Genomic DNA, 72,089 nt, shown 5'->3' with positions numbered 1-72,089 from the left:
TGATAGAATTTTCAAGAGAAATGAGAGGCTAAGAAATGTTTCCTGGTGTGACCACCAGCTACAAGGATGTTCGTTTATTGTACATGAGGCACTGTGCTGGGCCCTGGGATTACAAAGATAATTCAGGCAAGGATTCTACCTGCTCCTCAATTGTGGGAGGGAAAAGAGAGAAGAGCAAGGTTACCCAGTAGAAGGTGGCAGATGCCACAAGAGAGATACAGAGTGTGTTGCAGGGAGAGTTCACGGGACTGAGGAGTGACTTGCTGGGGAAGGCAGCCACGCACCCATGGCTGGACTGGAGGAGGGGATCACTCGCAGAGGGGACAGCAAGGTGAGAAGGTAAAGCCAGGAAAGTGCAGGGCACGTATAGAAGCATGTGGCTCATGTTGTCTGTTTTGGAATTGCTCTTGCAGTTGGGTGAATAGGCCATGCCCACGGGACATGAGAGGGTCATGTGGCCACAGACTGGAAAGCAGAGGCCCAGAGCCCATGGAAGGAGAAGCACATAACCCAGGCACTGTACCACACCTACTCCAATGAGGTAAAATCCCTCTGGAATGGTGAGTGTGCCTGGCGGGGAGCCAGGCGTGGGATAGCGTGGCAGAGAATGGAGATGGGAGGGAAGCGTGGGAGAATGGGAAGTTGGCAACCCTCCGAGGCATGCCCAGAGGAAGGCAAGCAGGATGACAGGTGAAAGAAAAAATCCACATAACACCCTAAGATGCCCTGAACCCAGCAAAGGAGATGCAGATGTTTGGCTGTCCTCATACTGCAAAAAGTCCCATGGTAACACACACTGAGATACCATTTTTCACTGATCCGACTGGCAAATAACACAACACTCGGTGTCTCCAACATTGGTGAAGGTGAAACAAATCACATAAGGGTACAAATTGACAAGACTTCTACGGAGGGACACTTGCAATTCTTTTTAAAATTTACCCTTTGAGGCAGTAATTCCGCTCCTAGGAAGGTATCCTATATGTGTCCTTACACATGTGCACGATGACAATTATGCAAGGTTGTTCACTGTAACAGTCCTGTAATAACAAAGATTGGAACCAACCAAGGTGCCCATCAAGAGAGGACTGGTTAAATAAACAACAGCACATCCTCTTAATGGAGTGCCAAGAGAAGGGAAGGAAGAAAGCTGTTTCTTCATCATGGAATAATCTCTCAGTAGTTAATAAGAAAGAGGTGCAGACTATGTATATGATGTACAATCATGGATGGTTTTCGAAGGGAAAACAGAAGAGAGAGCACCTCTCTCTCTCTCTATCTCTCTCATCTCTCTCTTTTCTTTTTTGCTTATGCATAAACTACCTCTGGAAGGATGCAGAAGAGACTGCTGACCCTGGTTGGCTCCGAGAGGAGAACTGTGTGGCTGGAACACAGAAGGAGATTGTCTCTCACTCCCTTTTGTTGTTTTTGGTTTTGAACCAGATAAAAGTTTTAACTATTTTCTAAATTAAAAATAAAAACAAAAACTCCAGGGCCAGAATGCAGCTACAGGTAAAAAAAAACAATCACCTACTTCCCACCCCTCACCTGTATCCAGCCTTTTCCTTCCATTCTGAGTTTATAAAACTTGCCCTCACCTCACTCCTTCAACAAGTTCACGTCTAATGCTTCTCATTTTTACAAGATTTGCATTTCACGTTTGAGTCTCTGACTGGAATGAAATGTTGGAAGCATTCTGGATAACTATCCTAGGGAAAAACTCACACATGAGCACAGTTACATGTCTGAAGTATTCTTGTGATGGGAGATAAATGAAAACCATTTAAATGTCCATCAATGGGGGACAAAATCAAATAAATCTGGTTACAGCCACACTGTACAACACTCCGCAGCAGTAAAATGATCAGGTCCCTTTTATGTTTAAAAACCTATACAAGAAGCAGTGGCTTGGCTGGGTTTTTTTTAAATAAAAAAAAGAAAAAAGAAAAAAGAAACTTTATACAATATATTAAGACTTTATAGCATATATATTAATATATCATTAATATAAACATATAAACTTTATCTAAATGTATTGCATACATTATATTAAATTTGTCATATTATATAATATTTATTTATATGCTTATATTGTATGTTTATATAAAGTTTTAAAATATTTTTTACATTTGTAAATAGAATAAATATCCACATGTATACACATACAAAATGTCTATTTTATGGGCACATATAAGATATACATATCATATGTACAAATGTACATATGTTTCTACATGTCTACATTTCAATGTGCACATATGGAAATGAATATATATGTAATATACACATGTATCATTTGTAAATGCATAGAAAAGTGTGGAAGTGTCCTCTGGGGATGTAGTAAGATTGGGATGAGGAAAGGAAATGCAGGACAGCTTGAGATTTTGACTCTATACCCCTTCTGCCTGGGCTGAAATTTGACTTGTGTAGGTTTTTAAACAATAAAAATTTAATTTAAGACAGCTTTTGGTGCCTGGTATGGCCAGTATCCGCCACTAGAGGGCACTAGAGATTGCTAAATATTTCCCAGGTTTCTCTTCGAGGGAGGGGCGCGGGTGCCGGGGATGGGAAGGAAGCGCCTTCGCCTCTTCTTTAAGGGGCCCTCCGCGCGCTCCGGGACTGCGAACCGAACCAGAACTTCCAGTGAGGGTTGTGCTTGGCCGGATGCCTGCAACCTTTCTCTCCCCACCCCCTGGAACCGGCTATTTGGGGGTGGGAGCCTTTTCCCCAGCCGTGATCCCAGTGCTGCCCACGTGCCCTGGTCTGCGGGATGCTGCTCCAGTGTGGACAGCGGAGCTGGCATCCGAGTACGTTTCCCTGAGCTCGTTTTCATTCCATCATTCTGCGTCCGTGTTCAAGGGGGCACCCTGAGAAACCTGGGGGCAGGGGAGAGGGTTTGAGCTTGCGCAATGATAGTGCCAAGTCCTGGCATGTGGGGGAGGAAGGGAAAGGCTTGAGTTTCTGAAATGCATGTCCGTGAACAATCTATTGGTAACTACCTACCCTAGACTCTGACATACAATCCGAGTGCTATTACCTAGTTTATTGTGATCCCAATTGTCCAGGAACCTGGGGTAAGTCAAGGTGCTTCGTTGTGTCCAGAAATTTACTAAGAGACTTTCACCAATTTGGAAAACCACACCAGGACCATGAAGCCAGAGAGGTGTCTGAGGCACCCGTACCACGCTCCAGGCTTGGTCTGGATCTGGGGCTGTCACCACCACCTCTCTGAGGACAAACACCCGGGTACTTCATTATGTCTTCTAGAGAACATGTGCCTAAGCATTTGCCTTTTGAATACATATATTTACTAAAAGTTATTTTTTAACTTCCCTTTTGTTTCTCCTTTATATTACAGAAAGAACATTTTTTGAATGATGTGTATAAGATATGCTACCTGTGAATTTCATTTCAAGATAGGACAGGAAGCATTACAAAATATCTGTGGTCTCCAAAATGATCCTGACACACACCTCATGTCGATGGAGTACTTTGGTTGCCATTGCCCCAAGTAATTTCCTCCTAGAATAGACCACTGGCTCCTTATCTGGGCTACACATCGAACCACCTGGGAAGCTTTGAAAAATACTGATTCCTGGACCCCCTGGCCAGAGATTCTGCTGCAACTGGTCTGGGATGCAGTCAGGTTACTGGGAGTTTAAGGCTCCTAGTGATGATAATGCAGCCAAATTTGAGAACCATTTTCTACCTATGCCTTCAAAAACTGAAAATTAACAGTCCCTCACTTGCTGCCACTTAAAGTAAGGCATGCAGACCTGCCACCTCAGCATCCCCTGGGTGCTTGTTAGGAATTCAGAATCTGGGGTCCCACCCCAGACCAGCTGAATATGAATCTCCGGGATTGGGGCCCAGGAATCTGTATCTCCTCCCCCACTGACTTTTCATTTAGCTTTAAATTACACTTTTAAAATGGAATGAACCAGAAAAAAAGACAGTCTATAAAAAAAGACACCTGCACTCTAATGTTTATAACAGCACAATTCACAATTACAAAGATGTGGAAACAACCCAAGTGCCCATCAATATATGAGTGGATTAAGAAAATGTGGTATATGTGTACCGTGGAGTACTACTCAGCCATAAAAAAGTGAACTAATACCTCTTGTATTAACCTGGATGGAACTGGAGATCATTCTTCTAGGTGAAGTATCACAAGAACGGAAAAAAAAAAAAACACCACATATACTCACCGTTAAATTGGAACTAATCTATCAACACTTATGTGCACATATGGAAGTAACATTCAGCAGAAATCAATCAGGTGGGAGAGGGGAGGAGGGCAAATTCACACCTAATGGGTACAATGCACACCATCTGGGTGATGGACATCCTTATAATTCTGACTCAAACAGTACAAAAGCAATATGTGTAGCCAAAACATTTGTACCCCTATAATATTCTAAAATAAAAATAAAATAGAATAAAATAGAATCAAACAAAAGGCAAGGGTGTAGGGGAAATAAATTTTTTTCAACACTTCTCACATAAACTCAAATTTTATACTTCTTTTTTTGGAATAAAACAGGCTCTTTGCTATTTACAGGGTTATTTATGAGTTACAAATATTATCTCCCTCCTACCCATGCTTTGCTATTCCTATATTCCCCCACTCAGTTCTGGGCTGCCATAATCAAGCAGAAATTGTGAAGACGCTTTTTTCTTGCAACTGGAGTGGAAAGCTTAGCAGTAACTTAAGTAGTAACTAAGTAGTAACTAACAGTAACAGCTCCAGATATGTCAAATAGATGCAAGTATCTGTATTTTTAAATAGCTTCTGAGTAATAATTTTGCACACTGAAGTTCTTACTTTTGCATGTCCTAATCCTTACACGAGCACAAATTCATCTGAATCCCAGCCTGAATTTTTTTTTTTAACTTACCAGAGAAGTCTTGCCAGTTGAAGATTTGTTCTTTGGCCACTGGCTTTCATTCTCATACCAAACAAGTGCATTTTTTAAGAACTTGCATTTTTGGAAACTTTAAGATTCTTGCCACTCTTCAGTGGAAACACTCATCTCCAAATAAATCCACAATCAGGAGCACCTCGTGCAGCTTTAAATATCATTAAAGTTCTGTAAAAGAAAGCTCACAGGACTCTGCACCACCAGCTAAATCTTTCCGAACAAGAGCACCAGCCCTGAACTTGGGCCAGACACTCACAAGATAATGAAGTGTGCCCCTCCTCCCGCCATTTCTCCTTGTCCACCCTCCCAGGGCGGCTGGGCCCTTTGGCACACAAGCAGTAGTGGCCATTCATCCTCTACCCTAGTGGAGCCAACTTCCTCCACATTGATCCTACCCATCAGCATCTGACGTCCCCACAATGGCAAAACTGCAGGCGGGCAGAGTCTGACTGGGCAAGGAGGCAGAATGCCAGGTCTTCCACAGTGGTGCCCTTGGATGGCCATCTCTCACCGTCCTGGGGTTAGACCTACACCTCCATCAGTGAGAAGCAGGTAACTTGTGAACGCCCATCCCCCAAAATCCTGTTGCCCCATCATCGCTCATTTTAGAAAATGATTTTCCCAACACTTCTCACGTAAACTCAAATGTTAGATTTGTTTTTTGGATTTTCCAAACAAGACTAACAATTGACCCAACCACATAAATATGAATATGGTGAATTGCATATAGTAGGCACTCAGGTATTTGTTGAAATACTGAATACTACATATATGTGAACGTATTGTATGTATGTGTATATCTACCTATCCAGAGCTTATCTCCAACTGTATGTTTATAGACCTGTATATCTGTATATCTGTAGAGAGATGAGCTGGCCCCCCGACCCAACAGCTAGTCAAATGAGTGAACCTGCCTCTGTGCTGCCTGCTGGACATCACCGCATTTCGAATGTGTCTCATTGAATTCTCACAACAAAGCCAGGAGATAGGTATTATCCCTGAGCCTCATAAAACCATCTGAGAAATGTGTGCCCAAGAATCAAAGCCATGTGTGGCAGAAAATGAGGCTTGGTGCAAAGATTTCCAGGATCACTGAAGGAGTCCATAGGCACCTGAGAATTATTAATTTCACAAACTCAGATGCAGGGGGAGAAATTACCTGATATAAGGGTGGGTTAGACCTCAGGCCACTTGGATTCAGTTTCCAGTCTGCCAGGGCCTTCAGCAGGTCCTGCCCTCATGCACCTGTTTCCTGGTAAACTCCCTGCAGCGGGAGAGAAGCTGGTGGGGTTTGGAGGAAATTTTGTGCAGGACAAGGGCAATGGAAACAGTCGTTTTTATGACACCTTTGACCGTTGTCAAGAAATGCAACCAGGGAAGCTGTTTTAGGACAAGCAGTATGTCTTCATTCATTTCCTAAAGAAAGTGTTCTTTGCATATGACTGCCACGAGTTTGTTTCCAAAGAGTTCAATATTAGGCTCTGATTGCCCCCTCTCAGACAGAAATGGCTGCTTTTGCTTACTCTTGCCCATCCGGAACAAAAGGTGCACAGAGCTGGCACCATAAACATGGGGCATGAGATCATTTCAGGGAAATGCAGCAGGTCATCCATCTGCGGCAAGAGCCACTCAATCCTTGCATCAAAGGCCACCTCCAATTCTGCCTCCTGTTGTATCGTCAGTGCTTAGCACCTAGCCTGGCCCACAGTAGGTGCTCAATAAACACTTGAGTGAATCATTGAATTATTAACATATATTGTGAACATTGTCATCATGTATGAACACCTACTGTATATACCCAGCTCAGGGCTAATTGCTTTACATATAGCTGTTGCATTTACTCCTCCTGACACTTTCTATGCCTGCATGACAGACAAGGACACTGAGAGCTCAGAGAGGTAAAAAGTTTGACACAGGACAACACAGCCTATCAGCAGAGCCAGGATTCATGCTGGAGACAGTCTGACTCCAAAGCCTGTTTGGGGGAAGGTTTTGTAATATAATTTCATAATTTATTGTGTAATTTTTGTAAAATTGTAATTGATGTGATTTTTATCTGTTTGTAATTTTAAATTTTGTTATTACGTAATTATAATATCACATGATTAACAATTTTGTAAAATTGAAATTGTATGTAATTGTGTACATTTTAATGTAATTTGGGGGGTGGCTTTTTTATATAATGAGGTTGAACATATGTAAATTTCACACAATATTTAAGTGAGAAATTATGCCAATCTTTTAGGATCTCTTCCAGAAAGTGGAAGAGGGTATTTTCTTCAACTCATCTTACAAGGCTAATATAGATTTTATACTAAAATTAATTATTAATTATTAATAGAAGGGAGGAAAATTATAGATGAGTAACATGTATAATGTAGACGCAAAAATCCTAAACAACAACAAAAAAGCAGTCCAAGTCCAGTGATATAAAATAGGATACCTGATTACTAAGTTTAGTTTATCTCAAGAATGCAAAGTTGCTTTAATGTTAGAAAATCAATCAATGTAATAAAGCAAAAAAATCATATTTCACAGATGCAAACAAAAAGCAACTGAGAAAGTATAACATTCATTTTCTATTTAAAATAAACACTATCAACAAACTAGAAAAAGAAGGGAATGTATTAATGTGATAAAGCGTACCTACAATAAATCTTCAGTAAACATCAAACTTAATAGTGAAATATCAAATGCTTTCCTTTGAATATCAGGATGGGAATAAAGATTTCCACAATAACCACTTCAACATTTATAGGAGAGGTTTTAGCCGATACAGTCAGACAAGAAAAATATATTTAAAAGCATAAAGATTTTAAAAGGAAGGAGCAAAAGTATTATTATTTTGCAGATGATTGTATACATAAAAAACTGAAAGAATCTATAAGACATTAGAAGTTATGAGAGCTTCACAAGGTTGGTCATCGCCCAAAAATCAATTGCATTTCTCTATATTAGTAACAACCAGCTAGATTATTAAACTAAAAGAGAAAGGTACTATTTACATTTGCATCAAAAAAATATCAAATAAAGCTAGGAATAAAGCTAACAAAAGATTTCAAGACCTCTATCCAGAAAACTGTAAATTTTTATTATGGAAGACCTAAATACATGAGGAGTAATACTATATTCATGGATTAAAAGACTCAGTATCATAAAAATACCAATCCTACACTAAATTGGTATATAGATTTATTGCACTCACAGTTAAAATCCCAACAAGCATATTCTAAAATTTACTGAAAATTTTAATATTAATAAAAAGGACTAACAGGAATTAAGATACTCTTGAAGAAGAAAGAAGAGAGTAGATTTTCTCTACTCATTATTAAGATTTAGAGTAATACTACATTAATTAAAGCAGCATAGTATTGATTCAAAGACAGACAAATAGATTAATGGAATAGGATAGAGTGTTCTTAAAGAGGTCCAATGTATGGACACTTGATTTATGACAAAGATAAAACTGAAGGACAATGAAGAAAGAACCATCTTTAAAATACATGTGGCTGGGAGAACTGAGTATCCACATGGAAAATATAAAAGGGGACCCCTACCTCACACCATATACAAAATTCAACTCCAGGTAGCTTACAGGTGAAAATTAAACTAAGAAATAAAAAAATAAAGCTTTTAGAAGGTATCATAGGAGACTATCTTCTTAATCTTGGGATAGAGAAAGATTTATTAAACAAGATGCACACAAAAAATATTAACCATAATGAAAAAAACTGATAAATTTGACTACATTAGAGATAAGAATTTTGTTCATCAAAAGACAACATTAAGAGAGTGAAGTGGCAAGCCATGGAGTAGGAGAATACATTTGGGGTATATAAAACTGACAGAGAGCTCAAACTACATAAAGAATGCCTATAAATCAGTAAGAAAGACAAAAAATCTCATAGAAAAATGGGCCCCAAAAAACCCTGAATATACACTTCACAAAAGGGAATCCAAATAGCCAATAGACATATAAAAGATGCCCAACCCTATTAGTAATCAAGGAAATGCAATTTAATATAATGTTCATATTAGCCAAAAACTGGAACAACCCCAATGTTCATGAACTGTAGAATGGATAAATAAATTGAGGTATAGTCATACAATACAATACTATACAAACAATAAAAATAAATGAACTATAGCCATAACACAATATGGATGAATCTCCAAAACATAATGTTGAGTTTAACACATTGACTGCCACACTAGAAAAAAGACATTTTTTCCCTGGGGCCACAGTGCTTTATTATGAAAATAGAATAAAAAGTTCAAAAACAAAATGATCCTTTCTAATTGAATCAAAAATTTGTTATTTTTTATTGTTTTCTATGTGTGAGTTATATGCAACTTGAAAAATAGTTCACACAGCTCAAGGTAAAGAGATGTGTGAGTTACATATGCTTCACGAGGCTGAAGGCTCAAAACCAGCATGAGTTAAATACAACTCACATAGCAGTTAATGTGTTAAAAATTTAAAAAGACGCAAAAAGGGACATACTGTATGGGTCCACCTACAGAAAATTCAAAAACAGGCAAAAGAAAATGTTAAGCTTAGGATTCATAATTAGTTGATAAAACTATGAACATAAGCAAAGAAATGATTACAATAACAGTTAGGACGTGGTTACCTGGAGGAGGAGACTAGAGGAGATTTGAGGTCAGGAGGGTGAATGCAAGTCTCTTTCAGGGGCTGGCAATGTTCAATTTCTTTACCCAGTGGTAATTACATGGAAGCTTCACTTTTCCATAAGTATATTTTACAGTAAAAAAGTTTCTTTAATTATTGAATAATGCAGCTATAAGTATTCTTCTGCCTGTCACCTGGTACGATGTGCAAGAATATCTTCGGGGTATATACTGGGAATGAACTTGCTAGGCCATGAGATGTGCCGAGTTCATTTTTCCAAGATCATACCTATTAATAATTATTTTCCTGGCCAGGCGAGGTGGCTCATGCCTGTAATCCTAGCACTCTGGGAGGCCAAGACGGATGGATCGTTTGAGATCAGGAGTTCAAGACCAGCCTGAGCAAAAGCAAGACCCCATCTCTTCTAAAAATAAGAGGAAATTAGCTGGACAACTAAAAATATATAGAAAAAATTAGCCAGGCATGGTGGCACATGCCTGTAGTCCCAGCTACTCGGAAGGCTTAGGCAGTAGGATTGCTTGAGCCCAGGAGTTTGAGGTTGCTGTGAGCTAGGCTGATGTCACAGCACTCTAGCCTGGGCAACAGAGTGAGACCCTGTCTCAAAAATGATAATAATTATTATTATTATTTTCCAAAGTGATTGCACCAATTTACACTCTCACCAGCAATACTCAATTGTTCTCAGCAAATCATATCTTCACCAACACTTCATATCAGATTCTTTCATTTTTTCCATTCCAGAGAATATAAAATGGTATCTCATTGTCATCTGAATTTGTATTTCACTGGTTACAAATGTCACAGAGAATGCTTTTTTTTGTCTTTATTCCCATTTTATTTATTCAATCATTTCTTATACTGCTAGCACTATTTTTGTCTCTATTAAAAAACCTTCCCTACCGTGAGGTTAGATGTCCTATAAATTTTTGAGACATATTTATATTGTACTGTGCTTGTTTGTTTTTTTCCTAATCCACGTAGAATTAAGTTCAAGTAAGTTGTGAGATAGGGATCTAATATCATTCTTTTTCCATATGGACAAACAGTTGGTCCAGCAGCATTTGTTAAATAATCCATACTTTTCCTAGGGTTCTGTCATATACCAAGTTGCTATGTTGGTAGGCTTGTGTCTGGAGTTTCTGTTCTGTTCCATTGGATTATTTGCCTATCCTTGTATCAATGTCACATTTGATTACTGTAGTTTTGTGATAATTCTTGCTATCTGGTAGATCAAGGTCTCCAGTATTACTCTTTTTTTAGGAACATCTTGGCTATTTCTACCTTCTTAATGTGAGGATTTTTGTGGCTCATGGGCAGCTGTTGTCAAATACCTGTGGATTCTTTTAGATATAGGATCTGTCTTCTAGAAAAACAAGTAATCGCTAACTTTAAGCCCTCTTCTAAATGCTTTACTTGTTTCAGTTCATTTAGTCCTCACGACAGCCCTGTGAGCTGCTGATATACCAAGGGCAGGGCATTGTCTGTAGGAAAGTTAACCACAGGACTAATAATGATAAAAAGTCTCCTGCTTCTTAATATCATCATGGCCCAGCAATTTTTAAAAAGATCAGGAATACAATTCTCTGATATAAAAAAAATCTTTTGTTGATCAAACTTCTAAACAATTTACCATGATTACTGATGAGTTTAGATTTTATATAAATAAATGTAAGCTTCAAATTTGCACAATTTTATTACATATCCTCTAATAAACACCGTGTCCTACACAACGTTAATTCAGAGAATTCTCAGCCCTACAGCTGGCCCCTGCCGGGCCCGAGTGGACTGTTTCAAAAGTGAGTTTCTGTGGCTGTGTTGTTTGAGCTCACTTTGCTTCAGGTGCAATTACAGTCCGAGCCCTGGGGTGCTGCATTCACCAGAGAACAGTAGATTCCAAATAAACAACGATAGCATAGTGCTTAGAGAGGCAAAGAAGCAAAACCTGAGTTATTGCAGTTCTGTCATTCTAAGGGACTGCTTGGAGTTTTCATTCCTGTTTAAAATTCAAAATGATGGAACAGGAGGTAAACTGTAAGATGACTTATTTTAGTTTCGAAAGTGCAAAATTCAGTTCACATCTGAAAAAATGGTACCAAATTTGAATACTATCTTTAAAATTGAAATTTACTTTTATGTTTTAAGTGTTTGTTTTAGAACTAAAGGGAAAATCCAAAACCTTTAATTGTGTCTCGTAGAGGAATTCGTGTTACAAAATGGCACATCAGATGCATGGGAAGGTGTATCGCTCTTAACACGTGAGCACTCCGGGGCCCCGCGGTCCAAGCCAGAGCCACACCCTTACCCAGGTGGCCCACTGCCCCCGGTAGAGCTCTGGCTCCACGGAAGCCTCTGTACTGGGCAGAGAGCCTGGACATTGCTCCCTGGGCTGCCCCAGTCCCCACACCTGCACGCTCCGACTCAGACCCCTTGGGGCATAGGCAGTACTTGCCTACCGGGCAGTGTTTTGCGCCAGTGCATTCAAGGGGAAGTAACTTAAATAAACACTGACCATGGCTAAAATTCCCTGGTGTGAGAACAGGAGGTCAGAGTCCAACAGGACGCACAGTGAAATGCAGTCGGCTGGAAACCCGGTGCAGAGCCTGGTCAGTCCATTTCTGGTTCTCAGCCCCTGCAAAGCCTCCACGAGACCAGAGCCCCTGGAGGACAGAGACCTCATCTTCCTTACACATTGTCGTCCCCCATCGTTCCCAGGGGCACTCCCCCCAGACCACCACGTGTCCCAGTTTCCCCTTTACTGTCCACGTTGCCTCTACCCATCCAGCTCCACAAGCCTGAAATGCTGGTCTTTGGCATCTGCAAGTTAAAACAGTCGCTCTCTCCACGAGGTGGCTTGGGTCTTTCCTTCCTTCCTTCTTTTTCCCGTGGAAACCCCCAGGAAAGCCCTCCTCCTCCTCCAGTCTGGGCTCCCCTAGCTCCTTTCTTGGCTTCCAGACATCCAGTCCAGTCTCTGCTCTGGACCTCCTCCTGCATCTCACTCTCGGTCCGGCACACGCCCACCCCTGGGCTGACTTCCTGACTGAATTAAGTCAAATGAAAAACTCCTTTTTCTGACTCCAGCCAACCCCTCCACTCTCTCCACCCTGCACCTCAGCCCCAGCCAGCTCCACAATGTCACTTCCTCCTCTTTCCCACTCCAGATCCCTCCTGCAAATGTACTTTTGCAGTTCTCCACAAAACTGAACCCAACAAAAGCAAAAGACACTCTGTGGTTCTGTTCTAGACCAGCACACTGCCTGTTTGTATTTGGGGACTTTATGTTTGGTTTTAATGGTTGTCTTCACCCCATGCATGCTCCCCACGGCAGCCGTCACCTGTATCTCTGTTTTGGATTTAAAAGTGATAGGTCTGAGATCTTTCCCACCATACGAATAAGGGAACTGAGGTTTAGAAAGATCGTGTGGCTTCCCCAGGCTGACGAAGAGCTAGGTTTTCAATTGCAATTGGGGCCTTCTGGACTCAAAGGGTTCTTGTCACCACACAGGGATATTCAGTGGCACTCAAGATGACTTTAGCTGGTCCCCAGAAGAACTTTCTGTCAATAGTTCAATTCTTTATTTTAATGTGTATTAGAAAAATTATAAAACCACCATACTCTAGGCTCGAGTTGCCACCTCTTAAGTCAATCCTTTAACAAACCACCTTTCTCAACAGGAAAACAGTCTCATTCACTGCCGCTTCATAAATTCGAAATAGCAGAGAACAAGAATCTGTTTGAGCTCAGTGATTCTATCAACCTGGGCTGCCATGAGAACTACCTGACATTTTTTAAAATGTCAACGACTGGATCCCCGTCCCCTCCCTCGCCTTGGTAAGTAAGATTGGCTGAGAGTGGCGTCCAGGTGGTTTGAAATCGCTCCAGGTGATTCTAATTGAAGTCAGGGTCATGATCCACTGATTTACCTCAGTGCTGTGGAATCACCTGCAGGCGGGGCCTGTGAGGTGCACCTCTAACAAGCTTGCAGGGGATGTTGGTGCTGCCGATCCGATCCAGGGAACACAATTTGATTACCACTGATGTAGATGAACCTGAGGGGACCTCTGCGGGATTCTTCCTCCCAGCAACCTTTCGTGCCTTTGGGGATCCGCACCTCCTCAACTCCCAGGTGTAGGTGATACTCACCTTGCCTCACTATGTCAGGAGCAGGAACAAGACCCAAGTCTGGCCAATCAGCAGAATCTACATCATGGCTCCAGTGAGTAATTTGTTTAGCAATGAGCCTGTAGCTTAATATGATCCAGTGACAGTCAGTGCTGGGACTTCTGCTGAAACCCTTGGGAAGAGGCACCAGCTGGCAAGATATAACCTGGATCTGCTAGAGACCCTCTTGCTTTCGCATGGGAAGGACCTGCCAGAAGATGAGTCATCAAAGGCAGGCGGAAGCGGCTAAGGGACACCAAGTCTGATGACACTCTTTTATTCCCAGGATCCAGCCATGGCTGAATCTAGACCTAAATTTTTCGGTTACATAAGCTACTAAATTTCTTTTCTTGCTTAAACCAGTTTGAGATGGTTTTTGTCACATGCGGTTCAGAGTGTGCTGACCACATGGAACATCAAAGTGCCTCCCCGCCTCGAGGGCGCAATTCCAGCTTCTTCCCTGGGTGCTCTTTCCTTCAGGTCTTCAAAAAGGCCCTAAGAGCTGAGCAACAGAACTCTTAGAGGTCACTTAGTGTCACTGCTTCCCCGTCTATATGGGAAGACAGGGAGCCACCAAGAGGAGAAGACTGGCCCTGAGTCATGCATACAGCAAAGCCGACTGGGATGTCAGTAAACACCCACTGATGACACCCACTGCAGGGACGGGGTCTCACTCCTGCATGAAAAGGGGATTTATTGCCCTTTGCTTATTGTATCAGTTTTTTTTAATTGCAATTAAACAAACACACTTAAAAAAAAAAAAACGGGCAGGCACCGTGGCTCATGCTTGTAATCCTAACACTCTGGGAGGCCTATGTGGGAGGATCACTTGAGGTCAGGAGTTCGAAACCAGCCCGAGCAAGAGCGAGACCCCATCTCTACTAAAAATAGAAAAAATTAGCTGGGCATGGTGGCGCACACCTGTAGTCCCAGCTACTTGGGAGGCTGACACAGGAGGGTCGCTTGAGCCCAGGGGTCTGAGGTTGCTGTGAGCTATGATGATGCCACTGCACTCTGCTGGGGCAACAGAGTGAGACCCTGTCACAAATAATAATAATAAAATAATAAAAAATAATTTTAAAAAAGCCATATAACCCTATAATTTCTGGGATACTATTGCTTAGAACAGTAGTTGTCAAAGTGTGGTCCCCCAACTAACAGCATCTGCATCACCTGAGAAAAGGATAAAATGCAAATTCTCAGCCCCCTCCCCAGACCCTCTGCACCCTGCAAGGGGCAGGCCCAGAAATCTGTCTTTGAAAAAGACCTCCAGGTGATTCTGACACATGCTCAAATTTGAGAGCCACTGACTATGGCTAAGTAAATAAAAATTTGTTTGAAGTCTATTTAACAAAAATCACAAAGTAAATATAGGTGATTTTGTGAATATAGCAAAAATGTTAAAAGTTGTACAGAAATAATTGAATTTGAGGAAGCGCCATCCTATTATAACATTGATGCCTCCAAGAATTGAAAGGTAGGAAGGTCTATTACAGGCAAGGGAGATTAAACTCTCCCCCCGAACATTGCATGAGTCCCTCAGGGCCAGCAAGAGGGGCTTTATCCCTGTTTTGTTTTTCTGCTTAGGGACAGAGGGTTTACATGTTTGACTCTGACTACTTAGCCATCCCTATTTGGAAAACTGTAAAATAGAAGGGTCCTCTCTTTTAGGATGATCCACCTGGATGACTTAGAGACTTTCCCTTTATTATAAACAAAGAAATACGTTCTGGCCCCAACACTTTGAACAGTCACTGCCGGTTATACAAACCCAGCTCACCTTGAGCACACAAGACCCCGTGGCTTCTCCTGCTGTCACGTGAGAAGGGTGGGCCTGAAAGAGCCTGCACAATCACAGAGCATCCATAATGACCTTGAGCACAGATTCTCAAGGAGGACTGGGGACACACGTGGTTTCCTTGATAATGAGAGAGTGGATTTCAGGCGGGGCCCTCCGAATGCTTGAACCCAGCCCTGCCATGGGCCACGGCCCCAGGCAAATCTGATGCATCTGCTCACAAAGCCTTGACCCACATCCATGAAAATCATTGTCGCCACCCTTGGACCCACCTTCTTACTGAATAGGTGAGTGGAATGCTTTGTTAAGACCCCTTTCCTTAAGGGTCCAATAATTTTTTAACCATGTCTATGCGGGATTCACTAGCTAGTGGACTTGCATTTAATAAACGATTATAGCGTGGCACATCTCTGTGTACACCCTCAGTTCCAAATGCAAAATGTTACTCGTGAGCATAAAAGCCCCTAAAGAAGCCTTGGTCATTGGGGAGGGTAGTGTAAAATCCAAAGGTGCTGTCTGGAGATGTCCCCAGCAGCGAAGACACAGTGATGGTCTTGCATCAGAAGACAGCTCAGGTATTGCACAATTGATGTGAAAACAATGAAAATAGCTTTCTGTTTCTTTGTAGTCTATTTCTTTGTGTTGTTGTTATGTTTGCTTTTTTTAAATTGTGGTAAAATACACATAGCATAAAATTTATCATCTGAACCATTCTTAAGTATACAGTTCAGTGGCATTAAGTATAGTCACATATTGTGTAGCCACGACCACCAGCCATCTCCGGAACTCTTTTCATTTTACAAAACTGAGGTTCCACCCATGAAACTCCCCATTTCCCCTCCCCCTAGCCCCTGACAACCACCATTCTACCTTCTATCTCTATGAATTTGACCACAGTCTATTTCTGAGTGCAATATTTGCATGTCGCATTACTGGATAAATCTTAGTAAGAGTAAAAATGTCTCACCCACTCAGCAAGTGAGTTTCGGATCCAGGCATCTCTGGGATACTCAATGTGACAGAAAAGTAGAATTCACAAAATGAGGCCATAGGTGGAAGTTTTCTGTTCCATATTGTGTTCCGTGTTTATTTAGTTTGGTGACCTGGTATAGTGGCTGGCATATTGGATTTAGATTCAGAAGATTTGGGATTGATAAACCAAGACTGTGTTATCTTGAAGAAGCCATCCAATCTCTCTAAAGCTCTTAAACTGGTTCCTATTTTTAAAAAATCAGACAATTTCATGTAAAATCTAAATTTCTGGACTCTCTTGAAAAATTCAAAAATCAAAACAAACACCCGATTTTTTTAAATGGGGAAAAGCTTTGAGCAGGCCCTTTACCAAAGAAGATATACAAGAAGCTATTATTCTAAGTCCAAAGATGTTCAACATCATTAGTCATAAGGGAAATGCAAATTATTATAAAATCATGATAAGATACCACTTGGATACCTATTGGAATAACTAAATCAATAAAACTGACAATACCAAGTGCTGACAAGAACACAGAACCACTGGAACTCCCATACATAAGCAGTCTGGAAGCTCCTTATAAACATGCACTGACCACGTGTCCCAGTTCCCCTCTCCTGGGTATGTACCCTAGAGAAATGAAAAAATTATGTTCACATAGAAACGTGCACACAAATGTTTATAGCAGCTTTACTCATAATCACCTGGAAACAATACAAATGTTCCTCAACAGGTGAACAGAGAGCTCCCGGTCACCCATGCCATGGAAAACTACTTGGCAATAAAAAAAAGAACGAACTACAGATATGAGCAACAGCGTAAGTGAATCTCAAATCCCTCATGCAAAGAAAAAGAAACCCAGATTCAAAAGACTGCACGTTGTGCGATTCCTTTTACATGGCACAGTGGAAAAGGCTACACTGCAGGTCAGTGGGCTCCAGGGGCTGGAGTAGGGAGGAGTTTACTTGAAATGGGCACGAGGGAGTTTTGTGGGGTGAGAAAACTGCACCGTGTCTTGATTTTGGTGGTGGTTACATGACTACTGTAGCGGTTTGTCAAAAATTCACATAACTGCACACTAAAAAGAGTGAATTGTGCTGTAGATAAATTACATCTCAATAAACTTGACCCACCCTCCTCCCAAAATAAAAAAGATCTGGCCCCCCTGGGCGCATCTTCCTGCACAGTCACAACTGACTGAGCAGGACACAGCTGGACCTTTAGGCACCGGGAGCTCCCCTTGCTCAGCTCAGGTTCCTGCAAACACAGTTCCTGAGGTCGGGACTTGGGTGCAGGCAGTTTACGTGTTGGGGATCCCAGGAAGCAGGAGTGCAGGAATGCAACGGCGGGAACAGGGCTAGTAAAATGTGCGTTAGTAATTTGGTTCATCCAGATCAGACTTAATCCCCTTGGGCATTGCCAAATAGAACCAGCCCCCATGTTGCCCATTCGTGGGACAGAAGGGTGCCACACTTACCTGCCTCACACTTCTCATTGTTTGAGTCACTCTGCACGCTGTGAACAACCCCGCAGCTGTGCTGGGTTAAGGAAAGCTCCCACAGTTTGGGGGAAAGCTCTGCTTTGCAAAAGTGAGGCATTGTGGCAGTAAGTAGGATCTGAGTATGGCAGGGGTGGCTGAGATCGGAGGTGGGCGCTGGGGATGACACAGGCCCACTCAGGCCCCCAGGCCAGCCCACATAGGGTTACGAGCTCGTCACTGCTGCTAGATGTGATGAAGCGATTGTTCATAAGATGATTTATAAACAACAGGGAAGGCGAGGGAGAGAGGTGGAATTGAGGGTGTGGGAGACATGAGTCCAAAAATTAGCGAACCTGGTTTCAATTTCCAGTTCTTCCAACAAGTTCTAAGATCTTGAGCAAATCATGTCACCATAATAGGCCTCAGTTTTCTCATGGGTAAAATGAAGCCAGATAGAATTAGGTAAGCTCTAGCAAGGTGCATGCCTGTAGTCCCAGCTACTCTGGAGGCTGAGGCAGGAGGATCCATTGAGCCCAGGAGTTCGAATCCAGCCTGAGCAACATAGTGAGACCTGGTCTCTAAAACCAATAAAAAGTAAATAAAGAATTAGGTCGGCTCTCCAGTCCCTCTCATCTCTAACAAGCTATCATCCTGTCACATCTCACATCACTGAAGAGTGCAAGGCAGTCACTGGAGAAAGCTATGTGTTTGGTCTGCCGCTGGAATTGTTCAAACATGTCAAGGCTTAGAACACATGCTTTTGAATATCTTCAATGGTGAAGAGCTCCTAAACTCCTGAATTTGGAGGATGGATTTGCTTTTGATTTATGTTCATGAATCAGACAGGGGACAACCTGGAAAGAGCTTGGTCCAAAACCAGGCATAAAGCTCCGCTTCCAAAACGTGTTGTGCATCAGGATTACCCAGGCGCTTGTTACAAAGCAGACGTGCAACGGGCCAGGATTGAGAGACATTCTACAAAATTACTGACCAGTACTCTTCAAAACTGCCAAAGTCATGAAAGACAAAGAAAGACTGAGGACATCACAGACTGGAGCATGCTACAGAGACAGGACCATGAACGCATTGTGGGATCCTGGATTAGACCCTGGAACAGAGAAAAGACACAGTGGAAAAGCTGGGAAAATCCAAGCAGAGCCTGTAGTCCAGTCACTAGAGTTGCACCCATGCTAAGTTCCTGGTTTTGACCATTGTACTATGATTATATAAAATGTTAACACTGGGGTGAGCTGGGTGAAGGGTAAACAGAACTCCCTGTACTGTTTTTACAACTCCTCTGTACATCTGAAATTACTGCAAGATAAAAACGTTTATGGAAAAGAAAGAAAGATTGCTGCAACCACTGTTACAATTACTACTAAACACTAGCATTCACTGCCCACTTACAGTCTATTAGGAAAAAGAGGAGAGATGAGGTTCCCCTACTCTGCCCCAGTGCTGTTGAATCAAATTCCCTGGATCTGGGGCTCCAGACCTTCCTTTTCACAATTTCTCCAGGTGATTTTAACACAAATTAAAGTTACAGAGTGCAAGCAGTATAATAATAAGAACAGGGTGTGTGTGTGTGAGAGAGAGAGAGAGAGAGAGAGAGAGAATGCCTGAGAGAATGGGAGATCCAAGAAAAGACGGGGCAAATGCCAACATCAGTGAGATTAATTGGTGGGTACATGGTTATCTGTCATTTTCTGTTTGAGTAAAATATGAAATACCTTTTTAAATTAATAAATTTTCTGAACTGATTCAGCTTCCCCACTCGTCCAGCCTTCGACTCATCTTGCACACTCAAGCTTGAGGCCTAAGAAAGACTTCAGGAAGTTGTTTTCACAGGAAGAAAGGGTAGAAAGTTAAGGGCAGAATTGAATCTCGCCATATTTCATGAGTCAAGACTAAGAAGAATCAACAAAGTAAAAATAAAGACAGAAAGAAAGAATACAGAGGTAAGAAACAAAGGATGAGGAAGTCAAACCAGCCTCCACTGAACTGAGAAAGACTGGTTTTCTTTTGGGGTCAAAAACATGGTGTTTTGTGTGGATATTTGTATGGGTCTACCCAAAGTTTCTGATTCTTTAAGGCAGATAGATGACTCTTTTGTGGCTTGATACCTTGTGCCTAATGTCAAAAGCTGTCATAATTTACACCAGCTTTGGGCTCTGAGGGCCAGGGGTGAGTGACCCAGGAGGGGACTGTTGTCACAATTTGTTTCTCTCTGTATTGGCAGTCATTTCCAATGAGGGGCCTAAAGGAACAGGACCAAGGCTCCTGAAAACTCAAATGTTATCTTCTTTTACTCTCCCTCTGTACCCATGGGGAGGGCCAAACATTTCACATTGCCATCCTTCCAGCAAGCTGGTTCACTCTGAATATGTCAGCTCAAGGTCAAAATCACTTCTGAGTCCTCAAGGACTCAGGCCCACAAGGTCCTTCCTCTAAGAGTAAGACATCCTGAGGAGACAGAAAAGACCACCAGGCCTCCCCCCCAAGCACAAATCTGGCTCCTAGACCACCTACTCTGTGGCCCAGCCCCGCCTGTGCTGGACCAATGCCAGGGCATCGGAACAAGTCCGCCTTGAAGGACAAGAGGCTGAACAGTACCACGGAGCAAACATGCTGCTAGGCTCCTGGCATCCGCTTCCTGTGAAAATTACTAGGATATTTGCATCAAAATCACAACAGCATTTAGCCTGAGAGAGGAGGCAGGGAAAACAAATATGATGGTTCAATTGTATTTTATTCTGTGCTTCTTACATTTTAGAAACAGAGAAAGTGATAAGGGAAAGAAGAAGCCCTTCTACATGCAGCTTAAACTTTAAAGATGATATTATTCAAGAAACAGCCTTACTAGGGGAAAAAAATAAGGGTAAAACCATGCCAGATGAACTTAACGTGAATGGGATGCTTTTATGGAATCACCAACGTGTCCATTGTTCAGCCTGAATTGCCCATATTTTTGCATTCACAGCAGACAATGGTTCTTGTGACATTCTGGCATACATTATAGTGGGGGGAAAAAACCCAACCTGCTTTATTCGTTCCATTTTCTGCTTTTAGAAGTAATGGAAATGTTAACATGCTTAACATCCGTGGCCTCTCTTCCAGCCTCGCTTCACTGTTCGTAGTTATCGTGAGTCTTGCTGAGGGGACACTGTGCTTCCAGACAAGAGGTGGTGCATGCTAATGCGGGCCCGTTGCATATCCTTCACCGTGCAAACTCTCCCGTGCATTCTTTTAAAGACTTTCACAGCATATAGTCTCCATTATGATTAAAATGATCTCGACTGTCCTTCAGAAAAGAATGGGAGGCTTTTGACTACATGAACCAGTTCAAGGAAAATCCCGCAGGAGTCCAGGACACGAAGATCGCATTGTTGAACCCCTTTTAGAAGCATTCAGTTCCACCTGGTTTTATAGCTGGCTGGCTCCCCTTGCTGGATGGGTTTCTCTTGTATTAATTGATAGCACTATAAGTGTTTAATTTAAGGTTCACACCTCAGGTGGAAGCCATATAAATAAACCATTTCAGCTTAATGGGAGGACGAGGCAGCAAAAATATTCTTACTTTTTTTTTAAACCCTGTGCTAGAATAACCATTCCATCTCAGTTGCTGGCTTTTCTAAAGAGCTGTACTTAAGTTTCTTTTTTAAAATAAGTACTCAAACTCTAAATTTTTTTTTATTTCAAAATATTACAGGGGTGCAAATGTTTATGGTTACATGTATCAATTTTGTTTTGCCTGAGTCATGGTTGTAAGTGTGCCCATCACCCAGATAGTGTTCATTGTACCTGTTAGGTAGGTTTTCACCCATCCCACCCTCCTCCCTGCCCCCTGCTTGATTTCCACTGAATCTGCCTTCCCTCTATGCACATGTGTGCTCATTGGTTAGTTCCAGTTTAATAGTGAGTACAGGTGGTGTTTGTTTTTCCATTCTTGAGATATTTTACTTAGGATAATGGTCTCCAGTTCCATCTAAACTGTTGCAAAAAGTCTTAATTCATCCTTCTTCATGGCTGAGTAGTATTCCATAGTATACATGTACCAAAGAAAAGGAGGAATTTCACCTGAGAATAGATATTTCCCCATCTGGTTAGCCTTTGTGCCTGTTTTTGCTATTTCTATACTGTTCCAAACCCTGCCACCACCCCAGAAAAGGGGAGACAACCCATTATACAGAGAAACAACAGAGGTTTGCCTTCTGATAAGGCTCAGAGGAAGCACAAGGACACATCTCAGCCCAGCAAGGCCTCCAAGGATGAGTTAGGAGAGTGCTGGGTTCCTCAGGGACCCAGAGGGAAGGGACGTGGAGGATAGTGAAGAAGGGCCAGTGAAGCCCGATGCTGCCATGTGGAGGGCAGGTGGCTCGACTCCATGAGATCCCCCAGGACGTGTCCTGTCTTAGGTTGGGCACAATACAGGCACATCCACGAACTCAGAAGCCTCACAGGCCTCAAAGGGGCCTTAAGAGTAAACAGAAATATTATTCAGCCTTAAAAAGAATGGAAATTCTGGCACATGCTACAACAATGGATGAACCTTGAACATATTGTGCTAAGTGAAATAAGCCAGTTATAAGGGAACACTATGAGATTCCACTTATATGAGTTGTCTAGAGTCGTCAAATTAATAGAGACAGAAAGTAGAATGGAGTTTGCAAGGGTCTGAGTGGACTGGGAATGGGGAGTTATTGTTTCATGGGTACAGAGTTTCAGTTTTGGAGAATGGATGGTGGTGATGGTCGCACGACAGTATGAATGTGCTTAGTGCCACTGCACTGTCCACTTAGTAATGGTTAAGGTGGTAAAATTTCTGTTATCTGTACTCTACCACACACAAAAAAAAATTTTTAAAGAGAAGGGTAGCCAGCCATTAAAAGGTATTTTCACCAGCGCTTACCAGGGCATTTGAATTTCAAGTGTGATCATCTATTATTTGGGGTAGTCCACAGTTCCAACCTCAGAGGTCACCCTGACTTTTAAAAACAGCCAGAGCTTAGCAAATACCACCTCTGGGTCTCCCTTGGCCCCCTCTGGCCCTTCTCCCAGCCCCCTGGAGGCCGCGTGCCCTGGGCTTCCCTGCAGGGTTTTGTCCACACACACCAAAGCCCAAGCCTTCCTTCCTTTCAGTTCATGAGAATTATCATCCATCAAAAGACAAAAGAGATGGGACAATATTCTTTTTTGTTTGTTTTTGCTGTGGGAGCTCTATACAAATCACTAGTTTTATATGATTATAATAATAAAATACATTAAGCATATTTTTAAAAATCCATTTAGAATAAAATAAATTAAAATAATAAACCAGACTGGCACAAAAACTTCAAATGATGTCCCATGTTCTCAAAGAAAAACCATCACTCCTCATAAGCCATGGTGGAGTAAGCCTTTCTGGAAAACAATTTGGTTAACACACATAAAGAAGTCTTAGAAATCTGCAAACACTTTAACTGAATAACTTTACAGGAATAACTTGTAGGAACTTTCAGTGAGAAAATGATCACTGGTTTTATGTCTCTACCACAAAGCACAGTACCTAGCACATAGTAGGTACTCAATAAGTGTTTTCACAATGGATATTATTTACAAATAAAGGTATATATATAATTTACAACTTCTAACAGCTGTTGCAGAAGCTGTGTTGGAAGTTGAAAATGGTTTGCAAAGGAGGCACATCTACTATCTTTACTGTTATAGCAATTATTATTTATCCAAAGAAAAGCATCTGCATAATGCATCACAGTTTTTGAGGCAGTTTCATGTACATCAGCGCCTTTGCCCCTCACAGCAACAATGAGGATATTACCATCCCATTTTATAGACGGGGAAACTAAGGCCTCGGAGAAATTGACTTGTGAAAGAAAGTTGAAACTGAAGAGTCCTACAAATGACTTGTTCTTTCAGTCCAAGCTTCCCAGCTTCCTGACAGCCTGGGCGGTAGGTTTCCCCCACCTCTTTCTAAATCAAACCAGTGAGCAACTGATTTCCATTTGCAAGACCCCCGCCATTGTCTCTTCTGATGTGAGATACAGGCGTCTGGCTCCCTTGAGCCCTGTAGCTGTAGATGTGCTTCTGTTCCTCTCTGTGGCACGAGTTACTCCACTTACTATTCCTCATACTTAATTTGAGAATATTTGTTCAATTTGAGTATGTTTTTGACCTGCCAGGTATCTGTGAAACAAAATAACTCCTACTGATAGCTTCTTATCAAGAGTAATTTAAAACATCCATCATCTACTGCTGAATGTCAAAATAAAGGTTGAGAGAAATTCCTGTTTCCCTAAATATGTTTTCTTTTCACTCTTGTCAGCATCGTTGTCAATCCTGAAATTATAGTGTGCCATGGAAGACCTCAGAAATTGAGGCTTCAGAAATTGTTACAATGAGAACATACAAATCAGCCTGTGGTTCCCAGAGGCCCTGGGCAAAATCGCCCCGGCCAAGCAGCCAGGTTCTGCCTATGCCGGGCAGCTCTGCAGGCTTCAGGGGGCTCATCAGGATCCGAGAACAAAATGAGCACCCTGGAGAGCAACTGTCCCTCCTTGCGATCGTGGTTAGAAGTTCAGCACGAAATTCGTCATTCCTGAGCTTTGTCTGCACACAGACTGCTCTACCACCCTCCTGACCACGACGAAGCAGAACGAGGAGAAAAGGACAAATATATTATATATTAATAACCCCACTATTTAGACAGTCCCGTTATTTTCATCGTGTGGAAGCTGGAGAGTGTGTCTTTTCAGTCCTTTCTCTCCCCAAGTCAGCTTCTCGGTGTATCTGGATGTGGCTGCCAACAGAGACCCAGCAAGAGAGGGAAGCTGGGGGGAGAGGCGTACGCATTCAGCCTCCAGCCGTAAAAGGGCCCTTCTATAAAAGCTGTGTTGCTATCTCAGACACCTGGAAGAAAAGTCAAGTGTTCCTATGTTCCAGCAGAAGCTCTCCCATTTTCCATTCCCGATGTCCATCCCTGGAACAGTCTGGAATTGTCTTAAGAGAGGAAAGGAATCCAATTATTTTAGAAAATCAACAAATATATATTAAGCACAAGCAAAATCCAAGGCATGGTATGCGTGCATGCAAAATCTCCTCTGTATGTAAGGGATTTATCACTGGAGAGGGAATTGTTGGGAGCAGGACCTGGGAAGGGGATGGTAGGCCTGGGCTGGCAGTTCAGAGGAGCTTTCCCTGCCGTGAGGGTGGAGACCCATTTCCAGCTTGTGACTGGGAGACAGCGGTGTGTGGAGGGTGGGCATTGTATGGATGTGCACCCCTTTAAGAAGGTTTTGATGACTAACTGTAGGAAACACGTTAACTCACTAAGCCAGCCCACCCCCATACCTGCCTCTCCCCAGCCACTTTGCCACAGGCCAATGAGATGTCTTCTAGGTGAGACTTCCAGAAGAGCTTGGCATTCCTGATGAATACACAGGCCCAGCTGGTACATTTCTTTGCCATTTAATGTGTCCCCCTTTCTCCCTGCCTGGAAAGCAATTGTGAGACCATTTAGTAACCACAAGGCAGTAAGAATGAGCTCATATTCCAAAGCTCTAGAGGTGGTGGAATTGAAACATAGAAGTGTCCTCCACCCAACCTTGACTACCTGCTCAAGACTTCTTGTTACGCGGAAGAAAAACTCCTATTAACATCTTCCCCAGCAGTCAGGTGAATTCACTGCTAACAGAGATTCCAACACACTTCAAGTTAAGCAACCAACAGACATAGAAGAAGGAAGTCACTGAAAAACATTTCCATTGTCTTAATCTTAAGGTGACATCAACAAGAATATTACCTATCTCTTCAGTTAACAGAAACTTCTGACCAAAGGAAGAGGATTTGCAAATTCTCGGGGCAAAAACAGATGAAATGGTTAGCAACTGAAAGATTTTGATTTTATGATTGGCAGGTGGTATTTAAAGCATTGAGCTCAGTTGGTACCTACACTGTAATGTAGCTGAGATAAATGGTGCCAAGTAAGTCCTCTGGTCAATGTGGGATGGCTCACTAACTGAACTGCTCTAACCAGCCTACACAGGCCGCATTAGAGCTGTCCTAAAGTGGGAACCTGATCTTCTCCAGATATTGCTCACTTCCCTCTTTCAAAAGGTCTCCAATTTTCCTCTCACTGAGAGGCAAGGCCACCCCAAGCTAAAGGCGCAGAAGTAGACCAGGGCTGTGAACTGTGTACTCTGTGATGAGAGCTCCGAAGGAGAACACTATAGTTTTTTCCCTTGATCAAGTTCTTTCTCATTTTTTAATTTTTAATTGTTGTTAAAAATATAAACTTTAGTTTTAACCATTTTTACGTGCACAATTCATAGTGTTAAGTGTATCTACATCATTGTGCAATAGATCTGCAGAATTCTTTCATCTTGCAAAACTGAAACTCTTTACCAATTGAACAACGACTCCTCATTGCCCTTCATCCCAGCCCCTGGCAACCTCCATCCTACGTTCTGTTTTCATGAATTTGACTACTCTAGGTGTCTCATATATGTGGAATCACATAAGATTTGTCTTTTTGTGACTGGTATAAATATATCATAATTTAGTATAATGTCCTCAAGTTTCATCTATGTTGTAGCATGTGACAGAATTTCTTTCATTTTAAGGCTGAATCGTATTCCATTGTATGTATACCTCACATTTTCCTTATCCATTCATTCACATGGAGCTTGGGTTGCTTCCTTGATCAAGTTTTTTTTTTTTTTCTTTTATCTTTCAACCACCAACCCTGCCTGAAAATATCATTCAGAGGTCCTTCACTTCTACTTGAGCATAATCATTCAAAAGTAAAATGCCCGGACATTTGGGTGAGTTCAGGATGATATTTTAGCCATCACAGGCCAAAAACATGATGTACATAGAGGCAAAAACATCATGAATGGCAGCTATGAGAATTCTGAATAAATCATCCACAGACCACGAGGAAATAAATGCAACATTTCAGGATGGCATTTGAAACAATCCCTAGACTATTCTCTGCCCCTATTCCATGAGGTTTAAATCCATGCTTTGCTATGGATGGTAGGTTAACAAAAAAAAAAAAAAAGAAAGAAAGAAAACATGATGGCTATAATATCCTGCAGCTCCTCCCATCAAAAGGTGAAGTCTGGCCAGGCACAGTGGCTCATACCTGTAATCCTAGCACTCTGGGGGGCCAAGGCGGGCGGATCATTTGAGCTCAGGAGTTCAAGACCAGCCTGAGCAAGAGCGAGACCCCCTCTCTACTAAAAATAGAAAGAAATTATCTGGACAACTAAAAATATATATAGAAAAAATTATCTGGGCATGGCTGCACATGCCTATAGTCCTAGCTACTCAGGAGGCTGAGGCAGGAGGATTGCTTGAGCCCAGGAGTTTGAGGTTGCTGTGAACTAGGCTGATGCCATGGCACTCTAGCCCGGGCAACAGAGTGAGATTCTGTCTCAAAAAAACAAAAAAGGTGAAGTCTATTTCTCCATCCCTTAAGTCGGGCTGGCTTTGATCAACAAAATGTGGCATGTATCAGAGCTTAGGCCTCAAGAGAACTTACAGCTTCCACCCTTGCCTTCTTGGAACACCTTTGGAATGCTGCCAGAAATGGCCATATAAGGAAGTGGGTGGAACCTCCTGGAAAGTGAGAGCCATGTGGTGGAGGGCGCCCCTGATGACAGTCAGGTCTGAGTCCTGGCTACATGAGCGAGGCCACCCAGACCAACCAATTTCGAGCTGAATCCAGCTGCATGAGAGAGCCCCAGAGAAACTGGCAAGGCAACCCGCAGCCAACCCGCACTATCATGAGAAATCATAAGTCATTGTTGTCTGTAAGTCACTATGTTTTGGGGTGGTTTTTTAAAAAGCAATAGTTAATTGATACTCTCTGTAGACACTAAGTTATCTCAGTGCACATATTATATTTTTAAGTAAAGCTTGTTTGTTGAACAAACAATGATATATGGGTTTTTTTTATAAAAAAAAAAGGACAAAAAGAGAAAGAAAACTCTAATTCTACCAAGAACTATTAACCAATGTTAATATTTTATCATTAATATTCCTTTTTTCCATATATAATTCATTGTTTACTTTGGTTGAGATGCATAAGCCACACAAGAAAATTGTTCTTTAGTAACTAACGTATCTGCTTGGTGCAGTTTGTTCAATCCACCAGTATTTATTGAGTGTATGCTAGTTTAAGATGAAAATGTACCGGTTACGAACTTTGAGATCAGACAAACCTGGATCTGTTGATTCATGCACTTACCAGAACTTGAGTGACTTACCTTGCTGGGTCTCTCTCTCCTCACCTGTAAAAAGGTAATAGTATCACCTGACTTGCAGGATTGCACGGAAACCACAAATGTGGTCACGTGGGGAAAGCGTGGCGCTGAGCACCTGGAACAGAGCAGCATGTGGTAAAGAATACCTTTCGCCACACAGAGAGTCCTTCAGGGGGGAAAGTCAGCCAAGGCAATTACACGAGAGGCTCTGAATCAAATGACCGCCCAGCCCTGAGCTGAATTCTTACAGTAACAGGGAATTTACTGCCCACAAGGCGTCTCAGGACAGCTATTTCTGTTCAGAAGTTTTTGCTAATACAAAGCTAAAATACATCCTGCTCAAATTTTCAACTATTTATCATCATCATTTCAACCCTTAAATCTAAACAAAGCATGGGTGTCGTAAATCCTCTCCCACGTGGGAGCCCTCCCAACGCTTTCCCATAGAGCTTCCTGGGATGACGGAAAAGATCTGCATCTGCATCCAACGCAATTGCCACTAGGCGCATGTGGCTACTGAGCATTTGAAATGGAACTACTGCAACTAAGGAACAGAATTTTCTATTTTCTTTAATTTTAATTGACTTTAATGTAAATAGTCTCATGTGGCTAGTGGCTTTTGTATTAGTCAGCACAGTTTTGGATCTTAAAAAAAAAAATAGGAGCAAGTGTCTCCTCTCTTTTCTTCACCAAGAAGAACATCCTCTGTTCGTTTATTTATTTATCTATTTATTTGTCTATTTATTTAATAATGGAAACCACTCGGACAGCATGCTCTCCCTCTCGCTACCCCAAGGGAGAGAAGAAATGGCAAATGGCAGTTGCAGTGAAGTCACACCAAGAACTGGCTTCACACTCAGGAAAGAATGTGGTGCCTCCTCCTCTTAGCTTCTGGTGCTCTCCATGTTCGGAGAAAGTTCTCTAGTGACAAACTATAGAAATGATGTATGGAACTATAGAAATGAAAGTATAGTCCATATATATATATACACATATGTATATATAATATATTTGAAACAGAGTCTCACCTTGTTGTCCAGGTGAGAGTACAGTGGTGTCATCATAGCTCACTGCAGCCTCAAATTCCTGGACTCAAGCGATCCTCCTAACACAGCCTCCCGAGTAGCTGGGACCACAGGTGCGAACTACCACACCTGGATACCTCCGTCTCTTTACACACCATTTATATGTGATCATCTGAGTCCTCCATGTCTCAGTTCTATCCCCAGGCATTCACTTAAGGGAAATGTAGCATCAGAACTGAACCCCTCTGGAGCTATCCAAAGTAGGAATACAAAATACTGAGTGAGAGAGACATAGCAGCGTGCCCAGGGCTGGCGTTGCATCGTTCATTTCTGTATTCCCAACATCTGCCCAGGAGGTGTCCCATTAGTAATTGATGGATACATTTTCTCAGCAGGGTGGAATACAGTAGAACTCTCACTTCCTTTGTTCCAGATATGAATTTCCATAAATGGAATCTAAGAACACATTGTCTTTTTAAATTTAATTTGGAGGGGGAAGCATGTTAACTTATGTTGACCTTACTGTCAGCTAAAGCCCCATTTCCACATGTCATCTCTACTATGCACTTGTGCTGCTGGTTTGTAACCATGCAGAAGCAAATCTTTACATTTAACTCCGAATATCTTTTTCTTTGTTGTCCCGGTCATGAAGACCTTTGGGAATTCTGATTTCTACAGCTATCACAAGCTTCTCTGGGCGTCTGTACCCACTGGAAGTGGCTCCCTCTCTGGCTGGACAATTCACGACTTGACAGTGGACAGATGTCCCTCTGGGAGGACGATTTGGAAAACGAAACTGCTCTGGGAGGGAGCTGCTCTGCAGGTTTGCTGGGTGTATCCTATGTCTGTGAGAAGAAAAAGTGATCCCCACTCTGAGTGGACCCCTAGGACCCAAAGAGCTCAGCTTGGGGATGGGCACAGGGCTGGATCCCATCCTTCCCTGCAGTGTCCTGCTGTTCCAACTGATCTGATAGTCCACTTGGTACAGCCTGTGCATGGCTTACTATGCTTCCTCTTAATAATTTTCCAACTTTAAGATGGGTTTATCAGGATGTAGCTCCATTGTAAGTCGACGAGTGTCTGTATATCACTCATTAATTTAACAACCATATCTTCTCTAACAGCCCTACGCAAACCCTCTGAGGGTAAGGACCAGGGTTTTTTAAAGATTTCAATCATCCTTAGACCAATGCTTTTGTAAAATACAATAAAAATAAATTATCAGAAAAATAAAATAAAAAAGACAAACAAAATCCAAGCCCACACCTTATTTTTAGATTAATCAGACAGAAAAGTACATTTCAACAAATACCATCAAAACAAGCATAATGAGAAAAAAATAAAAGAATTATAAAACTGGACATGTTATTTTGAAGATGTATATAGGCAATTATAAAATTGCAATTACACTCACAATGTTTTGCTGCTCAGCAGTCAAACTTGAGGGACAATTCATCTGGGCTACACCTTCTTTGACACTTCTCCCATTGGGAAGTGGGATTGTGTCCCCTCCCCCTGAATCTGGACAGGCCCTGTGACCACATTGACCAGTGGAATGTGGGAAAAGTCACACTTCACCAGTTTCTGGGCCTGCATCTCAAAAAACTGGAAATTTCTACTTTTGTTTCTTGGAGCACTCACTCTGGGACCCCTAAGTCACCATGTAGAAAGTCTAGCTTCCTTATTGGAGCCACCACAAAGAAAGACCCTGATTCTATTAATATCTGGGGTGGACACCAGTCTTCCTTCCATCCCCTCCAAGGCACCAGGCATTTAAGCGAAAATGTCTTGGACTCTCCAAGTGATCCCATGATAGTACCCAGTGATCCCAGACAATGCCTGATAAAACAGAAAGATTGCCTGGCTAAGCTATGCCTGAATTCCTAACATAACAAATCATGAGACATAATAAGATAGTTGTTTTATTATAAGCCATTAAGTTTTGGGGGTAGCTTGTTATATAGCAATAGATAACCAAAACAAGAACAAAACAAAATATGTAAGGTTTTTAATACAATGAATGAGCTTCTTCTTGCTTGCTAACATATATGACCCAGATTGCATTGACAACAGTTCTACTCACAGGGCATAAGATATAGCTAAGCTGTTTCTAGTCTGGCTTTAGTGACATTCACAGTAGAGAAACCAGTCCACAAAGGTACATTTTTAGAATTGAAGAGAAGAACTTTAAATTTCAATAAATTCACAATGTTCACTTTAAATTTTTATCAAAAAAGAAGTAAGTGAAGCTGTGTTTTGAAATTTTATTTTCAACCCTTTATCAGAAGCCACTTATAAAACTTTATCCTGTAAAGTTACAGGATATTGCAAAAGCAATGGGATGTTCCTTCCATGATTAGATAATAAAAGATTGTGACTCTATCTCATAGCTGATTCTTTTCCTTTTGGGTGTCAATGAAGCAAATTGCCATGTTGGGGAGGCCCACATAGTAAGGAACTGAGGGTGGCCTCTGGCCAATAGCCAGCCAAGAACTAGGACCCTCAGTCTAACAATCCAAAAGGAACTGAATTCTACCAACACCCACATGCCAGGAAGTGGATCTTCACGAGTTGAGCCTTCAGATGAGACCCCAGCCCTGTTTCTCACAAGTCTGAATCAATGAGACTTGATTGATTCATTGATTCAGACTTGTGAGAAACCCTAGAGTATGGGATGCAGCTGGGCCATGCCTGAATCCCTTACCTTCCAAAACTCTGAGGGGATAAATATGTGTTATCAGAGGGTGCTAAGTTTGTGTGATTGGTTATGCAGCAATGGATAACGAATATAGATTTTGATACCCGGAAGTGGGGCGCTACCATAACAAATAATTTAAATGTGGGAGGGGCTCTGGAAGTAGACAGTGAGCAGAAACTGGAAGGATTTTGAGTAGCATGGTAGAAAAAGCCTAAACAGTCTGGTTAATAGAAATCCAGGCTTTGAGGACACGACATGCAGGTAAGGGATTAAAAGGGAGTATGGAACATGTTCTTTGAAGCTGGAGGCATGGGGTCCTTGACATGCAGTGACAGAAAATGTGGCAAAGTTGTCATCTGCAGTTATCTAGAAAGCACATATAGCTGATGAACTTAGTTATCTAAAGAGATTTCCAAGAAAAGGGTTGAAGGTATCACCTAGTCTCTTCATGCTACTTACAGTAAAATGGGAGAGGAGAGAGATAAATTGAGAGAAGAATGTTATCAAAATACACTTTATTTTTGTCTCCCACTGACCCTGTAAACTTTATTCAGTGGGGGAAATCCTTCCTTGCCATGGATGGAAACTTAGCCAGATTTTTAAACCACAGAGTCTCAATGTCATAAATCAGCATGTCCAGTCCAAGATATTTATCTAAAGGTTTCACTTAGTTAATAATAAGGCTTCTACCCACCTTTCTGTTGCTTCATCTGCCTCCCTTCAGGGAAGGGTGTGGGTGGCCCTGCTCTCTCTACCTTGCTGTACTCACCTTCTTCTCCTCTTCCTGGTTGCTGTTTTAGAGCCGTCCTTCTCCCTTGAAGCCCACTGCGTGAGTGTGCTCAGGGTGCGTGGAAGAGGAAAGGCACTTATCTAGTCGCTTCTGCCCTTGGTCTAGCATACATGAATTGGACGTTCTCTTTTGAGCACTTCTTTGAGTCCTTTGGAGATTCTGTCTGCTTTGGGGGCTCCAATCACTCTCTCCTGCAGTTCTCTTGGCTCAGGCAAATGCATCTCTACCCTAGGCTTCCCCTTGAATTGTTTCTCTCAGCTCCTCAGAATCCAGAGGTGGAGTTAGGTGGCTTTTGCATGCAGCTAATGAAGCTTAAGTCTCAGGGCCCCTCACTGACACAGAACATTAAAATTTATTAAATGACTTTTGACAACTCTTGAGTTTCTAGTATAATTTTTCTTCAGTGCTGTATTAATAGGATGAATTACATGAGTAGGTTTCCTATTGCTCTCCATAAAGTGGGATTGTCCCATAACTTAGCATTTTTAAATTAAGCCAGTGATAGTTTGTCTATATCACTGGTTATTTCAAAGAACAAGTTCTGTGTTTATTTTTCCATATGATTGGTTTTCTGTTTTCTGATTCACCTTATTTCTTTTTTTTTTTTTTTTTTGGCGGTGGGGACAGAGTCTCACTCTGTTGCCCAGGCTAGAGTGCCATGGCGTCAGCCTAGCTTACAGCAACCTCAAACTCCTGAGCTCAAGCAATCCTCCTGCCTCAGCCTCCCGAGTAGCTGAGACTACAGGCGTGTGCCACCATGCCCGGCTAATTTTTTCTATATATTTTTAGTTGTTCAGCTAATTTCTTTCTATTTTTTAGTAGAGACGGGGTCTCGCTCTTGCTCAGGCTGGACGCAAACAATCCACCCACCTTGGCCTCCCAGAGTGCTAGGATTACAGGCGTGAGCCACTGCACCGGCCTGATTCACCTTATTTCTGATTTTTTATCTCCATTAATCCCACCCTTCTGCTTTATTTAGATGTTTTGTTGATGTGCTTAACTTCTTGAATAGAATACTCTATTTATTTATTTTCATTCTTTCTTGTTCGATAATGAAAGTGTTTACTTTCTTTCTGGAATTTATTTATGGAAGTTTTCTTTGTAGCTTAAGATCTGGTCCATTTTTTACTGTTACATGAGTGTCTGAATAAAAGTATAGAGATTTTGACATAGATGTATAATGTGCCTGATCTATCATATGTAAAATCGATTTGTCTTATTAATTATCAATGTTTTTACTTTTTATTTTGAAGAAATTCAAAATGACAGAAAAATTACAAGAATAGTATAAATGAACTGCCATATACCCTTTACAGGTACTTATACTTTGCTATTCATGTGTGTGTGTGTGTGTGTGTGTGTGTACATGTGTATGTGTGTAACTGTATGTACATATATGTGTGTGTATGTGTGTGTATATATGTATATGTGGGTGTATGTATGTATATGTGCAGATGTGGAGGTGTGTGTGTGGATGTGTGTGGATGTGTATGAACGTGTGTTTATGTGTGTGTGTATGAGTCTGAGTGAACCATTTGAGAGTAAGTTGCAGATATAATGACTCTTCTCCCTTAGATTCTTCACCATATGTCTCCTAAGAACAAGAACTATATCTATAAACCACAGGCAAATATTTAATTCAGGAAATTGAATTAATAATACTGTTGTATAATATCAAATATATCTAATATTATCTCTATTCACATTTCAGTTTTCCCAACACTCTCCTTCAAAGCAATATTTTTCTCAATCCCACATCCAATCCAGGATCCTTATTTTTTGTTCTGCTTGATCTATTCATATAGGGGGATTTGGCAGAGCTATTCTATATCATTGTGTTTTGTGCATTTCCCTTTGCATTTTTTGCTTGCTCTTTCTACTTTGATACTGTATCAATATATATGTATCTGGGCACTGTATTTTGTAATGAGAAGTAAAAAGTATGGCACGTCCCTCCACCATAAGGATGCTCTTGGAGATAAGACCAGTTCTGCAGCTGACTTCTCCTAGGGTTAAATGGTGGGCAAATGGGTTTGGGGAGCTTGCCCTGGAGCAGCTGGGGAGCCACCACACTTTCCCAAGGATACTCCATTTGATACCAAGAGGATCCCCAGATCTAGAATTCAGTTAGCTTCTGGAGCAGAAAGGACGTCTGAGGATAATTTCTTATTGAAATATTTCCTGCTCAAGAAAAATAAAAAGAATAATTTGAAAAAACAAAAAAGTAAATTAAAACAGGATAAGCCAAACAGAAACAAATGAACCTAATTGTACTTCGAATGGATAACATAACCACACTGGGCAGAAGAAAAACATTTTAATTTAAGAAAAACCCTAATCCAAGTAATTTTGAATGCAGTAATATATTTGCCCTAAGTTTATAACCAAAAAGACATAAATAAATATTGAACTCTAATTATAATGCTTGTTTATCTCAGTGATATGTATTTATAATACTGAAGCTTTTTCTGTACTATGAGGGATTGAGAAAATGAATAAATAATGAGAACCAGTCTTCTCACTTTTAAAGAAGGGAGTTAGAAATAGTGACTTCTATGGTGTTAGAATAGAATAGGAGGTTCCAGGATGAACTTATGTTTTTTTAACATAGGTGGGTGGATGGAAAGAAAGAAAGAAACAAAGGGAGAAAGGAGAGAGAAAAGAAATTTCATAGCTCAAGAGGGCCTAGAAGCCATGAGCACCTCTACTGCCCAGATCTTGGTTTCTAAATACCATTCTGCACTAAAAGGAACCAGGTTCCTTACAAAAATGGTTGGTTCCAGGGAAAGTACCAGATGAGTCTGGAGTAATTTGTTGTGGCAGAACATGTAAAGAAGTGCTCCAAAAATAAGAGGATGGTCCAAAATGACACTGGAGCTGGATTGAAGGAGCACCCTCCGGAAAAATCTAGCACAATCTGAGGATCAAAAGAATAATGATAATAGCAGGTTAAAATCCTTAGAATAAAATAAGAATCCATGAGCACATACTGATATGAATTAGTTATTTTTATCTTGAGAAAACGTAAAGTCAATTAAATAATTTTAAACTGCTGGGGTAACAAAAATCTCTAAGAAAGGCCCTTTTATTATCTGACCCAAGTTCCAAGAATTGAGAAAGCAAAGTTGGGTTTTCCTTCTCCAGAGAATCCTGAAGGGCAGGACTAGGGACGAAGGTGCCCAATTTATGGTCTCCAGGAAGAAGGCTATGACCACAGAGGGTTGGGCTCACACCTCGGGCTAGCCTGCCACATCTCTGTAGGGTGAGTTGCAGGGAAGGCTTCATCTTCCCAAGGATAATAGCTAAAAGCAAAATCCAGAACATGTCAGCTCCCTGCCTCTGTTTGCTGTTATATTAGTTTTCTATTGCTATGTAATAAATTACCACTAAGTTAGGAACTTAAACAAGAAAACTTAACCCAGGTATGGATTGACGGGGTCCTCTGCTCAGGGTCTCCCCAGGGTTAAATCAAGACATTGGTCAGGGCTGTTATCTCACCTGAAGTTCAGGGTTCTTGCCCACACTCACTGGTTGTTGGCAGAGTTCATTTCCTTGTGGTTGTAGGACTGAAGTCTCTGGCCAGAGACCCCTCTCAACTCCTACAGGGCACTCTGGTTCCTGGCCTTGTGGCCCCTAAGGCACTTGCCAACATGGTAGTTTTCATCTTTCCTGGCCAACATGAGAGCATCTTCAGTGCTTCACCCTCTTTGAAAGGGCTCACGTGACTGAGTCAGACCCACCGAGATAATCTCTCCTGTGATGAATGCAAAGTTAACCAGTTAGTAACCCAATCACAGGAGTGACATCCCATCATATTCACAGTCAAGGGAAGGGGTCATAGTGCTATGTACATCAGAAGGCTGGCACCTTAGGGGCCACCTTAGAATTCTGCCTCCCACAACCACTGATGACCAGGGAAATTCAGCCAGGAATTCAGTCTCACTGTGTACAATCCGCTATGCAGATAATCAAAGTGACGTATGTATACCCTAAAACTTAGGTATTTCGCTTAAAATTTTTTACGGAGAAAAAACCCAGCAACAGTATTTGTGGTAATTAATCCTAAGAATATAATAGAAAAATATGCACTAATGCATGTACAAAATAATGCCTGCAACATTGGTTATAAAAGTGGAAAATTTGAAACCAATCAAATGTCTGTCAGTAGGAGACTAGTGAAATAAATGATGGAACATCTTTTTTAATGCCAGATCTGTATTTGCTGACATGGAAAGGTATCCTAGAGATCTAGTCAAATGGAAAAGCAGCTTACAGAGCAGTGGATTCTCAACAACCCCATTTATTTTATTTATACATGTTTACTCATATCTATGCATTCAAAGATTGAGAAATGTATATATCAAACTGTTAATAGTTATAATCTCTGTGGAGTGGGATTACCTCCACCTTTTACTTTATACTTCTGCACCATTTAAATTACTTTCAGCAAGCATTTAATTTTCTTACAATTAGCAGCAAAAAAAAAAATTAAGCTACTTCCACTTTGAGAAAAAGAATAGGGAATCTTAGGGGCGGGTGTTATTTTCTCTTTCAGTCACTAAAATTACACTCCAACCTTTTTTTCTCTCCATCCTCAACTTTTCATACCATCTCACAAACAACACTAAATTGAGTGCCTTTTATGAAAAGAAAATTTAAGTTTCTTGCTGATGAGTGACAAGACCCTGAAATATATAAAATGCATACGACTGTGGACATGTGGAATAATGTGAACACAAAGTAAAAGACCATAATATACATTTCTAGAACAATGTGGTGATAATCGCCAGCTAAACCAAAATCATTTATGTACTACAAATGTATTACATGCTTATCAGCTTCTGATTCATTTACTTTTGAAATTTGCTTATTCCTTGTGTTAAAACATTGCTAAAAACCATCAGCCAGTTCATCTTTAAGAAAATGCACACTGGCTCTCGTGTCATATTGATTTCTCAATGTGTCATTACAGTTAAGTTATTCTACACCAAACAATGCTAATACTTTGAAATAATAACAGATTTCAGCCCTGCTACGGTATTAGCTTCCAACATGTGGCTGTCTTTGCATGTTAAGAATTAATACAACCTGCCAGGAGCCTCTGTCAGTTTGCCTCCCAAGTTCGCACACACAGGTTGTGTGCTTGCCAATCAGACATATGTCATCCAAAAATTTTGCAGAGTAGTCATATTTTGGAAATGTCACATTAAAAAATATATAGTCTTTTGTATGTAGATGGCAACTGTGGCTGCTGTAAGCAACGGAAACTCAAGATCCAGACAAGCAGTAGCTCTCCTCCTCCAGGAAGCTGCTAATAGGCAGCTCAAGAAATATGATTCTGCAGACAATGTGCTGGAAATAATTCATTAAGGGTCATTATATACATCACTTCCTCTAGAAAATCTCAGCTGTCCTCCATTCCACTGTGAAGAGGAGCTATACCAGACTCCACCAAGATGGTGGAAACCTTTCCTGGGGGACACAATCCCCTGTTTAACTGCAACAGTCTACACGTTGTCCTTGATGGTTCAGTGTGCCATTCAGCCAGACTGTAAAATAACAATAGCACCAGGGCACCATCTGTTCCACCCAGGTGTGTGTGTTCTGTGATTCTGCTCAGCTCGCTGAGTAAGTGGGGGCGGGGAGCTTAGTCTCTCAGCTTCTATTTGGTTTCCATCATCTAAAGTACTTTCTGAGTGGCTCAAGAGTATGGTTTTGTGCCTGATCCTCTTGTGTCATTACCTTCCATTTTGAAATACAGCAAGCCGCCTATATGTGTTTGTGCCTGGAATAAACACAGCAACTTCACCTAAAATAACTTGGGCTGAGTGAGTTGAGACCTGGTGAGGGATGTGTCAGCTCCTGGGGAAAGGACCTCCCTGGCTGAGAAGTCAGAGGTTCATCAGAGCACACCTTTCCTTCAGGTTTGGCGCTCTTCATAGAGAGCTATACTGGAGTACAAAGCAGTAATAAGAGTGTCTTAGTCCATTTTGTGCTGCTATAACAGAATACCACAGACTGGGCAATTTATTAAAAAAATAGAAATTCATTTTCTCACAGTTCTTAAGGCTGGGAAGTCCAAGATCAAGCCACCAGAATCTGGTGAGGACCTTCTTTCTGCGTCATGACATGCAGGAAGGCAAGAGGGTGAGATGGGAGAGAGCCCCACTCCCAAAAGCCCTTGTTAAAGGCATTAAACCCATCCATGAGGATGGTGCTCTCATGGCATAATCACCTCTTTAAGGCCCCGACTCCCAATGTCATTACATTGGCAATCAAATTTCAACATGAGTGTTGGAGTGGAACATTCAAACCATAGCAGAAAGTGAACATCTGGCTAAATTTAGAAACAACTCGAAAACCAACAAGTCACCAACATCCTCAGGCTGGCTGGTCTTCCCCTGGTTTCTTTTTTTGTTTTGTTTTGTTTTTTGTTTTTTGTTTGTTTGTTTGTTTGTTTTTTGAGACAGAGTCTCACTCTGTTGCCCGGGCTAGAGTGTCGTGGCATCAGCCTAGCTCACAGCAACTCCTGGGCTCAAGCAATCCTTCTGCCTCAGCCTTCCGAGTAGGTGGGACTACAGGCATGCGCCACCATGCCCGGCTAATTTTTTGTATATATATTTTTAGTTGTCCAGCTAATTTCTTTCTATTTTTTAATAGAGACGGGGTCTCGTTCTTGTTCAGGCTGGTCTCGAACTCCTGACCTCGAGCAATCCTCCCGCCTCGGTCTCCCAGAGTGCTAGGATTACAGGGGTGAGCCACCGCATCCAGCCCCCCTGGTTTCTTTAAAGAAACCTCTCTAGGCCAGCAGATGAACTTTCATGGGAGAGTCTGAATCCCATAAAACATGCATGGATCCACGTTTACAGATGACAAAGATAGGCATCTCGATGGCTATGTAACTATTTTAAAAAGGTAGTCTCAGTGCCCCACCTAACATTTCAGATGGAAAAAATTGTGACATCATCTTTAGTTGTTTAAAATACATTAAGATCAGCATTTTGGTTTATTTGCCTAGTACAGTCTGAGGCAACCAGCAGCAGATTTGAAACTTCCTTAACTGTTCATGTTTTACCATAAAAATTCACCCGAATTCTACTCTTTCATCCACAATATATCTGTATTGTTCATATCCAGAAAGAGCACTACCAACGTTTTTACATAAGGGGAAAGAGAGGCATGCCTTACCCCTGTTTCGCTGCATAACTAGCATGATGCTATATTTATACACATCTTTGGGTCCTGGAAAACTGGACCCTAGTGAAGAGAGCTGTCATTGCATATCAGAGTTGTCAAGAGGCAATTTCTCTTCTCTGTTTGGCATTGCCATGTTCTGAGAGTCCAAACTTAACAAATTTTGCATTAAAAAACTCTCCAGGAAAATGCACATGTGCACACACACACACACACACACACACACACACACACACACACACTGTACTGCACATCTCAAACAAAGTATTGAAAAGCCAGGCAATAAATAACACCAGAGAGAAGCATTGGTGTGAAGGACAAGTGAACTCAAAACAAATGGACCATATTGATCTCAGATCGCACCTGATTATGGAATTACCATCCTCCTATCCCCTAGTATTGTCACTTCCTTTACCTCTTGGCATTTTTTTCTGGTGTCTCCCATCTAGTCTGATTATTTCTTCAATATCCTTTCCCAAACTACATGCTTCCAAACCAACGCCCTCTCCCCTGGGTTCTTCACTGTCTCCTGCAGCACACAGAAAGCCTGGAGCCACCTTCTCAGGTGTACTTGATGCACTCCAGCCCTGCTCTTGATCCTCCCCCTCAGCGCCACTCCCATACCATTCCCCACGGTCCACAGGATCCCCACCTGGAAATTCTGTCCTCACCTGAGCTTATGCCTAGTGGAATCTTCACCCACCACCACTAGTCCTTGAGATCCTGGTCCTTTCAGGAGAACCCAAAGAATGACGACTTTGAAAGGGCAGTGGAAGTTCTTATTAATAGCACAAAAATATGGTGATTTTAAAAAATATGGTAAGATTGGCTATCTCAGAGCAAGTAGAAAGTGGATAGCAAACATATCCTCTGCTGTTTGTGATTAATCAGTGCTGGTTCAGGCAATGAAGAGAGTAACTGACATGGTTTGGGGAAGAAGGTAGGGAGTTCTTTTCAAATGCTATGAAGAGATGTTCAGAACACTGGAAGATTTAATGATTCCTCTCTTTTAAGATCCACTTTCTCCAGGAAACACATTATTGATCAGCAGGTGGGATGCCTTAGATTAGCAGTATGTAGAAAAATGTTAAATTAAGCCTTTTAATCCAGAAATAGTTCTTCTAGGAAACTACTCTAAATAAATGCTCTCCTATGAGTTCAAAGAGTGGTACCTTCAAGCATTTTTTTTGCTGCAGTACCTATTGTTGTGAAAATTTGGAAACAACCCAATGTCCATTATTAGGAGATAAGTTAAAGAAATTGTAATGCATTGATACTGTGGAATATTATGCAGCCATTAAGAAGAATTAGAGAGAGATGTGCAAAGATCTTTAAGACATATTGGTAAGTGAAAAAAGACAGACAGGACAATGCATACTGCATGATTCTATTACATTTATATATAAATGTGTACAAATATATGTACCATATATGTATGTAAATGTAGCCTCGATGCTATCCATATGGGGGTTTATGAAAATTAGAAAGTCATTCTCCTTCAAAGCACTTTATCTCCTTGGAAAAAATGTCATAATAAATAAATAAATCTTTAAAAATCTAAATAGAAAAATGTATTTTCCTTCTAAGACCATTTGGGAAGTGATATCCCATATGGTAGTCATAGCTCTAGCAGAATTTCAATTGACTAGAACTGAACTAATAAAAACTCCAACCAATTTTTGACATGCCACCTCTGAAAGAAAGGTGAAAGTCCATCATTAAGATAGATTTTCTCATATCAGGAATATCTATTTCTCCCACCTCAAGAGGGAAAATTTAGTTTACTCCCGAGCATTAGGACACAGTCTAATCACATTCTTCTTGTCTTTGAAAATTGTGCAAAACTCAAGAAATCACAAGATCCTAGTATACCTCTTAAAATGCTCAATTATACCTTCAGTATACTATAATCACTTTGGAAGAATGTGTACAGGTACATTCTAGAAATATTTCCAACAACAGATTGAAACACAATTATATTAGCTCTAAATTAAATTTTAAGTGTTATAACCCTAAAAACCTCATGCCTCATTTATTATAATTTAAATTTTTACACTTAAAATGATGTCAGCTAGAAGGGAATAAAATGAAAATTTGACCCAAAATCCCAATAATTATTTCATCCCTTCCTTCTCATGGTCTTTGACAAATATATTGAAAACCGTTAATAAATTCTTCTTCCCCAGGAAAGAAATGCACACCACGTGAAAGGGAACATGGCACACTAAGTTTTCTGAGCATCCGCGAAAGCACAATATGGGGAGAGTAATCCACCACCACCCTCATAACACAACTAAGAAGCATCTGTCGTGTCCAGCATGAATGAACAGTACTGGATGTTCGGCTGGACAAATGGTCCCTGCAGATCCCAAGAGACGTTGTGCATATGCATCCTTTGGAGTCTATCAATATTGACACTGTGTTTATGAAATGAGTCATCATCAACCAAGGTCTCTGTTTTCCCCTCCAGCCTGCTCTATGTAAACACTTCTGTGAGTCTAAGTGTGAGGTTTCCAGAAAACAGTATATCTAATATTCTTATCATTCATAGAAATCATCTCTTCCTGCCATGAGGGCCCGTGGGAGGTAAAAGATTGTCATTCCACCTTTTCCACATGAAAACCTTGGCCCTGAACCCAAATGACCTTCCAGATTTGCAGACTTAGGCCAAGAGAAAAGGTGTGCTCAACATCTGGCTACAAACAACCCCACTGCTCTAACAATGAAGTGGTATTTCCCCCAGGATGGAAACACGTGCTTAGGAGAATAAACAAACCTCTGAATGCTATCTGTAACAGCTCCATCTGCTGGTTCCCAGATAATGTTACAGATCTGACAGGTGGTCATCGATCATATTGATCCAATAATAAACAGTGCATTATAATAGAAGATTTGTCGTTTTTCTTCTCAATTCATCCAGAACTGCTCCTGCCCCAGACACCAGCCAGCAAGCACAAACAGCAACTGGGGATGCGAAAATAGAGAATGAGGATTGCTTTGGAAGACAATCTAGCTAAATAGAGAACTCTCCGGAATAAAGGATATAATAAAAGGACAATGTGGCCCTTTTCTGTCCCTCTTTGTGGCATTAGACAATAGAACTTCCTATTCTGTTCTTTCAGTTTTCCTCCCCCAAGGCGGAAGTAGTGACACTCGTAACTCGGGTCCAAGTGATGTTAAGAGGATTACAATAATGAGGCCATGCTTGGGGTGCTGTGAGCTCCTAAAAGTCATGAGTCATATAAAGACAGAGGCATTATAATTACATCTTAATATTCACTGGAAGTTATTATTAAGCCTAAAATCTCCCATTAATTCAGTGAGAATTAGATGTCTGTCAGAGACATATGGTTAGCTGTTGCAATATCAAAAAAAAAAAAAAAAGTGGATTTGGAGAAAAAAGATGTGAAAGGGCCATAGTAGGCACAGCTCAAATAGGCAAAGTTCATAATTGTTTTGTCAGCAGGAAAAACAGTCCTGGGTGACTTTCTTGTCTTTCTTAAGCTATTTAATACACATACAACCATTTTCCGAAAGGGATTGCTATTCCAAATTTTTTTCAACCACTTAAGAGTCATATACCCTTAAATGCCTGATGCCTATCACCACACTACACACCCAAACCCAAGGTCTCGGAGGTAGGCACTAGAATCAGACAAAATTGGGGCATCACCAGGGCACAGCCTGGGGGCTTTGGGCCTTCCATGATCTTCATCACTCTACCCTAAACCCATCCAAAGTGTCTTGGGTTAAATTGTGTCCCCCAGAAAGACCTATGTTGGAGTCCTAATCCCCAGTACCTCAGAATGTGACCATTTTTGGAGACAGGACCTATGCAAAGGTAATCAAGTTAAAATTAGGTCATTAGGGTGGTGTCTAATCTTATATGACTAGTGTCCTTAAAAAGGGGGGGGGGGCATTTGAAAACATGGACAGTCCTGTGTAGAGGGAAGATGTTATAAAGAAACACAGGGCCTTCTGCACACTGAGAGTGGCCTGGAACAGACCCTTCTCTCAGAGGGAACCAACCATGCCAACACCTTGATTTTGCACTTCTGGCCTCCAGAGCTATGAGACTACAAATTTCTGTTGTTTAAGCCAATCAAAGAACCATCTCGTGGTGCTTGTCGTTGTAGTTCTGGTAAACTAATACACCAAATAAACATACAGTCTAGGTACAAACAGCTTGTTAATTTATCAACTGAATTATTTTACAAGAAACAGCACAAAAGTCACTCTGTGACGGGCAGAATGGCCATGCCATGTCCTCTGAAGTGAAATCCTTACAACACAAAAAGTTCATATGCAAATAACTTTAAATCTTAAACCTAACAAGATTTATAAATTCTCAGATGATCTCTAAATTGACAAGAGGGGGGAAAAAAGGAAACGGTTTCCTCATTGCCAAGTCCTTTATCAAATTCACTTCCATGATGCTTCCCATTGAAATTGAAAACTGTCAAAGAATCGCTGAGATTTATGATGAGTTGTTTCTTTCCCCAACAGCAACATCAGCACCGGTTAAAATTTGACAACCATAATCTAGATGACAATTTTGTGATTGGGTCCAAATGTAATTTTTTCTTCCCCTGCTGCTGTAATTGCCCAGACCTTATCATTTACTTTATTGTGATATCAGCCATGATACCTTTTTTCCCAAAAGATCACCCAAAGAGCTAAACTCACCCGGGTCAGATAAATATTAACTTCTTGAAGAAAACCCTAGAGGGCTCAAAAGCAAATTTGTAATTCAGCCGATGGATTGCCCATCACCTATGGAAAGCTGCTCAGGATGGGGAGAGTATAACCAAATACAATTTCCTAGCTTCACTCTCCTATTCCTAACATGTTAACATGTCAGAGAGCTGGTGACTGTGAATCCAGAATAATTAGAGGAAATGCCAATCCCCTCACTGTGTACATCATTTTCTAAGTATTTTACTTCCAATATTGCAGAGAAACCAGATGCTTTCTAGCAAAATGTGGGCTGGTAGTTTCTTCTCCCTGGTGTATATGTCCATGCAATATGCCCTCCCTTGCAGTCCCTTCCCTAGTGGGGAACTCTTAAGCCCCAAAGGCTACGGGACACTGACTACAATCCACGCAGTGGGGGAGATAAGGAGTTAATCTATGGTTAAACTCACCTCAACCAAGTAACAAAGCTGTGATAAGAGACAACCACTAGACTGCCTTGAGGCTGGGGCCGTCCCAACCATAGGATTCAGTGCCATCCAATCCTACTGCTAGTGGCTTCCTCTCTGTAAGAGAAATACATCATGGATACAAACCCTCCAACCAAAAACCAAAGCCTGGGACTTACGTCTTAAAATGTGATACTTCTCTAAACCAACCTTACTGGAAAATGACACGATTTTCCATTTCAAACTTCTAGAATTTTTCGCTGCATCTTTTTACTGGGAAACAATAAAATGACCCATGAATAAGTTATTTATTTAGTTCTGCTTGCCAGCAGATGAGACAGTGTCTCTCATTACCACCAATAGATGAACTGAAGAGAGAAAAAAATACTATGAGGAAAACCAAAACTAAAAGAAACAGAATGGAAGAGAAAAGGCAAGTACATGCAGAAGGAACAATAGAATTTAGGCAATGGATGCTAAAAACCACTAGGGGAACAGTTGTTGGGGAATATGGGGGATATTTACAGTGACAAAGCACATTGAAACAATGCCAAGGGATCACTCATCCCTCAGTTACTTACTAATCACTTACTAATTCATATGGGGTGATCTGGTGGTCACCACCTTAACCAAGTGACCAGACTGAGCCTCACTGATAGAGACATGATTTGCCTCCTAATGAGATGCAGTACGTCATGACACACATGTGGGCATTCTTACCACAAATGTGTAGCATGCATCTAATCACAACTCTAGATCTGGCTTCCAGTTTATGGCTAGGCAGGTGGTAGGGGAGCAAGGCAAATGACACCAGGAGAAGGCAGTCTGACAAATCCAGCATGCAGGGTGTTCTACAAATGCCCTGGATTCTCAAAAGTCAGTGCCAGGAAGGAAGGAAGGAAGAGGTAGAAAGAGGAAGGGAGGGAAGAGAGAAGGAAGGGAGGAAGATAAGGAAGCCTATTATAAATTAAAAGAGAATAAGGATAGTCAAAATCTTTAAAACATCAAATACAGCACATGAAACTTGATCAAGTCTTGGATCTCGTAAAAGTAAATACAGTTTTGTTTTTGGTGAACTTTGAGAAATGTGAATAAGGACTTAACCAGAAAGTATTATGGAATTGTTGCTAATTTTCTGAAGCATGGTAATGGTGCTGTGATTATATTGAAGAATGTCTACTCTTAGGAGACGGGTGCTGAAATATTCAGTGGGAAGTGCTATGATTTCTGCAACTTTAATTCCAAGTAGTTCAGCAAAATGACAGTGCACTTATATAGAGTGATAAAGTATATGTGGCAAAGTGCCCACAAATGTTGAGTCCAGGTGGAAGGTATACAAATGTTTACTGTTCTTTCAACTTTTCCAGGTGCCTGAAAATACTCAGAATAAAAACTGGGAAGTTGGAAGGCAACTTTCAGGACCACCTGTTTTCCCCACACCCTCCACCGGCCCCTCCTAGCTTCTAGCCCAGTGTCTTCCAACTCAGATAAGGAAGAGATGCACTGAGGTTTTTTTAAACAGCTTTATTGAGATATAATTCATGCACCATAAAATTCACCCATATAATGTGTACAATTCAATAGCTTTTAGTATGTTCACAGAGTTGAGCAACCACTCCAAAAATCCATTTTAGAGCATTTTTCATTACCCCAAAAAAGAAACCCCAAGCCCTTAGCCTACACTCCCCAGACTCCCTGTGCCCCCAACTCTAGGCCACCACTGATCTAGTTTCTGTCTCTAGATGCATTTGATTTTTACTTCTTGAAGATTTGACACACATTGCCAAATTCTGCAGCTGCTACCAACTCTTAGACAAAACAACCCATGCCCGACTGTGTTTGTTCACCTGGGTTCTCTGGTTTTCTGCAGGAGATTAGGAGATGGTATCATTCTTGGCCTCTGGAAGCTCAGGAGCTTCATAAGATCATGACATTGGCCTTTGGCTCTGCTAAGGGATGCACTGGTGTAAAAGCACCAGGTCTGCTTTCAAAGAGAGTGGACCAGGATCCTATGTTGGACAAGCACTGCCCACCCTTCCACTGGTTGAGGGTGCTAGCAAGGGCATTGCCCATCTCCAGCAGGCACATACATTCGGATATTTGTAGGTGCACAGAGCTTCCTGTAGCCCCTCATGGTCAGGGATGGGGCTACTGACTCTCCTCAGAATCCTTCTCAGCTCTCACCTCAGTGGCGCCTCTCTGGATGCCACACACAATGCTCAGGTGAGGCATGAGCAAGGCACCTTGCTTCCTCCATCCGATTAACTATGCACAGCAGCCCAAGCAGCTATGAGAAGCAAAGAACTTCTCTATGACAGAACCACTGTATAACTCTTTTCAAGACAATCCAATTATATTCTAGGTGCATTCAAAACATTCTGGAGTATTTGTTTCACTTGATTGTTTACTTGTAAGTTCCAAGAACTGCTCACTCCCAGAGAGGAACAACATAAGCACCTTCTAGATGATGATGCTGTTGGAGACCTTTGCGGAGGAAGGTTTTTCCACCGTGAAAAGCCCGTCAATTTTGAGTCCATGGGTAGGACAGGAATGTTTCTGAAGCAATGATAGCATAAAACTGCAGTTTTCAACCCTCACTGCAGACGGCAGAAGGGTTGGGGTCCCTGGCCTGTTAGGAACTGGGCCACACAGCAGGAGGTGAGCAGTTGGTGAGCAGGTAAAGCTTCATCTGTAGTTGCAGCCGCTCCCCATTGCTCCCATCACCACATAAGCTCTGCCTCCTGTCAAATCAGCAGTGTCGTTAGATTCTCATAAGACTACAAACACTACTGTAAACTGTGCATGCTAGGGATCTAGGTTTCGTGCTCCTTATGAGAATCTAACACCTAATCATCTGAGGTGGAGCTGAGGTGGTGATGTTAGTGCTGGGGAGTGGCTGCAAATACAGATTATCATTAGCAGAGAGGTTTCACTGCACAATAACTGTAATGCACTTGAATCATCCCAAAATCATCCTCTGTCCCCCAATCTGCGGAAAAACTGTCTTGCATGAAACTGGTCCCTGGTGCCAAAAAGGTTGGGGACTGCTGGCATAAAATACTATGGAACTAAGAAGTGCATGAAATCTGTGTAGGCCTGAGGGTGCCTAGTGTATCAAATTTAGCATTGGATTGCTCCATATGCTGAAAGAGGGGGTGCATGTGTTGTATTTGAACAGTTGTATTTCATTTAAAGCCTGTTCTCCAATGCATCTTCTTTGTAATGATTTTTATCATCAGTTACCTGGTTCATGTCCTGCTACATATGCTGCTTTCAAATGGGTTTTCCTACACAGGGGATGATAGAAGTCCTGTGTGATATCAGTATGGGATGTACTCTTTGCTTCATGCGTTTCAGGTTCCCACCCTGGGATTGCCATACACTGACTTTTTAAGCTCCTTGTCTTCATCTCTGTCCACTGCCTAGCAGGTATCAGTGATCTAGGCAGGAAGAAAACATGAGCCTCTTACCAGGACACGTGTTAGACAAAGACATTCATTCCCATGAGGTCTACAAATGTGAAGGCACCTTCAAATCCCCTTGTCTAATTTTGGGCATGAAGCAATATTTTCATCCAAAGAAGCAATTCATCAGTGACCCCACAGTTGATACTTGGAGGTGATGTAAACACCAAAATAGGCTCTATATATTGTTTTTGGATCATAAATAAAGACTTAAAAGTCCAAGAAAAAAGAATGAAGTACAGTAGTAATTTTCCAAGATCAACAACTCTGTGGGACTGAGGGTAGCCCCAGATTTTTCTGCAGGAACTAAAGATTTCTAAAGGCCAGTTTAAGGCCCAGGAGAGCAAACCAGGAGAGGCCCTGTTTGTGTTCAGCACTTAAGGGTAACAGGTTCATTTTACAGCTCTTTTTCGCACCTGTGGAATGGGTTCCTCCCCCCCACCCCCAGCCCAGGTTGGTTCTCCCCTACTCTCCAGCCCCCTTTCAACAGCATCATTTTTCCACCCTTAGCAGCCACCTAAGGACAGTTATCCAGCGAACGCAGGCCCGAGGTAACTTGTAATAGTAAAGTCAAATACTTATGTTTTTCCCTGCAGTAGGGCAACATTTTTCATCTCTTATTTTCCTTGGCCAGAAGGAAGATGTCATTCAGGGAACCCCAGGTGTTTTGAAGATGAAAAGGAAGGTAGGGGGCCCAGCTCGGTGCTTATTAACCACAGAGAGAATTTGGTTCACTTCAAGAAATAGTAAAATAATAGCATGGGAGAGACAATGACTCTTAATGAATTCATGTGAGTAAAGTGTGAGGTGACCAGTTTGGGGACATGCAGTCCTGAGGCTGCCTTCTGAAGGAAGACAACAAAACAGTTGTTTTCTATTAAGACGCAGTATTTACCCTTCCTTTCCTGAAGCCCCCAGGGCCAGCCAGATCCCATACCCAATGCCAGCATTGCTTCTCTGAGTGCCTGGGCTGCCATTTCATTTAAATAAAGGCAGATGATAGGTGACACTGGAGTCCACGGTGGGGCCTGAGGCAGGAATAATCTCAGTTGCTCCCACAGCCAGATGAACAACTCCTCTTCTTGCCCTGCCCCCCAATCCCTCTCTCGGGAGTCCGGAGCCAGGAAGCCCCCACCCTCAAATCCCACCCACTCACAGGGCTGAGCATATTCAGCTTGCAGACCACCTTCACTATGTCAGACCTATGGAACGTGTCCACCGCCTGGAAAATAAAACAGCCTCCCAGGGCCGGTGGAAAAAAGGAAGGCAGCAGCAAGGAAACAGGAAAGCTACAGAAATAACCCCCAGAGGCTGCCTCTAATCCTGGACAGGTGGCACCTTGGCACAAGCGAACTGAAATCACTTTCTTCCTGGGCTGCGGAGCTGAATCCCTTTCCCAGGAAGACCAACAACCCCCAATCTGGAGAGGGGAGTGTGCTGGGGGAGGAGCTTGGAGCCGAGGGCGAGAGGTCTGCGACCTCCCGCGAAGTCGTGCTATCTGCCCTGGATCCGCGTATCTAGTGTAAACGCGGTTTCACACATAAATAACGTGCCACATCTGGCCCTTTGGTTTTATGGCGTCTTAGCGACCGAGCAATTTGTAGATGGCGACCTTGTTAACCAGCAGCCCGGGCTCGCCAGGAGCTGCCGGGTACAAGGCACTGCTGGGGCCGGAGGAGGGGCGAGGGGAGGAGAGACCCGGGTCCCAGATCTCCAGCTCAAAGGGGCGCTAAGGAGAGCCAACGTACCCACGCGTTTCGGGGGAAGGGGCCAAGGCAGGGTGGAAGCCCCCTTACCCCCCAAGCCGGCCATGTGGCCGCTGAAAGAGCCATCGAAGCCCAAGTGTGTTTGCGCTCATACCCAATTTATTACCGCTGAACATATGGCCAATATTTTGACTCACGTCAGTCGGGCAAGGAAAACAAACAGAGAGCGCGGCGCGGGGGAGCGGCCCCCTCCGCTGGGGCTGCGCGGCGGCCGCGGGGCCGGGAGGGTGGGGCCGCCGGCCGGGAGCCCGGAGCCGGGAGCCGGGAGGGGGAGCGCTCCCGGCCGCGGAGCGCCAGGGCCCAGCGCCCGCGCCTGTGCAGCCGCCCGCAGCTCAGGATAAAGAGCGGCTGGGCACCTGCGCGCTCCGCCAGCCGGGGGTTCGGCGGCGCCGCCGCGCTCCAGGTGAGCTTCCTGCTCGCGCGCATTGCGGGTGCGTTCGGGTTGCGGGGACCGGGCCGAGCCCGGGAACCGCAACAGAGCCCTGCGGCGGCGGCGGCGGCGGCGCAGGACGCCCCGTGTCGCCCCAGCTGGCAGGCACCGACCGTCTGGTCCTCCTGCAGCAGCGCCCGCACGGGCCTCCGCAGTACGGAAACGCGCTCCGGTCACGGTCCCCGCGGAAGGCCAGAGGAGAGGGGGTCTCCGCTGAGCTGTGCCAGCGCTCAGGGTCCCGCTGTGCGCCCCACTGGCGCCCCCTCCCTCTCGCGAGTCCCGACTCGGCTTCGTCCTCTAGCCGCGGAGTCCGGAAGCAGCAGGTGGGCAAGTGAGGGGCGTCGCAAGTCCTCCCCCGACTTCGCGGATTATGGGGGTTTGGGGGAGGGCACTCGCGGAGGAACGAGGCCCCCTGTCGCGCCTGCAGTCAGGAAAAGTTTTACCTGCCGCCAAGTCTAGGTGCTGCCGCCGGTGCGCACTTTCCAGCACGGTCCGGGAAAGCGGGACTGCCGGGGGCTGGGCAGGTGCGGGGGACCGCGGGGAGGAGGAGGAGGGAGGGGCGCCGCCCCCGCCCGCCTAGAGCGCGGCCGTCTCTCGAGCCCCGCCCGGGAGGGCGCGCGGAGGGGGAAGGGCGCAGTAGAAGGGGGGTCCGGGTAGGTGGAGGACTAGATAAAGACGCGCCTTGAAATGCGGCGGGGCTCTAGCCGCAGCGCCGGGGAGTGGAAGGCGGAGCGGGCGCGCCGAGCGCCTGGCCAGCTCCCTCCCCGCTGCCGGGTGCGGGACGCGCACGGGCTACCCCGGCCGCCCGGAGAAAGGGCCTGCCGCTTCGCCGTCTCCTCCTGGTAAGTCTCCCCCCGTGCGCCAGGGGCTCGGAATTGGGGGTTGAGACAGAGGCAGGCGTCCCGAAGGTAATTTGGAGATGGCGCCTAGTGGAGACGCGGGAGGAGGCGGGATCCTCCTCGGGCCGAACAGAGACGCGAGGGGAGAGTGGTGATGTGCAGGAGGGCAAGTGGCGGGAGTCGCAGGCAGGAAGGACCAGGGCTGAGGGCCGGAACAGTGGACCCTCACTGGGAAGGCGACTTAATTTAAGCCTGGAGTTTGGGGGCGAGTGTCGCCGTGGCCGCGCCTGGCGCCGGACAGTTCTTGTTTGTGTCAGTAGAGATCGCCAGAGGATCAGAAATGAACCTCGGTGGGGTCTGCTGAGGACCTTGTCTCCGAGGGGCGCCCTCTCCGCTCCACCCGCCTCCCCCAATACCCACGCACATACTGCAGAAAGGCCCTCTGGCGCGCCTCTCGCGCCTTCTGGACTTCGGTGGAGCTTGAGGGTGGAAAGGGGGCGTTACGTCTAGGGGAGGGTTGTGGACCTCTGGTGCCCAGACAGGAGAGATAAGAGACAGATCTCTGGGAACCCCGACTCTGCTCCCGAGAGCCCTCGCGGATGCGTTACTTGTCCTTTCCAGGCCCCAGCCCCCTAGCTCAGGCGGGAGCGTGCCTTCCCCGCGACACCGAGGACAACATTTCCCGTCTGCCCGCCTGGCCCAGCTTTAAGTGCCGCATGCTACCCCGTTAGGAGAGGCCGCTTGTTTTCCAAAGTCTTGTGGTAATGATTTTGTCACGTGTTAAGAAGAAAATTCAGATAACAAAGTGCTTTCAGCGCGTGTTTCCTAGAGAAACCCAAATCTCCCGCATTGAAATCGCCCTTATCGGAGGAAGGTCGGGCTTGGCAGGATGAACGTTCCTGAAGGCAACACTGACGATGCGTAATCTCATTGTAACATATTTAATCATTAGAGCAGAGTGAACGAATAAAGCGAAGGGGTTCGCCCGAGGGGACGTGGCGTTTGGTTCCCCAATAAACCTGTGATAATGGATTGCCTGGGACAGGCTCGTTTGGCCTGAGGGGGGCTTAAAGCTACGTTTTTAAAGAAAATATTGGAGGGCGGCCGGTTCCATTTTGTAGCTCGCCCCGAGCCACGTTTCGTGTTCAATTTAACATCCATGAAAGTTAAACGGCTTTTCTTGCTTTTCATTTTATTAGATGCATTTTTAAAGATCTCATTAAAGTGCATTTATCAAAGTCCTAACATATGCCCTGGGGTCTTATGCCCGCACAATGAGGCTGATTAATAGAAAGAGAAATACTAATTTCTATTACAATTTACGTCCTCAGGAGATATTTGCCCCCTTTTTGGTGAGGATTGGCAGATAATCGGGAAAGTGTCGTATATTTTACCTTGCACAAGAATACAGGGAGTCAGCTCACTTAGATGGCTTCTTCCTGCACCCACAGTTAATTGCATGGGGACTCCAGGCTCTAGGTCCCAAGATCAGTCCTTTTCTCTGTGGCTTCACAGGGGTCCTTCTGCTCTGGAGGAAGAAGGGGGGTAAGATTTTCCCAAGACACAGAATCTTAACTCAGTCTCTGGGCCTGAAAAACTTATTTACCGAACACCTTCTGGGTGACTTTGGAAGACTGTCTATCTGGGAGACATCCACTCATTCTTCCCTTCCTGGGGCAATTTTAAGAGTTAATATCACAATATGGACCAAAAAAAGAAAAAAACTCACCTTAGGCTTGAACCCAAAGGGGGCTGAGATTTCCTTTCCCTTCACAGTAACCCTCACTTTCTGGTCCATCTGTCCAATGGCTGTGGGTCTCTCCTGCCAGAGATCTGCCTGTCATGGTCTGGCCTCCCCAGAGTTGCATGCTGAGAAAGCTTTAGGCCTGCCACCACCCAGATGCTTCACTGGGCCGTGCCACGGCAGGTATTTCCAGTGACCTCAGTTTCCTTATTCCCTGGGCAGAAGGGGAGGCCAATTGGAGCTGGGACTGATTATCAGTTTTCTGGTTAGGAAAGGTCCCCGCTTGGGGTGGTACTTCTGGGAGACACTTCTCGATTTCCTTCATCTGAGACGTGAGAGCTGACACCCCTGTTTCCTGCAGTCCCTGCTCCCCCGCATGAGACAGAAGCCGGTATCAGGGCTGTTTTGGAGGTGTGCATCTTTAAGGTGAGCCCGCTTATTGCTACTCTCGGGTTCCAGATTGGGCGACATTTTCCTTCCCCATTGATTTCCAGTGCATGCCACGCTCCAACCCGAGTCTCCGAGCAGGGATAAAATAAACCTTCCCCCTCCGACAAAACCTTTGTGTCCGCGCCGTTAATCCTCGCTGGAGCAGGAAGGTGCAACGCGCTTTGTTTCAGGAGTGAATGAAGACAAACGCTTGCACCTTGACGCTAACCAGACAATAAACTAATCCACTTGAAGGTTGTTATCTGAGATGGGATGTGCAGGGCGGGGGAGGCTGAGAGCTCAGCCACGTACTGTATCAGGAAAGGAGTTTCTTTTCAACCCCTTTTCATTCCAAAAAAGAAAGAAAAGAAATGAAGTCAAACAAATTAGTGTTTCCAAATAAAGGGAAAAGGCTTTGTACGTTTAATGATTGGAAGTGCTTTCGTGGGTGGGGAGGGCAGGGTCCCACCTAGGGCTGCCAAAGCTTTGGGCTCCTCAAGGCCGCCCCCCCTTAAGAACCGGCCCCCAAGACACCCCCCTAGGACTTTTTCTGTCTTTAACTCCCTTGGAGGATGCACCTAACCCAGCAAGCTTTCACCAGCCTGAAAAGGAAAGGGTGTAAGCAAAGTGCCTCCCAGGAGGCCCTCAAAACCCAGAACAGAGATGGGGGGGAGGCTCGGATGCCATCCGAGGAGGACGCCCACTACATCCACAGGCACACTAAGGAAGGCTCCCATACGTGGGGTGTGCCAAGGCCTCTCTGCACCTTCCTAAAGTATCCTCCTTTCTCTCCCAGTTTGCTGCTGTTCAGAGCGCACCCCCCCCCAACAGAGGGCGTAAAGCCGCAGTGTGGGGAAGTGAGGGGCTGGGGACACGGGAGCCGGCAGGGCAGCCCCTGTGCCCTGGAACGCAAAATAGGCTCTCATGTTTGAGCTACCTGGGAAAGTAAACAGGTAAACACTGGGCCGACTTAGAGGGCCACTTGTCCTGGAGTGGGGCCACTTAGCCTGTGTACATTCACCTCCCCTTCTGGGCCTCCTGCGATTGTTCAACTCCCCCACCGTGGGCTTTAGCCGCCTGCGCCGGAGCCTCAGTCTGTCCCAGGACCCAGAGCAGCAGAGGCCAGCTAAAAGCCCGAAGAAGCCTCCCAAAGGAGGTTCTCCTCTAGCCTCCAGGAAGAGAGGTTCTCTTTCTCCCCTCTCCTGCTTCTCCTTAGGGCCTGCGACTCCCACTGCGCCCATCCTAAACCTAGGAGGAAAGAATACAGAGTTAGAGATTTGTGGGGAAGCTGGAGCCCCAACACTGGTAATAAAGATGGGAGCAGGAAAGTGCTCCAGCTGTTTGGGTGACCCCAGGAGGGGTGGGCAGTGTTGGGGACATGAAGGAGGCGCCAAGCAGCCTCCCTCTGGCCCAGGGCATGCTGTGCTCAGAACTTTCAGCACCTGCCTCAACTTCCTTTCCAAGTTTGCAGCAGGAGAAGGCCCCATTTCAGGGAGCTCACAGGTCCCTAAACTATGGCAGCTGAACCCAAAGCCCAAACCCAAACTTGATGGAACTGAGGACATTGACCTCTCCTGGCTGCAAGATGGAACCTGGAAAGAATTTGCTAAAGAATTCCAAGTGGAGGAGACTAGAGCTCATCCAAGGGGAGCTGAAACTGGTGCAAGTGGATGCTGACAGGGTAGGGGTGGGGACATTAATAAAAGACTCAGGAGGAGGAAGGATAGGGGGTGCTGGGTGCTCTCAGCCTGCTGGGTGTACAGCATAGGGCAGAAGAGGAGCTCCTGGCATTGAAAAGGCCAGGCTGTGGTGCTCCCAGCCAGGCCTCTTGGGGAGTCCTTAGGATGCAATCACCTGTTTAATTTGGTCGGAAGAGGTGCGTTTGGCGCCTGACCCCTAGGCTGTTCTGGCTGCAAGCCAGGCCCAGGAAATCAAGGAGACCCTAGAGTGTGCTCTGGACACTGGACTTGCCCCTGGCTGCCAGCTGGGCCTGAGCCGGGGCTCCTGACGTCCACAGGCCGCTCCTTGGGGACTTGCATTTTATGATCTTCCTCTAACAAGCCCAGTTTCTCCCCTTCAATTACGGGCCCCCGGCGGTCTCTCTGCTCTTTTTCAATTGCAAATGTTAACGCTGTGGAATCGGACGCGGGAACCACACGAGCGACGAAGCGTAGAGAAAATGGACTCGCGAGGTCCCGGGAGAGAGAGACTCTGAGCGCTGTGGATCCGGCTGCACAGGGTGCGGCCGGGGCAAGGCCAAATATCTCCCCAACTCCCCCCCGCCCTGCCCAGCTGTCCCAAGGCCGGGGATGAAGAAAAAACTGGGGGACTAGCTGGAGTGAGAGTGGAGGGGGGATAGGGATCCAGTCTGAGGCCTGGGCGGGCAGGGGAAGTGGGCACCGAGTGCTCCGGGAAGGAGACCCCGAGAACTGAGACCCAAAAGGGTTCGGGTGGCTGAGGCCAAGGGACAGGCGTGGGGCAAACCCGGCCTTTGCGAACTGGGCTGGGGGCCTCCTTCTCAAGACGCCAATGGCAGTCCTCCCTCCCGGTGATTAATCCACAGGAGCCTGCATTGCGTTCCCGTAGGAAAACAGTTGTCTCTCAGGTGCTCTGTGCACCTTGCTGGCTCCCAGGGTAAAGGGGAGGGGACATGACTAACAGCTGCAGTGCTGGTCAGATCTTCAGAAGAAAGCCCCACTATGCTGGGGGAAGGGAGAGAGAAGTTGGAAACCATGTGGAACTAGGTGGTTCCAAGCTGAAGAAATGAGCAGGCTCTGTAAGGCCTCTGGTTGGCAACGCCGCCCCCCCATGGCCCTTGGGATATGCGAAAAGGGACACTTCTTGCCAAAGAACCCCTTTCCATCCAACTCAAGAATTGGCCTGGCTCAACCAGCCTCCATTCCGGCCCCAGTACCCAACCATGGAGGCTACCCTGGTCCCCAAGAGAGCCCCCACCCCCCTTAAGAGGGAGGAATAAGAGGAGGAACAAAAGGAAAGCCTTTACTGCAACGCTTGGGTTGAGGAACTTTTTCTCGCCAGTTATTTATTTAGCAGCTGAGTAACAACGGGCAGGGACAGGCCCACCCCTGCCTCTGTGTCCAAACTCCGTGCTTCCCGACTCCTGGAGAACCAACTTCTCTCCTCGGGCAGGGGAGGGCGACGAGCTCACATGTGAAAGGGGTGGGGGGAGACAACGGAGATGGAGGCTGAGAAAGGGAGACTGGAAAAAGAGCAGGAAAAAGAAAGGCACGAAAAGTAGTGGGTTCGAGGAACACGATTCAAACCAGTTTCTAATTCTTGCAGTGAGGAAAAGAGGGGAAGGGGGGAGAAAAGAGAAAAGAAAAAGGAGGAGGAGAAAGCGAGGAATCGGGGAGCGTCGACATGAAGGGGTTTCCTTAATATTGTGGACGGATTCAGAAATGAATGAAGAGATAGTCCATTGAAAAGGGTTGAATGCCATGACAACTAGGAACAACCTTAGATTTATTCCAAACAGTTAGGACACATTGAAAGAGAGCGTCAATCATGTATTATTTCGCCACTGAAATAAATGCAAAAACCGAGCCGGGACAAAGGCTTCCAACGGGAGCGGGACATTTGTCTACATTTCGCTCATTGTCCGCAGCTTAGCAATCGGTTTGTATTTGTGTTTGCCCGGGTCCGACCACCCAGGACGCGCCGACGAGGGGCTCACTCTAACCTGGGCCATTGTCACCCACGTCACATACTGGGGGCGAGGCAGCAAGGGCTGCAGAAAGCCGCCGAGCGGCTCGGGGAGAGGCGCCCTCACCGGGCGCTGGAAACCCGGGGGCGGCGGGGGCGCGGCGACGGCCGCAGCAGCTGCGCGCGAGGAGGACCTGGCGCCCGCGCGCTCTGCTTGGCCCGCGCGACGCTGCCCGAGCTGCGGCAGAGGGGGCGGCGAGACCCGGACCCCGCGGGCGGCGGCCTTCTCTGCCCTCCCCGCCTCCAGGCAAAGCTCCTTCTTGGCGCTCCTCTGGGGTAAAAGAGCATCAGGTAGCAACCCCCAGCTCCCCCCCAAATTTTTTTTAACTGGAAGGAGGGGTGGTATGTGCAGCGTGGCCTTTTCCTCCCAGGCCCCGGGAGAGGGGGGGGGCGGGGAAGGGCAGTCCCGGGAAGTTCCCGTCCCAGGTTGGAGAGTGGTTGGAAACTTCACGCTAGCCTAACGCAATCTGGGAACCTGAAGCGCGTCTTCCGAACGCGCCCCCAGGGCTCCCAAAATGAGACGACATTAAAGGACTCTAGGGAGACACCAGAACTGGAGAAAACGCAGCAGCAGCCGCCCGCCCTGCGACCCCTCCCCCGCAGCTCTTGGGGTCCCCGGGCCGGTGACACAGCGCCCCCGCTCAGCCCCCCCAGCCCTCCGGCCACTCTCCCTGCCCGCTACTCCTCCTTTAGCTGGAGGCTGGGGAGGGAGGGGCCGGAAAGGAAGAGATAATAAAGGGCAGGAAAGAAGCTGGGTCGTCTGCCCTTTTCCTCCACCCGGAGAAAGCGGCCCGCGGAGTCCCGAGGCCGCAAGGCCCGGGTCCGAACCCGGCCTAAGCGGGAGCTCCCCGCGCACCCCGCCCTTCCCTGGACCTCCCGCAAAGCAGAAAGTGAACTGTGTGTCCTCCTCGGCCGCAAAGAAATGGAGGCGGGGGTGGGGGGAGGAGGAGGGGGTGGCGGGGGGGAGGCGGAGTGAAGGAAATAAATGAGTCTTTAGCAAATAAAGGGCGGCTGGAGGGGGGTGGGTCGCCTGGTGGTGGCTCTGGCCGGCCCGGAGCCGAGCCCTCTCCTGGGTTTCGGGCTCTTTCGCGGTTAACTAGAATCAATTACTTGCCTTGTCATTTCCAGTACTCATCCTTAAGCCTCAACCAAAATATTGACCTAGGAGGCTTACAGAAGTTGGGCTCTTGCCATTTGAACCGGATCTTGTTTAGGGAACCACCAGCGATGGGAAGGAAAGATTTCCGCAGCTCAGCCTTCGCCCCCTCCCCCTATTCCAAAGCTCCACAAATCGCCAATTTTCCAGCTTGCCGGGGGGTGGGAGCGCGGGGGCGGGGAGGTAGGAACCGGTGAATGTTAAAGAAGATTTTTTTACTCTCCTCTAGGTTTCTGTTTTGTTTTCTCTCCTCCGCCCCCCCCCTTTTTAAGATGCAATTTGTTAAAACGGCCGTTTCAAGTGTGTGGACTCGCGAGCGACGCGGTGGTCCTTTGTATGTAAATACTGGGTAAAAAAAGCCTCGCCCCGTCTTTGCAATTAATTGACACGTTACACCTCTCATCTTGCTCTAGAGGGCAGTTGGCTGGGCGCGCGGAGCTCCCCAAAACCCACAATTTCACATCTGCAAATACTGTCTTCATCCACTTGACTCCCAAGACCCGCCCACACGTGGCCAACCTTTGCGTTTTTAATGTCTCTTCCCCTTTTTTTTCCACCCTTCTCTCTCTCCCTCTCTCGCTCCTCCTCCCTCCCTCTCTTTCCCTCCCTCCCTCTCTTTCTCCCCCTCACCCCCCTCCCCAGGTTCGTGAGTGGAGCCCAGCCTTATATGGACTGATCGCTCGGGCAATGGCCCATTTTTTCCTCGCCACCAGCCGCCACCGCGCGCCGAGCGTCCGCCGGAGCCGGAGCTGACGCCGCCTTGGCACCCCTCCTGGAGTTACAAACTAAGGCCGGGCCCGCGGCGCTCGGCGCGCAGGCCGCCCGCTCCCTGCGTCCGTTTCCGCGTGCTTTCAAAGACTACAGAGGCACTGGGTTGGGCTTTATCTTTTTCCTTCCCTTCCCCGGTGTTTCTTTCTTTTTAAAATAATAATAATAATCTCAATAATTAAAGCCCATCCCCCTCCCCTCCCCCAATCCCTCCCCCCAACCCTCCCCCCTTGGCCGCCAGGGCTGGGGAGCGCCACGAATTGACCAAGTGAAGCTACAACTTTGCGACATAAATCGCGGGGTCTCGAACCATGTCGCTGACCAACACAAAGACGGGGTTTTCAGTCAAGGACATCTTAGACCTGCCAGACACCAACGATGAGGAGGGCTCCGTGGCCGAAGGGCCGGAGGAAGAGAGCGAGGGTCCCGAGCCGGCCAAGAGGGCCGGGCCGCTGGGGCAGGGCGCCCTGGACGCGGTGCAGAGCCTACCCCTGAAGAACCCCTTCTACGACAGCAGCGACAACCCGTACACACGCTGGCTGGCCAGCACGGAGGGCCTCCAGTACTCCCGTAAGTAGCGAAACTTGGCTGCAGAGTCCGTGGCCAGCTTCATCCCTGCGGCCGTAGGCCGCGCTGGACGCTTTCAGTGAAGGGGGAAAAGGCCATGTAAGCCCGGATCCCTCACTCGGGGTTCCTGGAAAGATTTTTAACACTTGTTTAGGACACCCTCTTTCCTCCTTGTCAAGCGCCCTTAGTCCAGGCAAAAGACTTGGTCTCCGATATTTTTTGCAACATGAGAATCTAAGGGGAAAGGAGAAGGGAAATGCCTCCCAAGGGCTGGTTACACATGTCTACCGGGACTGATGGCTCCAGCCGACCCCCCCCCCCCCCCACACACACACACACCTCACCGCTGACTCTGCCTGGAGGGACTGGCCTGGCGCGCTGGAGCTAGCCAGAGAGCCTTGTCTGGGTAAGGGTAGAGGGTGGGGGCGGCTTCGGGTGGCCCGGGTATAAATAGCTCACCCTGTCCCCTGCGCAGTCATAGAGGACGCTTTGTGCGGTGTGGGGGATGTCGAGAAAGCCCTAAAGCAAAAACGAAAACCCCCTAAAACCTGCCTTAAATGGCCCGGTAGATCAATGCTGGGATTGTGGGGTTTTTCTTTTAAAAATCTGCCCACGTCTCTCCGGAGAGGAAACCACTTAAGGGGGCCAGAGCCCTTAACCCGCGATGATCTTCCGCATGCCACTCCCCCCCAAATTTGCACCTACCCTGAGCGAACCCCTAGAAACTCGAAACAACAGCCCCCATTCCTGCTGATTCTCCTCTTTACCCTGGGAGGCCCCGACGGCTCCGTTAGGCGTGAAGCAGGGCAGGGGTCACGGCGAAGGCAGCGGGGCTGAACTGCCAGGCGCGGAGGGCCAGGGGCGCACGGAGGATCGGGGTGCTCGGGTCTGGCACTGGCGGCGTGCGGTCTCCAGGCGCCTGACGCGCTTGTTTTTCCCCTCCCCTTCCCCCAGTGCACGGGCTGGCAGCCGGCGCGCCCCCCCAGGACTCAAGCTCCAAGTCCCCAGAGCCCTCGGCCGACGAGTCACCGGACAATGACAAGGAAACACCGGGCAGCGGGGGGGACGCAGGCAAAAAGCGGAAGCGGCGGGTGCTCTTCTCCAAGGCGCAAACCTACGAGCTGGAGCGGCGCTTCCGGCAGCAGCGGTACCTGTCGGCGCCGGAGCGGGAGCACCTGGCCAGCCTCATTCGCCTTACGCCCACGCAGGTGAAGATCTGGTTTCAGAACCATCGCTACAAGATGAAGCGCGCCCGGGCCGAGAAAGGTATGGAGGTGACGCCCCTGCCCTCGCCGCGCCGGGTGGCCGTGCCGGTCTTGGTCAGGGACGGCAAACCGTGCCACGCGCTCAAAGCCCAGGACCTGGCAGCCGCCACCTTCCAGGCGGGCATCCCCTTTTCGGCCTACAGCGCGCAGTCACTGCAGCACATGCAGTACAACGCCCAGTACAGCTCGGCCAGCACCCCCCAGTACCCGACAGCACACCCCCTGGTCCAGGCCCAGCAGTGGACTTGGTGAGCGCCGCCCCTCCGAGACTTGCGGCCCCAGGCCCAGGCCCCACCCCGGCGGCAGCGGCGGCGGCGGCGGCAGCGAGGAGGCCTCGGTCCTTATGGTGGTTATTATTATTATTATAATTATTATTATGGAGTCGAGTTGACTCTCGGCTCCATTGAGGAGGCGCCGGGAGGTTGCCTGCGTCTCCTTGGAGTGGCAGATTCCATCCACCCAGCTCTGCCCCCGTCCCTCTCTCCTTTTGAACCTTTGGAGAGGGCTGAACTATAAGCCGTGTTTACAGAATGTTTGCTCAGCTTCGCTTCTTTGCCTCTCCCCGGGGGGACCAAACCGTCCCAGCATTAATGTCGTCACTTGAAAACGAGAAAAAGACCAATCCCCCCATCCCGCTTTCGTGAATTTTGTAAAATATGTTTGTGTGAGTAGCGATATCGTCAGCCGTCTTCTAAAGCAAGTGGAGAACACTTTAAAAATATAGAGGATTTCTTCCTTTTTTAAAGTAAGAAAATGCTAAATATTTATGGCCATGTAAACGTTCTGACAACTGGTGGCAGATTTCGCTTTTCGTTGTAAATATCGGTGGTGATTATTGCCAAAATGACCTTCAGGACCGGCCGGTTCCCCCTCGGGGCCCAACTCCTTTCTTTCTGGTTTGGTTTGGTTTGGTTCGGTTATGTTTGGGTTACCCCTGCTTTCGTGTTTGTTTGTTTGTTTTTTGTTTTTTTTTAATTTTGTTCAGTGCAAACATTTCTCAAATATAAAAAAGGAAAACCTGAGTAGGCAGGAACCCCCTGCCCTGTCCTCCGGGTCCTGAGCCCCGGAACTTGGAGCTCAGCGGTTCCGCGCAGTTCCTCAAGAGCGCCGGGCGCTGAAAGCTTTCGATTTTTTAAATAAGAATTTTAATAAAAATCCTGTGTTTAAAAAAAAAAAAAAAACAAGCCCAGCCCTCCGGTTTGTCTGACTTTGTTGCCCTGCGCCGGGCCAGAGGCCTCGGGCAAGGAGCCGGGCTGGCCGCGCGTAGCGCTCCCGCCCGCGCTTCCTCTCGCGGCGGGGAGGCCAGGGGCCCGGGGGTGGGGGGCTGGAGGGGCTCCCCGAACCGGCCTCAACCGACTGACAGGCTGGACCCCGCGCCTGGGACCTGGAGCCGGGGCGGGAGCGTCCGGCCTGCGGCCTGCGAGCTGTGGGCCTGAAGCCCAGGGTCGCCCGCCCTCTCCTGGCTTCGCGCACTGTCTGAACCCCGGGCAGCAGCGTCCCGGCTTTCGGGAGGAAAAGTGACTTTGGGAAACGCAAAGGCGAGGAGAGCAAGCCCCCCTCGCTGGCCCAAATCTACGAGTGGCTCCTTCAGCCTGAGAAGCTGTTGAAGCCACTACACTCGATGACTTTCACTTTGTTGCGTTTGATTTACCTCGTGCTAAGAAAGGGGGTGGGAGGAAGGATGTCTGAGGTTAAGACTGGTCAACTTTCTCTCGACTCCCCACCCCCTTTTCAAAAATCTGTGGACCGGTGGAGGCCTAGGAGACCGCCCCAAGGCCTGGAGGTGAGGGGGGTGGTTCGGGAAGCGCTAGGCTTTGGCTATTAGGGGGGACGCGAGGTCCTGGGCGCGGGGGAGGGAGGAGGATGCTGCAGCCTCCTCTAGGCTCCGTGGCTCCAGGGAGACAGGGAGAGGGAGTCATTCGCAATCCCAGGAAACAGCGCCTTCCCCAGTCCCTTCCGCGCCCATCCTTTCTGGGTTTCCAGACCTCTCTAGCTCCTCTAGCTCGGGACTGGATCCCGGGCCTCCTTCCCTCCAGCGCTTGGCGGTGTGCGGTCCCCCCAGGCTAGCCGTTGGGCCGGGGGCTGGGTGAATTGTTAAAAAGTAGAGGTGTGGAGGTGGGGTAGGGCGCCGCGGCCCGGAAGTGGGCAAACAGCGTAGGCTCGCCCGGGAAGAGCGCATCCATCCTTCCCCAGGAGGGAACAGATTCCATCCCACCCTCGTCGCAAGGAGATCTCCTTGGCAAATGCTGGCGCACAGTTGGCCACGCGGGGGAGTGTCTTCGGGGGCTGGGCCGATTGGAGGGTACGCCTTTCTCGTCTATCTCTCGGATTTCCGAAATACTTGGGGCTCTGTAGTCAGAGCCCAGTGGGCGTTCTGAGACGCTTGAGGATTGAAAATCAGCCCATTTGGAAACTGTATCTCTCGTTCTTTCCAAAGCTCCACCATCAAGGCTGGAGGGGGGATTGAGGGAAGGGAGGAAGCCAGGCAAAGGGAGCGGTCCCAGCTGACTTTCTCGCTCCCTCTAGTTGATGATCAGATTTAATTCAATATCTAAAGCAAACATGATTATCCGTGTGACCAAATCTGCGCGTCAATAGCACTCAGCGTAACACGCCCAGGGACGTGATTACACTTTATTCCCGCGTTACGCACCCGCCCCCGGATAATTGAGGGCGTGGGAGTCTTTCTAATATCCCCGTAAAGGTCCTTTCCCATCTCCAGGTTCATCCTCAGAAGGGGGCAGTTTTCCTAAGTGCCCCAAAATCTCCCTTTGTTCTCCACGCTAGCTTAGGAACGTTTGGGATTTTATGTCTTGATGTTTGTAAAGGCCGACAAATTTCTCCCAAATCGTTTATTGTGCAGTAATTGAATGTCCAACATGCCCTGGTACCAACCACTCAACATCCACTTACAACTTCCCTTAACCCCGGAATCCGCTGGGAAGGGAGGTGGGGGTTCTAAGTCTCTTATAGAGGAGGTGTCACCAGGCCCGAGGAGCAGCCCGGAAGACTCGAGTTGGTTTTTACTGTTCCAGGCCCCAGGACTTCCGGGGGCCAGGAATGATCGTAGGAGCCCCCCAGCTTTCCAGGAAGGAAAGGGGCAGCGTGAAAGATCCAAACTCTCTCACGCTTCCGCTGCTTACGCATCGAGGGAGCATTTGGGGCGGTGGCCAGGTCTGCGGGCCTGCAGTCTGGGTGTGCGCTCACGCAGCCTGCCGGGAGCCGGGGGAGGTGGGCCCGACGCCCGCCTCTCTCTGTCTTTGGGTCCCCATGGAGTCAATAAAAGAGCCCGCGGAGCCCTGTGTGGCCCTAACCCCAGCGCCCTGGGAGCGCACCCGGCGCAGGGTCCGCTTCAGCAGTCTATCTTCGCCCAATCTACAGAGGGCCGCACAAAACCGCACAATGGGAAAGCTGGGAGCCGGAGATGTTAGAGGCGTGCATATTAAAAAGGGACAGAGAAAAGATCGCAGGGGACAGAGAGAGGGGAAGAGGGAGAAGGGGGCAGCCCTCCCCCCACCCCCGCCCCACCCCGCACCATTCAGCGCGCTTATCGCGGGCAGTGAATCCCGGAGTCAGGCAGAAGTCTCCTTGGGGTTTTGTTGGGCCTGTCACTGGGTCCCTTTGTCATCCGCGGGCTCCATGCTGGATTCCATATGGCCAGCTGGGCCGAGGGAGCGCGAGGAGGGACCCTCACAAAACCCAAATTGTGTCCGGCTTTCAAACCCTGTATTGTTGTCTGTGAAAGGAAGACGCATTAAAAATTCGTGCTATATCTATTGGGGAGGAGGCTGGAGGAGGGGAAAAAAGCCACCCCTGTCTTTGATGGCTTCAGAGGGCGCTTGCCCCGCCTAGGCCCCATGACACACTGAAAGCTGGATCTCTCTCTCCCTCTCTCTGTCTCTGGCTCTTGCTCTTGCTCTCGCGCTCTCTCTCTCCCTCTGCTCCCCTTCTCTCTCTCCATTTCTCCAAACAAATATTGGCTCTAACGCTTTGGCCCGGGTCTGTGAACCACGCGCCTTCAGGTTCTGGGATCATTGCGCAATTTGTGCGCTCCTGTGTGTCGTAGATGGGAACTAAGTTTCTCTTCCCTGGGAGCCCCGCGTCGAAGGCATTAGACCGTCCAGGGGCTCAGGAAGCAACTCAGAGTACTCAGGGTCTGGGTGATGCTCGCTCCCTCGCAGGTTTCGCGGCTCGGGGTAAATAAAAATCCAGTCCCCCTGTTCTCACATCCGACACGTTCCGATGCCCCAGCGCGCAGAGCAGCCCTTCTCAACAGGAAAGGCTCAGAGAGGCCAAGACCCCTGCTCAGTCCTGGGCCCAGCCCAGCTTCGCCGCAGCTGGTTCCAAGGCCACTTGCACCAGGCCAGGCCACTTGGTTACCAACCTCGAAGAGCTAAGGGGCTCCTGTTCATTTGAATTATGCATGGGGATCCCACTTGCATCTCAGTGCGATGGCAAACCGCTTCAGAAACTTCTCCACCAGCCTCCCTTCCCACCATGTTGGGAGAGGAAGAGACTTCGTCTTTAATTTCCAGTGTCTTCTGCATCCTTGTGTTTACAAAATTGAGTACCAGGGAGACACCGCAGGGCTTCCAAGGAATTTGCCCGTTTTTGCCTTGTTTGGGTCATGCCTTTTCCCCTGAAATAGCCAGGTCAAAACTCTCATAAGCAGTCCCCAAACAAACAACATGTACTAAACAAAAAGTTTATGCTGAGCATTGTGGAAATTCAAACAGAACCCAGACATCTTCCCCAGGGTCAAAGTCACTCAGTCCTTAATAAGCACAATGGAGTTGGTAGAAATTTCAACTAATCCAAAACTTGGGTACTCCCTTTTCCTTTTTAGTACTACTGTCATATTTAGCAGACCCAGATAACGTGGTAAGAGTGGGAACCCTTTTCTCAACACCTGGTCTCCTTCTCAACGTTCCCCACCCGACAGGGAAATAACTTATTTCCTTACCTATTGACTGTTGGGCTTAGCTGAGACCTGGTGTGGATTTCTCGAGCCTTTTCAAGAGCCTGGTCATTGAAAAGCTAATCCAATATTTACTGAGCATAAGGACAGTTCTCAGACGTATTTATTAAGGCCCATAGCTAAGTGATTACTTGGACCCAATACAAAGGCCAGGGAAGGGGGCGTCTAGGCACACGAGAATAGGAAGCCAGGCGCCAACTTGTGAGATGCTGAGGTTCCCCTCCCACTGCTTAAGTGGCACGTGGATTAGATATTGTGTTGGGTGGTATTTCAGGAAATATGTACTTGTGGCTTCCTGAGAGGCCAGGCGCAGTGACACTCTAAACGGCGTTGATATATCATCTTTTATCCAGGATCTGCAAATAAACCCCTGATCCCCCTGTTGCATTATAGCCGCCGCTATCTCGCCAAGGAAGCGATCTGAGTTTTATTGCTTTCACCAACGCCCCAACACACACACACACGCACGCACACACGCACACACACACCCTCTCCTCGCCCACTCTGGTTTTTAAAGGCTGTATGTTCTTCCTCCGCGGCCATCGTTGTTAGTAAAGAGGACAATAGACCTCAGCGCCGCCATCCGAGCAAGTGGGGAAATGCGGGCCTGCGGGTCTCCCGCCCGCGCGCAGAACCCGCGACCCCTCCACGCGCCGTCTCGGGCCGGAGAAACTGGCTCGTGCCGCGCGCCGCCGCCGCCAGGAGGCGCCCGAGCCCCGCGCTCCCGGGTGTCGCTGAGCGCCGGCCTGGTCCCGGGAGAACGCCGAAGGCAGCGCAGTTGCGGAGGTCCCTGGCTGCACATCCACCGACGCTCGGCCCAGTGAGGAAACCGAGGAGGAGTCGGGGCGACTCGGAACCAGGGTTAGGGCTGCGCGTCAGACGGCGGCGGGGGCACCCGCTCCACCCTCGGCTTGGGGGTGCACGGGCGCCTGGAGAGTGCGCCTCGACAGGGGACCGTCTGCACATGCGGACACGCTTTTTCCTCGGTTGGAATTTCCCCCTCCCCCCTCCTCCCTCCACGCACATGCCACCTTCCGTTCCCGCCCCAATTTCTATCGTGTTTGGGCACAGACAACAGCAGACAGGTCCAAGAGTGCGCTGGCTGCTAGGAGGGCTCCGCCTCCACGAAGGGCACCCGGGCGCTTGGTCCCCGCGATCTCAGGTCCCTGCGCGCATAAGGCACGGCGTCGGCCCCCGGGGGCGAACGTGGGACGGGCACTTCTGTAAGGGTGCGGGAAGTGGGTGCCCACGTTGGGAGCCGGGGGTCCAGGGCGGGAGGGAATGATGTCGAAGATGAATTTGATTTTGGTCCAGATTTGCGGAGGGGGGTGTGGTACTAGAGAGACCCTCGCCTTCCGCCCACCATCGAATCCTGGCTGCAGCTACTTCTGTTCATCCCCAATTCCAAGCGGGCGAAGGTGCGGCTGCAGCGAAGAAAGGCGTTTCGGGGTGCAGGTCTCCACCTTGCGCCTTCCCCGGCCTCGGCGAGCGGCGCAGTGGCGCCTCCTGGCCACCAGGGGGAGACGCCGCGCCGACGCCAGGCAGTGGGGTCAAGGCGAGCGAGGCAAGAACGCCACTCCCTGCAGCTGGGAGCGCCCCAGGTAACCCCGACTCTGAGCTGAGATCTTGGCTGGGTGCAAGGTCTTCCTAGAATGGAAAGGACACGCGAGTATGGACGCCTCCTACCTCCACCCATGCCTTGGTACCTTTCTGAGAGGCTGGATGTGGGGCAGGAGACTAGGGAACTACAGGGTTACATTCCTCAGCGTCCGTCCTCCCCTTAATAAAAGGGGCCTGCAATTCCCGCGTGTATCGTTGATTGTTCGATGGAACCGCCTCGCGTCAAAGGCGTTCGTGGCTCCAAACACTGATCTCTTTACATTCTTAAGCCGCCCCTTCAAACCCAGCGGGCGGATGTCAGATTAGGGAGACTGCAGTGCCCAAGTTGTCCGCGGGGTGGAGCGATTGGATAAGAAAAGACTTCTCGGTCGGGCGCTGCCCTGGGCCACTGAGCGCAGCCCAGACACCTGCAGGATTTGAGAGAATTCTCGGTGAGGTGTCCCGTTCACTGGGATTGCAATCCCCCGCATAATTAAAACTCTCCGCCCTTGTACTTGGCGCCTGGAGTGTGATGAAGAGGCTAGAAGTATCCAGCCCAGCCCAGCCCTTTTTCCCCCATGCCCACCCTGACCCTCACCCTTACCCTCACCCTCACCCTGCCAGGCTGGTGCTGTCGATGCCTGGGTCACTACCACCACGACGATCAGGACACAGAGCATTTGCAGCAGCCCCAAGTGTCCCCTTCGTCCAGAATCACGTGTTTTATTGTAATAAAAAATAACAAAATACAGATATTGAAAGCCTTGGATGAAAAAGCCCACCCTTTCCTTGTTGCTTGTTTGCCCTGTGATGTTTTTGCCTTTCTTCATAAAAAATAGTACAAAGAAAGCCTCAGGTCTCTGACCCGGCCCCTCATACCTGAAGACAATGACAACCACTGCCATCTACCATGGTCAGGTACCTGCTAGGCACCTCTCCTGATAATCTTACCGAATTATCACATCCAATCTGTCCTACCAATGAGTTTCAGAAACATTAAACTTGGATGAACAGGCAATGTTCTTACAAAGAAAAACTTCCTGGGGGTGAAGGTGTGATCTACAAGACTGTCCTGTCCTATTTCAGGAGAAGAGTGGGGCGGGGGTGGGGCACGATGCAACCCCCTCCATTCTGCAGTAGGCAGGTGGTGGGCTTCTCCACGGAGCAGGGCTCTGCCAGCTCTCTGTTAGCAGCCGGTGCTCAGGTCCTAATAGGCTGGTGCCAGCTGTGCCAGCCCCTGACATCCTCTAAGAGGCCTGCACACCAGCACCTCCACCGGGTGCCATGTAGCCATACCAGGCCATCAAGTGTCCTCCAAGAATTGAGGAGTCCAGCTGAGGGGCACATTCTGAACCTGTTCTCACTCCTGGGCCCACTGCCTTCCATCTCCTTGATTTTGACGACATAAGCAACTCCCCTCGCCCCCAGAATGATAAAAAATACAACAAAAATAGATTTTCAATTGCCAATTCATCTTATATCTTTAATTAAACGACTACTTGTCTTTTACCTAATAAGGCAGAAAGGGAAAGTAAGTTAACATGTTCCTTTCGGTATAGTGCTAGGCTCCTTATCTAAGAGATTTACAAGAATTATTAAAAGGACTTTTACTAAGTATTTACTTCCAGACCTCTACATGTTTCTTTAACTCTGCTAGCTGCAAAATAAAAGAACTGCCTCATCAACTCTGTAGGGGAAGATGAATTGTATGGAATGGTGTAAAAGGGCTAGGGGGAGTTAGATTTATAAGGTAAAGCCAAAGGAATTAGATTTTTGTGTCTGTGCTAGAGGATCAGACACCTGGTAGTCTGACCACAAAGGTACCTTTCAGAAATCACCAGTCCTTCTCAACCAATGAACACAGTCAGCTCCTTCAAGCATGAAAAGCTGTGGCCCAAATTCCTGCTGCTGTGGCTCTCTGGAGAGGAAGAGGTGCTTGCTGCAGGCTGTAGCCCCATGCCCACTTCCCCAGGCACTCCCTCTTCCCAAATGCTGCCTTCCTACTGCAAGTGTCAGCCTGAAGGTGGAGCAGGAGGGTGCTGGACCCATGGGACAGGTGGCAAGTCCCAGGAAGTTCATAGTCTTCAACCAATTTCAGGTGGAGGTTACTGGATGAATAGCCCAGCTTCTTGGCCCCAGGTGGCACTTCTCTGAGTCATGTTCTATCCCATCTTCCTGAGGTCCCCAGTGGGACTAAGCCCCAGTTGACCTGAGTGGCAAGCTGCTCATTACCACTCCTTGTATTGGTTTCTTTCCCTTCCCTGTCTCACTTCCCCACTTCCTTGTTGGTCCTTTCTGGGATCCTCTCCCTAATTACTTGCACAGGAATCCCAGTCTCAGTGGCTGAATCCAGGGGAGCCCAAACAAAGATACAGATACTTCTACCTTCATCCTGGACCTGGCATTGGTCTCTCAGAGGTCACCCATAACCTAATGGCCGATCCCAAAGGCCTCTTCCCCCACGTGTTCCTTAGGAATGTCCACCACTGATGTGTCTTTCTGTACTAAGTTTTTGGGTGGCAAGGAAGCAGTTAGCCCAGGCAACTATGTGACAAGGAATGGAAACTAACCAGCAGCTGACCAGTCACTCTGGCTCCTCATGTTCAAGCCTGGGACACACAGCTGCCCTCATGAAGATCTGAATTAGGGACCTTAGGATCCATCCTCAAGACCAGTGATTGGTCTTTTCCCATCACAAAGGAGCTCCCAGCTTCTCTGGCTGCAGCTCACATTCCTGCCTCCCAAGAGGGAGAAACTGATTGCATCAGGGAGGTGCCTCCAGTTCGCAGAGCCCCTGTTAGTCAGGTTCCGGATCCAGGTGGTTTCTCAAAAGTCCAGACTACATGGTTACATTTGACTTGGACATGCAGGACAAAAGGCCACACAGCATGGACACAGGGGGTGACGACTGCATGCAGGAAGAGCATCTCTCAGTCTTACAGGCTGAGTTGTGTCCTCCCAATTCACATGCTGGAGCTCTAACCCCCAGTACCTTAGAATGTGGCTGTGTTTGGAGACAGGATCTATAAAGAGGTAACTGAGTTAAAATGAAGTCATTAGAGTGAGTCCTAATCCAATATGACTGGTGTCTCTATAAAAAGAGGAGCTTAGGACACTGACATACAGAGGGAAGACAACGTGAAGACACACAGACAAGACAGCTGTCTACAAGCCAAGGAGAGAGGCCCCAGAAGAAACCAACCCTCCTGACACCTTGATCTCAGACTTCTAGCCTTGAGAAGTGTGAGGAAATACATTTCTGTTGTTTAAGCCACCCAGTCTTAGAGTTCTACCTTGAATTTCTCCTGCCTTAGACATTTTTTTTTAGCCAAGTGCTATTTATTGAAAAGAGCAGAGAAGATAGAGAACAGGCACCCTAGGGTTGAGGTGGAACAAAACAAGCAGTGCGAGTCTACCTCCTGTTCAGCACATACTCTGGGTGCCCCGCTGGGCCATCTTGTTGACAGCCTCTTGAAGAAGCAGCCAAACTGCCTGGAGGCAGCTTTTTTCTCCAAAGCTACAACATAGCACATGAAAGCCTTCAAATTTAGGAACTCATCCAGGCACTTGAGCTCAAACATGCAGTTCTGATCTAAGACATCACAGGTGAGAAAATTCACAAAGGTGAGCTTTTCTCCTGGAAAGCTGGAGAATTTTCCCAGGAACAAGAATTGCTTCAGTTGCCCACGTGGTGGTTCTAAGTATGGAGGCTTCAGTTTTTCAATGGTCAGGGCTGAGCAGAGCTGTATTAGTTACATGTGGAAATCTGTTATTTGGTTCTCCACGATGTCCACTGGACTCTCTTCCTTCAGTCTCGCCACACTGAAGAAGTGTGCTTTCCAGTGACATAGGGCCGGATGGTGCTATTCTAAGTGGCCTCTTGTTCTTCCTGACCATGAGATTAGGGAAGTCCAGATCTAGCTTGGATTTCACACCCAGCCATTGGTTTCACTCATAGTCAGGAAGTTCCTGCAGATGTACCGTTTCCCCTTATAGGGCATATCAGTGACTCTAAGAGCAGGCAGGTGGTGTAGACCAGCCTGCCAACATCCCAATCACCCACATCCACGGTCAACCTGGATGACATGGTTCTGCTTCTGTGCCTTTGAGGACAGTGCCTTGGATTTTTGTGTCTGAATCCCACTTTGTCTCTCCTCTAGGTTGAAATGGCCATTCCCCTAATTCTAATCTGATGAAATCCTATTCTTCCTTCCCTTGTGGTTAGAGACATTGTGTTTCTCTAGGCCTCCTGTGGTCTCTGG

General features: G+C 46.2%; 1 protein-coding gene and 1 non-coding gene across 2 annotated transcripts; one reads left to right on the top strand and one right to left on the bottom strand.

Moving 5' to 3' along the window:
* Positions 1-29,008: 29,008 nt before the first annotated feature.
* Positions 29,009-29,228, bottom strand: LOC123622983. Its single transcript, XR_006729714.1, has one exon. It is a non-coding gene; the product is annotated as a small nucleolar RNA U3 (small nucleolar RNA).
* A 30,114-nt stretch (positions 29,229-59,342) lies between these two features.
* NKX2-2 (NK2 homeobox 2) lies at positions 59,343-62,421 on the top strand. Its single transcript, XM_045529086.1, has 2 exons — positions 59,343-59,988; positions 60,940-62,421. The coding sequence occupies exons 1-2, from the start codon at positions 59,730-59,732 to the stop codon at positions 61,500-61,502; spliced, it is 822 nt and encodes a 273-aa protein (XP_045385042.1). The 5' UTR covers positions 59,343-59,729; the 3' UTR covers positions 61,503-62,421.
* The last annotated feature ends 9,668 nt before the right edge of the window (positions 62,422-72,089 follow it).

This window comes from Lemur catta, chromosome 17 (assembly GCF_020740605.2).
Source record: "Lemur catta isolate mLemCat1 chromosome 17, mLemCat1.pri, whole genome shotgun sequence".
Lineage (NCBI taxonomy): Eukaryota > Metazoa > Chordata > Mammalia > Primates > Lemuridae > Lemur > Lemur catta.
The sequence above is the reverse complement of the archived record's forward strand: the minus strand, read 5'-3'. Positions and strand labels throughout refer to the sequence as shown.

Coding starts and splice junctions, on each gene's coding strand:
- NKX2-2 (XM_045529086.1), top strand. CDS start 59,730: ATGTCGCTGACCAACACAAAGACGGGGTTTTCAGTCAAGGACATCTTA. Junction 59,989..60,939: donor GGAGGGCCTCCAGTACTCCC/GTAAGTAGCGAA, acceptor CCCTTCCCCCAG/TGCACGGGCTGGCAGCCGGC.